Source organism: Pyrus communis, chromosome 8 (genome assembly GCF_041283825.1).
Source record: "Pyrus communis isolate YQ-2024b chromosome 8, ASM4128382v1, whole genome shotgun sequence".
Lineage (NCBI taxonomy): Eukaryota > Viridiplantae > Streptophyta > Magnoliopsida > Rosales > Rosaceae > Pyrus > Pyrus communis.
In genome coordinates, this window is record NC_142572.1 from 5577318 (window position 1) to 5648951 (window position 71634).

Genomic DNA, 71634 nt, shown 5'->3' on the forward strand with positions numbered 1-71634 from the left:
TTATTGAAGAAATTGAAGGAAATATTATTGGAAGAGGTAAGAAAATATAATGTGAAGAATTGAAATAGAATGAAGTGAGATGGTATGGAATGGTGAAAATTATGTGAGAAATGGTGTAGGAATGGCTTAGGTATTTATAGGAAAAAAAAAAGGTTTAAATTCATAAAAAAAGAATTACAAAAAATTAAAAATTAAAAATTGAATACAACGGCTAGCTGTAGTCAGCTAGCCATTGTATTCAAAATTTTCCTTACTATTCTTGTCAGTTATACCCAACAAGAAATCTAACAGATTTAACAAAACTTTAAGCCAACCCGGGGCTACCTGGCTGGCTGAAAAGGGTCAGCCATTTGGCCCTTTCAGATTCCATGAGGCCCACGAGCGCTTTGGCCTAGCCCTCAGTTGGAGACGGTTTTTAAGTTATTTTCGGCCCTCTGGCCCTCTGGACCCTTTGGTTGAAGATGGCTTTAGCAGCTCCTTTCAATTCAAACTCAGGTTTTATTAATCCCATTTACCCTAATAATTTTACTCATAAGGTTGATTTGTGGAATACTTTGAGTAACAGTCACAAAGACCAAAAGTGGAAGCAAAGGTTTAACTTTAGGGATCCTAGAGTTAGAGTGCTAAATCATTTGGATCAATATAATACTCGTTACGGTTTTATATATCCTGATTTGGCACAAAGAGAAATTTCTATTGCAAGAAATTTAAGGGGACCAAGGCCACTAAGAATTGAAAGAGAATCCACTAGACAAGAAAAAGTTGCTTTTGTGCACGAAAATAGAGAAAGAGTTGATCACGCTTGGCCAAGTAGACAAACAAGAAATCGACGAGCCTTCTATCGACGTGATCGCCTGAACAAGTACTCGTCTTTCACTGATTGGACAAAGCCTCTGTGAGTACGTGCAGTATCTGATGCTAAAAATAAATAAGTCTCTATTTTTTTTTTTTTAGTCTTTAATTTATTAAGAACATTTAGTATTTGTGGCTTGTTATCGTGTTTGTTTTGTAATTTTCTGAACTATGGCAACTAAATCTTCCAAATCTGAAGTTTTTAAAATAGAGAGGTTGAATAACGTTAATTATTGAATATGGAAGAGAAGGATCACTTATCTTTTAACCCATGACAAGACTTTGTACACTATCAAGGATGAGAGACCCCTTGGGCCCTCTCGAGTTATAATAAATGGGTGGAAGATAATGAGTTGGCTAAGGCCACAATCCTTAATTACATGGAAGATAAATTAATACATCTCTATAAAGAATATGATTCGGCCCAAGAAATCATGGATGTACTTAAAAAGAAGTATGACCCTAAATCTCAAACATACATTCAGTTATTATGTCACATCCCGCCCGGGGCGGGTCACTTCCCGGGCCCGCTTCACCACCGTAGCACGATATTGTTCGCTTTGGGCTTACCATTCCCTCACGGTTTTGTTTTTGGGAACTCACGAGCAACTTCCTAGTGGGTCACCCATCATGGGATTGCTCTAGCCTCCTTCTCGCTTAACTTCGGAGTTCCTACGGAACCCGAAGCCAGTGAGCTCTCAAAAGGCCTCGTGTTAGGTAAAGATGGGAATATACATATAAGGATCACTCCTCTGGGCAATGTGGGATGTCACAATCCACCCCCCCTTAGGGGCCCGACGTCCTCGTCAGCACACACACGACCAAGGTTAGGCTCTGATACCAAATTGTCACATCCCGGCCCAGGGCGGATCACTTCCCGGGCCCGCTCCACCACCGTAGCACGATATTGTCCGCTTTGGGCTTACCATTCCCTCACGGTTTTGTTTTTGGGAACTCACGAGCAACTTCCCAATGGGTCACCCATCATGGGATTGCTCTAGCCCCCTTCTCGCTTAACTTCGGAGTTCCTACGAAACCCGAAGTTAGTGAGCTCCCAAAAGGCCTCGTGCTAGGTAGAGATGAGAATATACATATAAGGATCACTCCCCTGAGCGATGTGGGATGTCAAAATAAAAATGTAAAATTTGGGACGGGTTGTCACATATGAATAGTTGTATTTCAACATGAAAAGTTGTAACTTCCTCTGAAGAATACAACTCCTCCAAAAATGTTATTTCCATCTCTATATATTTGTCAAATCCCTTTCTGTCAGATTCATTCAATTCCATACTCACTCTCTATTCATATCATTCACACCATATTGTGATCGACAGTCTAAGCGACATCCGTTTCTGATCCTATGAACTACCCAATTTCTATCAGTCAACATGTCTCAATCTTGGTATTTATTTGGATATTCGGGTCGCAATGTGTTGTGTGTGTGTGTGTGTGTGTGTGTGTATGTTCATCATGAATAAACAATATCCGATTTAATTGATATTTTATAGAGTAGATAAATTCAAGAAAATAAATAATTTCAAATATGATATTTGTACACTGAAAATACATTAGTCATAATGTGCTGTGCCTGAAGCAAGTATTTCCGTTCATTTTTGCCTTTACAAAGAGACCAATGAAGAGCAAATTTTGGATAATAGTTTTGTTCTTAGTTGTAAATAAAAATGTTTTTAATAAATAGTGTTTATTGACCTATGACGAAATACGTAAATTATTTATCAACCACCAAACAAAATTTCCAATTCTTTAATTTGTTACAACAAGAAATTTCGGTTAAGCGTCATAATAGTCCGATCATAATCAAGTTGTTGAGCATAGTTCTAGTGGCTTTTACTAGTATTGTTTAACACTCTAATTTTAAAATTTTGTTTTAGGAAAGCAACTTATATGGAACAGGTATAAGTTACTTCCTTGTTTTAGGGTCATTTGCATTGGTTGTACCTAGGGGTGGTTTGGTATGGGACTCCAAGACCAATCCCGAATCAAAATTTCGGTATTCCCAATTTTTGGCATTCCTATATTTCAGGATGGATCAGGATTGGATTTTCAATTTTGGGCTTTTGGGTTGAAATTTGAGATTTTTTTGGATGTGGGCTAAAATTTGGGTTTTGGATCTAAAATTTTGTTGCCTCATTTCATATCAATTGAAATTTACGTTTTTTTACCTCATATTAATTTGAAATTTCATACCAATTGAAATACCAATTCATTCATACCAAGTCAATTTGGTGTTCCAAAGTTTCAAACTACTTAATTTATACTTCTATTTCTAATATAGTCAATTATCAAACTACTTAAATTGAACACTCAACATGCATGCAACCATGCAACCAAAATAAATATCTTTATTTTTTGTTCGGTTCAGGATTCCCGAACAATTGAATATGTAATTCCAAATCCCGTTCCGAAAGGTTCGGGATCAATTCGGTATAGATCCCGAAGGTTTCGATATTATCAATTTGAGAATTTTTTGGTATGGGATCGAATTTTTTTTGTTTGGTTTGGGATTTTCGAGAAAAACTTCCAACCCTAGTTGTACCGTTGGATTCAAATTTTTGTTGGTTATGTAATGTAGGGACATTTACACTCATAATTGTATCAAAATTCACTATAACATTTGAGTCCAATGGAGAAACAAACCTTATTCACGACGAATTAACGTTTAACCTTTTTCTTTGGTTTGTGAGCAAGATAGAAAAGCAGATAAAAATAAGACAAAACTACTACGTGTCAGAGTTAGAACCAAAAAAATGGACTATAGAGCTTCATAGGTAAGTCATGAGATGAAGTTGTTGGAAGGTTATAAGATTAGAGGCTATTGGAAAATGCATCTCTCGGCTGGAATGCTGGAAATCAATCACAGTCACACTTTTTTGGAGCTAGCTATTTTATCCTTTGTTTAACTCTTAGCTAGGGCTAGGTACTTTATTCACGAGATTTTTTACTTTAGCCTACAATTAAGGGATCATGTTTCCTAGTTATTGTAAAAGAGTTAGTAGTCTTCCAAAGAGTAAATTAGGGAGTAGATTAGGGACTAATTTGAGGTTGTTTCCTCCGGTCCTTTTCTCTATATATGTTACAACTTGTAAATGGTTCACACATGAAATATACATAAAAAATTCAAGATGGTATCAGAGCAGGAATCCTAAAGTCCTGCCTCTGTTAATTGTTTCCGCTAAACTTCTTTTTGCTCTAAGCCAAGATGGTTGAAGAACACTCAGAAGCTTAAAGTTCGATGGATGCTTCAACACTACCTGACGTTGAAATAATTCTTAATCAAAATCTCAGTTCTGTCTTGTTGAATGAGTTCAACTATCGTCCTTGGAGTTGTGCTGTCTCTCTTGGACTTGGAGGGAGATCAAAGCTTGGTTACGTAAATGGTGTCATTGAAGCCCTAGCTGCCACTTCCTTTACTTACGAGTCATAGTTATGTAAGGATCAGTTGGTCATGTCATGGTTGCTCAACTCCATGGAGTGTAGGATAGTTGGAATTTTCAGTTATTCTGAGTCTTCTATGCATCTCTGGAAACAAGTTAAAGAGATGTATGGAAATCAAAATAATTATGCCCGTGTCTTTCAACTTAAGAAAGATATCTCTAGCCTATAACAAGGAGGAAAGACCTTTGTCCAACACCTTGGCAGTTTTATAAGCATGTGGAATGAGCTTGATGTCTATCATCCTCATACCACAAATGCCGCTGTGTTGATCAAGAGAGCAGAAGAAGACAAGATTTTTCAACTTTTGGCAAGCTTAGGTCCAGAGTTCAAGGATCTCAAAAACCACATTTTGATGAATGCTAAACTTCCTTCCTTCACTAGTGTTTGTGCCATTATCCAAATGGAAGAAGTAAGAAAGAAAGTCAAGAGCCAAGAGTCCAAAAACAGTATTCCTGAGACTAGAGCTTATGCATCTAGCAACAAGTGTTTTGAAGACAATATCCCCGAGACTAGGGTTTATGTCTCTAGAGCTTATGCATCTAGCAACAAGTGTTTTGAAGACAATATCCCCGAGACTAGGGTTTATGTCTCTAGCAACAAGCGCTTTGAAGGTAAAGTGTACAAGGGAAAAAGACCAAATTTAAAGTGTAGCTATTATGACTCACATGGACATACTAGAGACAGGTGCTGGATTCTCTATCCAGAATTGAGACCCAAGCCATTGAAAGAGACAAAGGGTCCACAAAGATCCCTAAACAACAATGTCTACAAGGCTAATCATGCAACCACTTCTTTGAATAATGGAATGGTAAACTTCACTGCCAATCCTACTGCACTAATCAATGATTTTACAGCATATCTCCACAACAAACAAATGCATAACAATGGAGAATAAGCTTATGCAGCTAAAGAGAAAAATCACACAACTTTGCTTGGAAAATTTGCTGGTTTTCTGGCTGAACATGATTATATCTTGCATAAAGATATTTCAGGTATTTCAAGTGCCTTTTCTAATGCCTTAAATGTTAGTAATGAGCATGGTTATTGGATAATAAACTCAGGTGCTACAAATCACATGACAAATCAAATTCATAATTTGCATGATTTCAAAACATTGTCTAAACCTTCTCAAGTGTTAGTAGCTAATGGGAAGGGTGCCTCAATTATAGGAAAAAGGAAGATTAACTTACTCTCAAAACACATAGAGTCAGCTGTTATTTATATTCCTTCATTTCCTTTTCAACTTCTCTCAATAAGAACCATCACTAATTCTCTAAACTGTCTAGCCATTTTCTCTTCTCACAATGTTATTTTTCAGGATATCATCACCAAGAGAAGGATTGGTGAGGGTTTCTTTTTGAATGGTCTCTACTACCTAGCTAAAGACACCAAGGACTCCAAGTTTTTTCAAGTCAGTTCAAGTGTTTCCCAAGATCAACAACTTTGGCATCAACATTTAGCACATCCTTCTGAGAAAGTGATGTCATTTTTGTTTCCAAAACTATGTAAAGGCAAGTTACACTGTGATATTTGTCATATGTCTAAGTTCTCTAGGTTGCCTTTTGATTCTTCCACTTCTAGAGCTAGTCATCCTTTCGAAATCAGTCATTCAGATATTTGGGGTCTAATATTAGAGTCTTTTGATGGATATAGGTATTTTGTAACCTTTGTTGATGATTTTACAAGGAACTTCCCAATGTCTTTCAAGATTTTCATACATTGGTTGGTACCCAATTTTCATCAAAAATCCATATATTAAGGTCCGACAATGGCACTGAGTAGATGTCTCATAACATGTCTCAATATCTAAGTATTCATGGCATTCTGCATCAAACAACATGCGTAGACACACCCCAACAAAATGGGGTTGCCGAGAGGAAAAATAGAGACCTTCTTGAGAAGACAAGATCAATCATGTTTCATATGAATGTACCAAAGAAATTTTGGTCACAAGGAGTTCTTACTACTGCCTATCTTATCAATAGATTGCTTAGTAAAGTACTACATTTCAAGTCTCCATATGAAGTGTTGAAAGATAGAAAAATCGATCTCTCACACTTGAGGGTCTTTGGCTCCACTTGCTTTGTTCACAACCAATCCCCACATCGTGATAAGCTTGATCTCAAAGCAACCAAATGTGTCTTCCTAGGTTACTCAACCACTTAGAAAGGTTATGAGTGTTACAATCCAATTACAAGGAAGCTTGTGGTTTCAAGGGATGTAAAGTTTGATGAAAACATGCCCTAGTTCTCAAAGAAACTAAGTGATGCAAATTAGGGGGAGTTTCTGAGTGACATGTTTCCTTTGCCTAGTGTTCCTCATCACCAAGAAGCTCCTACATCAAGTGATACTTCTACCCTATCACCAGAGTTATCTTCTCCTCAAGCCATAGACATTGAACCTCAAGCCCCGATTCGTAGAAATCATTCTAGGGTTCGACAACTCCCACTTCAACTACATGATTATGTCACCTATATTTCTAGGTATCCTCTCACGGATTTTGTCTCTTATAAGTAGTTTTCACCCTCTCATGCCTCCTTCCTTAGTACCTTGGATATTTACTCATGAACCACAAACCTTTCAAAAGGCAAATGAACTTGAAATTTGGTGAACTGCTATGAGGGATGCACTGCAAGCTTTTTACGACAACAAAACCTGGAGTGTAGTCAAAACTCCCAAAGGGAAGAAAGCTGTGGGCAGTCGTTGGGTGTACAAAACTTTGTACAAAACAAAGTTCAACTCATATAGGACTATTGAAAGGCACAAGGCTTGTTTGGTAGCTCATGGCTTGGACTACAAGGAAACCTTTGCTCCAGTTGCCAAAATGAACATTGTAAGGGTTCTATTGTCAGTTGCTGTAAATTAATCATGGCTCTCTATCAAATAGATGTGAAGAATGCCTTTTTGCATGGGGAATTAGATGAGGAAGTGTACATGAAACTACCACCAAGTCATCCTCAATATGGTGATCCTGACATGGTTTGTAACCTACACAAATCCATTTATGGATTGAAGCAGTCTCCACGTGCATGGTATGCAAAACTAAGCTTCATTCTCAAAGAATTTGGTTTTCAAATAAGTAGTGCAGATTCTTCACTATTTGTTCGTATTGGTTCAGTTGGGAAATTAATTGTCTTAATCTATGTGGATGATGTTATAGTTATAGGTAACAACATTAAAGAAATCCATTCTTTCAAGTTTGCTCTTCGAAGTAAATTTGCAATCAAAGATTTAGGGACTCTCAAATATTTCCTTGGCATTGAGCTTGCCACTTCACAACAAGGTCTCTTTCTCAATCAAAGGAAATATATCCTTGACCTTTTGAAGGAATCTGGCTTAATGGATTGCAAACCTGCACGCACTCCACTGGATAGTAAGCTACAACTCTCTACTCCCAGTGAAGCTATTTCTAATGTCACGAAGTATCAAAGGTTGGTAGGAAAACTCATTTATATGACAATCACGCGTCTTGATATCTCCTATGTTGTGAGCATCGTGAGTCAATTCATGAATGCTCCCACTTTAGTTCATATACAAATTGTGAAGAGAATTCTTCGTTATCTCAAAGGGTCTATTGGTCGAGGGCTCTTAATGACAAAGAATGATAGCACTGCCATCATGGGTTACACATGTGCTGATTGGGCTGGCAATTCCTTGATCGCAAGTTAACCACTAGTTTTTGTACCTTCATTGGTGGCAATTTGGTAACATGAGCAAGAAACAAAATGTTGTAGCTTGATCCAGTGCAGAAGCTGAGTATCGAGCTATGGCTTCCACTGCATGTGAACTTATTTGGTTGAAAAGCCTTCTGCTTGATTTAAGGTTTCCTAGCAACAAACCTATGTCTATGTTTTGTGACAACCAAGCTGCCATGCATATTGCTTCCAACCCTATATTTCACAAGAGAACAAAACATATTAAAGTAGATTGCCATTATGTTCGAGCACAAGTTCAATCCAAAGTCATAAACACTCATTACACTTGTAGTCAGGATCAACTGGCTGACATTTTTACCAAGCCTCTCCCTACGATTAAGTTTTTGTGCCATCTGTCCAAGCTTGGCTCAAGGGACCCCTCGATCCAGCTTGAGGGGGAATGTTGGAAGGTTATAAGATTGGAGGTTATTGGAAGATGCATCTCTCGGTTGGAATGTTGGAAATCAATCATAGTCACACCTTTTTGGAGCTAGCTGTTTTATCCTTTGTTAACTCTTAGCTAGGGCTAGGTACTTTATTCAAGAGATTGTTTAACTCTTAGCTAGGGCTAGGTATTGTTTACTTTAGCCTACAATTAAGGGATCATGTTTCCTACTTATTGTAAAAGAGTTAGCAGTCTTCCAAGGAGTAAATTAGGGAGTAGATTGGGGGACTGATTGAAGGCTATTTCCTCCGGTCCTTTTCTCTATATATGTTACAATTTGTAAATGGTTCACACATGAAATATACATCAAAAATTCAAGAGAAGCACATTGTCCAAATGTGCTCCAGTAAGTAGGGGTGAGTATGATTCAATTTAGATTGATTTTAAGGAGCTTTCAAACGAACTACAATGTAGAGGAGATCAGTTGCCATGGCTTCCCCAACCACTAGGCCACACACCATGTTGGTTGTTGTAGAGAGTTTTGTCTTCCCCAGTTTTGTTAACTGCTGGGTTGTTTTGTCAATCCCCTAGTTGTCTAAGGGCTTCCTATCAACCTTTTTGGGTCTGATATGTTTGATTTACTTTGTTTGACCTTTTGGCTGTGCATGTTGCCTATGGTGTCGAATTGGTAGATCTTTCAGGTTCAAAGACTAAGGAGGATGCAGATCTGAGATTTATTGTTACTTTGAGACCTTCTGGTGACTAGAAGAAGCTTTGACATTCTTGGGCGTCAAAATTAATTTCAAATCTTGTAATTGCCCATGTGGTTATCAATGAAATTGATTGTTGTTCTAAAAAAAATATAGTTACAACTCAAAGATAGTAGCTTTTTAAGTTCTGCCAAACTTTGGAAATATATTTACTCACCACCTGATTGATTACCGTTGAATTAATTTAATTTAATTTATCAACTACACAAATCTTAAAATTTAAAATAATTCAACGGTAATTAATAGGACGTTAATCATGACGAGCAGAAAACACTCACAAACTTCAAATTTGAACCATTTGGAGATAATAAGGAAACAAATCTGCAATATTCTTTAACCAATTAATGCTTCTCATGGAAATTGAATGATATAAATATAAATTTACTAATTGAAGGAGCAATATAAATTTCTTCTTTTTTCTTCTTCTTTTTTGTGTTAGATGCAGTTATGTTTGGGTCAGATTGTAGGGTTTCAATTTGGATTAGGCCAATGAATTTCCAGGTAGTCACATCTGTTTAATGTTCGTTAACAACTTACAAGACTCTGCATGTGAACTGTTGTTGATCCTAAACTTCATAAATCCAAAGTCAAATATATTGATTTGGATTAAAGCGGCTGGAGTATAAATCAACCTCTTGCCCCATGTAGTTGTTGCAAGGATAAATGCTCTCTACTACTAAAATTAGAAGTCTTCACTTAAATCGGTCGTGTTAAGTTGTTAAAGTTTCTTGGCATTGCCTACTAATAATTTTGCATAAGTTATTTCTTATAAAATATTGCGTTCTAAAATATGTCAACTTTTTCATCATGACACAAACTTTGTCACTCGATTTATAACTAATTTTGGTACAAATCTACAAACGAGCACAAAAGTTCATCCGGCATTCGGACTACGTTCCATGCAGTAGAATATGTATGGAACGTGACTCAATGAGCAAATTACATTTATCTAAAAAGTTAAAAAATAACTAACTTCTTCTCCTTTTTCTTCTTACTTTGTGAGCATCTGACCTGGTCTATTGGACACATGGAAGTCCCGCATCAAGTTTACCAGGTGTAATATTCCACCAAGCTGATTCCCAAATAGTAAAATGCATGCCATCCAAATCACTTTCCCCAAACTAAAACAGAACAGGTTAGTCCGGCCTTATTAAATTAACAAATTATGCACAACAGCACACCAAAACACCTCTTTCATGGCACAGGAAGTTAATATATAAAATTTCATGTAACAGATGGAAAAAAAAAAAAAACCTCGTGACAGTGCCAACTTAAAGCTTTTTCTAACAGTGCAGGAAATTACGGCATATAAATAGAAGTGTTTTCTAGAGGTGGCAAATTCATCAAGTACTCACTCGATCAAAACTAGCCCTCTTAGTTTTTGCAATGTCTAATTCCTTCTCACTTTCTTCTCCTAAACTTGTATTGTCCATTGGACACACTACCATGCAAGAAGCAGGAGCAAATGATGGTACTCAAAAGCTCATCCCTAAGGCCGATATTTCTACTTCAATCTTCCAAAAGGTACACATCATAACTTATTCGTTTACATGATAAAAACTTTTATATATGTTCAACAACTATTGTTCATGAGATTTGTTTAAGACTAAATAGCCGTTGGAGACATGGCGGTAACTAATGTTGTGATCATCTACTCATCAAGAGTTTAATTTATTTATTCGCTTTTTTACTATATACATGGGATCGATGTCTTTGTTTATGTGAATAGATGATGGCAGAGCTTGTGGGCACATACATTCTTATATTTATAGGCTGTGGGGCTGCTCTTGTCAACAAAATACAACCTCTTACAATCGTGGGAATAGCAATCGTATGGGGTCTTGTTTTTATGGCCGCAGCATATGCAGTTGGGCATGTCTCTGGTGCACATTTCAATCCTGCAGTTACTATTGCCTTGGCTGCTGGCCGCATATTTCCAGTCAAACATGTGAGACACAATTGAACACCTTCCTATATTTGCTCCAAGGAAAGTTTGAGGGCTTCTTCATTGAAATAACTTCTTTACATAAAGTTATAAAAGTTTAATGACTGTATTCTCTTATAAAATTAGAAGACTAGCTTATTTACGACTTAAAAAACTAAGATGGAGCAAGTGATGGGTTCAAAGATGGTTACGGCCTTTTCAACCCACTGCGTCTCAAGTTTGAACATTTTTCATTCTCTTAGTATAGATTAATGTATAATATCACCTGTAATGATAAAAAAGACTAAGATGGGGTAAGGAGAGGGTCGATATGAGAGTTGAGTTCTCGTATCCTATCTTAACATATAGTTTCAAATTTTGGTTTTCAAGAGTCTTTTAGCTAACGAATTGGATTAGTTTTTTTAATATAAATGATCCACCACAAAACATGGGTAGTAAGTTTAGCATGAGTATAAAAACAATGAAATTATCAATTTGGAGTGCAACAAAAGCTAAATTATGAGTGTCAAAGTCGCTTCCTGAAAGCATCAAGACAAAAACTCTACAAAGTGAGTATAAATTTTCAAGTGTCTTTAAAACATTTTCAATTATAACTTGCTAAAAATTGCTTCGTAAATGTTGTCGTGCTATAGGTACCTATGTATGTGATGTCACAATTGTCTGGTGCAACATTAGCAAGCCTGACCCTCAGGCTGTTATTTAACGACCAAGACAGTATTCAAGCAACCATGACTCAGTTCTCTGATCCAACAACTTACCTGCAAGCCCTCACTTTGGGAATTCGTTATCACGTTTATACTGATGTTCACCATTTGTGGTGTTGTCACTGATGACAGAGCGGTACCATCCTGTACTTTTCTCAGTCTCTTTCTCGGTTCAGTTAGGGTTTTGGTACTATTTTATTAGCGGCTACATTGAAACTGAGTATGTGTAGTGCAGAAGGCTAAAACAAGTGTTAAATTGTTTTTTCGTTGACAAAGCACTAACCCTATTCTTGACTGACAAAATTAGGGCAATAATCTCTCTGGAATTGCAATAGGTGGTGCATTTGTGGTGAATGTCATGATTGCTGGGTAATAACTCCTCACTAGTAATCTAAAAATCCTGTTTATTACCATTTGCATTATACGTACCGTCACTCTTAAACATGAAAAATACGCTTTTCTTATTTATTGGATTTTGCAGGCCAATCACTGGAGCTTCCATGAATCCTGCAAGGAGTTTGGGACCAGCTATCGTCACCGGAGTTTACAAGAACATTTGGGTTTATATTGCAGCCCCTATTCTTGGAGCCATTGCTGCTACTATGGTGTACAGTTTGCTCAGGGTACCTAAGCTGGTAAAATCTGATGAAAAGGCTGATCCAGTAAGATCACAAGTCTGAATTGTTCAATAGGACTAGAATTGGCTGTACACAAATTGTCACGAAAAGCACTTCGATCACTCCTGTCGTGCCAAGTAAAATAAACAATATAAAATTAACAATAAAATTATTTCTTATTTATCCCTCTTTCAACGAAAAACCAATTGTAGCATGTAGGGTTTTGTCATTTGCTTATAGAGAAAAATATTCATTAGAAATAGTAAAAAAGTATATACAACATACATATTAAACGTGTCTTTTAGAACAACTCAAGAGACTACAATGATGTAAAAACATCACAATTCACAACCCTACAATTACAAACACATCAAAAATAAAATACGATTCTTCAAATATGGAGGAACCTTAGTCCTAAACCCTAGTCATGAGGACTAAAACATTGCAAGCCCGAAAACTATCATAGAGGCTCCACGAGAAAAAGACCATATAAATCTTGGATTATTTTGCAATCGTTGGCAAATAAGCCGTGCTATGTGTCCCCTCCAACAAACCACAAACATCACCACTTCAGATCTGAACAACAATCGCCACTCTAGAATTCAAGATAGAACAAATCACGACCATGACCACAACTAGAAAAGCTCTTATCGATCAAGCGAGAGAGCCACAACCACGAACTGAATACTCTCTTCACAAAACAAGAGAACGACTAGAACTAGAAACAAAGAGAAAATAAAAAAGAAAGATCAAGAAGAATTGCTGCCGACCCCAAAATCAAAATGAGATTCTTTTTCTTACTTTTCTGTACCCGTAAAAGCCTTTTGTAGAGTAATACTCCAATTAATTGTGCTCCAGTACAAGAATTGTAAATGGGGTGCAGCATCTAATCTAATTTATTAATAAAATTATCTCCTTCCTATAAAATAAAGAGAACGATTTCAAAGCATCTTCTTCACCATATTATTCCGGGGGGAAATTTTGTTGTGAATGCGTTGGCGGCAGTGGGATATTCCTCCGAGCTCGGATCCTTCTTTTTGGCTTAATATTTTGCCTAGTGAAGTCGAAGCGGTGTGGTTTTGGGAATTTCACTAATCTCAGCTGTTTTAGGAGCTTTTCGTTGTAATCTTTTACTTTCGTTTAAGGAAATTAAAAATTTAAGAGATAACATATAAGAAATTCATGGCCATTACCTTTTATTCTCAAGAGTAATAAATAGGGTACTTTAGATATTGGTCCTAACAAATCATGATTTTTAAATATAAACCTACATATAATTAAACATTAAACAAAAATCCAAAAAATCAAATAAACTGTCACATAAGAATATAAGTAACCTACTATTACAAATTATTTACAATATTTGCCCCAACCCTTTTATGATGTTTCTCACACTTGAATTTTAGCTTCAATCAAGGGCCTTAAAATCTGATTAATCTTCCTGATGTTTTATTTATTTATTTTTTAAATTTATACAACAATCTAGTGCATTACCTTAAATCACGACTACATTATTATTCAAGGTAAATTATTCTCCTTATATAATACTAAAACGTTTCTACTAATTTACCTACATAAATAATATTGCCCTATAGTAGGTACTTTACCTAAAGTACATACACAAAATATTCTCATATTTCTTTTGGCAATTTACCTATGATATATGCAATTTATCTATGATATATGCAAATAATATTCTCATACTTTGTTTGTATTTTACCTATAATGCAAGTAGGTAAATTAAAAGAAAGTAGGTAAATTATGGAAGTAGGTAAATTATGCACGTGATGCCAATATACCTACATTTTTTATGTGAACCAAATACTCTAGACTGTATATGTAAATAATTTACCTATAGTTGGTTCTTTTCTTGAACCAACAAATCCGTAAATGTTTGCCAATTCAAAATTGATTATCATATTGATATTAACGGATCCAAACCAACAAATCCCCACATTTATATGTAAAATATTATTTTTGTAAAATCATTTATTCCCCTTTACAATTTGCATAGAATTAATTGTGTACATTAAATATTTAAATAAGGGTGTTTTAGGTATTGAAACAAATTTAAATAGGTAAGGTCAAACATAATTAATGAATTTGCTTATATGGAGTCTAGTCAATGAGTTTTATTTGAGAAAAAACATATGCAGATTTTATATGAAGATAATTGAATTTTAGAAGTTAAAATCATATTTTCAGTCATAAATATGTTGTGTTGACTTCTGAATCTTACACTTTTACTACTAAGAAAACTGAAGAGAAAAAGGCATAGTAAAATATAATATTTTGGTAGGCTTTATGCCTAAAAGACTAGAGATTTTTTATAGGCTTTATATAGTAACCACACATTATCATATAAATGGTTAAATACTTTTGTCAAAATTAACAATTTAAAAGATCAATTTTCCACCATTTATATGATATCATGTGATGTATCATCGCGTTCTGAACACAGTGAAAGACTAGAGATTTTTTAAAGGCTTTATATAGTAACCACACGTCACCATATAAATGGTTAAATACTTTTGTCAAAATTAACAATTTAAAAGATCAAATTTTCCACTGTTTATATAATATCATAAGAAGAATTCCTATCTTAAAATATTTGTGAAGATTTTCACCATAAGAAGAATTCAAATTCCGACATTAATTATTTTGCTTAATAGAAACGAGTACAATTTGTTCTTTATTTTTGGATAGACCTATCCACACACCGCTTTGTACCTTCCACCCACCTCTTAATTTCCTGCTGTCGAATCGAATAAGTTGAAGTTAATCAAACAATGAAAATTAATAACACGTCTTGAAAGGTAAAAAGAAGTATGAATAGCACTACCTTTTTTTTTACTTGTAGTTCATCTCCGTCACATCCAAATTGCATTAGGATGTAAGAAAATAAGCAGATAACTGTGCTGCAAAATCCAAATTAACAGACCAGTAAAACTTCAAACCTACAAGAAGAGGTAAATGTGGATATATAGAATATGTTACAAGCATCTGTTACCAATAGAATGAGAGAAAGAACCCTGAGCTTGTTCGAAGACTACATATCTTATTTCACTTGCTTCCTTTATAAATACAACATTGCTTTACACCAGAGCTACATTATGGTGGAACCAAAAACAAAAGGATAGCTAATAAGTTGCCTGTATTAATTAGAAAATATCACAGGAGATCTGCTGTTGAGGGCACTCGTGGCGGAGAAAGGGTCGGAAGTTCAATGTGGACGGCAAGCTCCCCTACCCGAATGCATTTGATGGCATGCATCGTTACGCCTCACAGCACTCTTTTCGTTTTCCTACTTGCATCTATATGTTTCACCTGTAAAAGAAACAATGAAGAAAAAAAATGAGACTGCCTGTGTGTGAATGTAAAGATGAACTCTATCTCAAACAAATTGGCATTCACACATTGCTTTGTGATATATCATTTCAGAGCTTAGAAGCTTGAGAAATTTTAGTAAGCATATGAGACCAGAAGACCGATTCCATTTGTAGGTACGTCTCAAAGCTCTTAACTGCTAAGGCAAGATGCAGGTTCAAAATTGTTTGTTTGAACAAAGAACCCAACAAACTGTTTATTTCAGTCGTAGTCTCATTGTGGATATTGGTGAATCGTTCAAGAATTTTTACCCAGTTTGAGATAGCCGCCTCCAATTCATTATTTGGTGAGACTGAGGATGTCTCTGCAAGTACGAACTTGTTCCAATGCTATTGTCTTCACTCCCAAACTGCTCTGCGTAGCTAGAACTTGAAGGAGACCAAACTGGAACTACACCTCCATCCCTCTCTCGCCTAGTGCTACTGGAAGATTCTGCAGTCGAATCTTCAACAGCGTGTTGCATCCCTATTGCAGCATTGGGTGGTGGAAGAGCATTGTTATGAGTAGTCTGAAAAACCCCTTGGTTTAACATGTCTCTTCTTGGTTCCTGATTCACAATTAAATCTGTAGGCACTTCTGCTCTGGTTTCTTCTGTTAAATTTTGAAGTTCCAAAGAAGTTTCTTCCTCTTCAGCTCTAGCCAAAGAAGTAGTAATGCTTGGGACCATCTGATCCTCATACCTTCGAGTGCCAGGAGGGTTGTTCCTCGCTGGTTCATTATTTTCCTCCATTTGTATGTCTTGAGGAAAGGCAATTGGCACTGTTTCAGAGGAGTCTCCAAGCCCTTCTTCAGTCCCATTTTCAACAGCAGCTCTTGAAGCAGCTTCGTGCAGCCACATCTCTGATAAAGCTTCTTGCAACCGGGTTTTTGCCGCATCTATTCCTACAATAGGGAGAGGGTAATTCGATCCTAATTCAATTCCAGCTGCTTGGAGTACAGATTCTGGTGCATTCCATGGGTGGTGTATCCATTCAGTTGGTAGCCTAGCAAGTTCAGGAAGCCACTTCCGCACATATTCTCCATTTGGATCAAACTTGTAACCCTCAAACTGTAGAAATCAAACAAATACAAGAATTTTCAGTACACAAACTTGATCAAATAAGAGTGGCAATATTGCATAAATCCTCTCAGAACAACAGGAGCAAGTCAATTTATATCAGTGAATGCTTCATACCAAGATATTGGTTAAGTGAACAAACAATAGTTAAACAAAAATTTTCAGTACTAGATTTTTGCAGTTTTCATGTATGATGGTATGGTAGTGATGTGTGAAAACAACTCTGTGATTCCTCTTTTCTAATAGTTTATAGAGAGCAGGATGTCAAATTCCATAAAAAGAAAAAAGAAAAAAAAAATATGTATTGATACTGTAGAGTATAGATTTCAAAGGAATCCAACTATTTTGAAAGCACTATTCGATAGAAGTGGTCCCTGAGATTGTCCACTATCAATCATTTTGGTCCTTCCTTGAAAAATCACCGTTAAATTGAGGGCCTTTTTTGTCAATCAACCCCACCAAAGAACTGGTGGTTTCTTCAATTTAATGGACATTTTTCACAGAATGACCAAAACGATTGATGGTGGACAATTTAAGTACCACTCCTATTGATTTTATTTTGAAAGCACTATGCCACTACCCATATAAACCTAGTAGTCACTACTGAGGTGGACTCTTTCAGGCTTTTCCTTTCATCATGTGAGAGTGGAACAAGGCAAAACTATTTCCCCGAAACTTTGAAAAAATGCAGTCTTATGAACAGTCATGAGCACTGACAAACAACTGCACTAGAATTTCTATTCATTGCTGATGACCCTAGATGAAGACACTTAAAAAAAGCAATAACTGCAAAACATGAATAAAAACGCATCGAAAATTTTTTCCATCTTTGAAATTTAGAACAGGGTGCATGTTCGTTCAGAAGCACATGCTCAATATAATTCAAGATAATCAAGCTCAATATCCGTACCTGGGGATTATCTATGCGGTCAAATTCACGGCCATCAGGGATAGTACCAGATATATACTGCCAGCCAAGAGCATCACTTTCAAGGTCAGCATCTAAAAGGGTATCCCAGAAATACTTCATTCCCCACCTCCATGGAAGTTGCAGAACCTTTACGAAGAAACTAGAAACTACTACTCGTATTCGATCATGCAGCCAGCCAGTAGCCCACAACTCTCTCATGCCAGCATCCACCAATGGATAGCCAGTTCTACCTTGTCTCCATGCCTTAAAGTAGTTCTGATTTACAACCCAGGGGAAGAACTTTAGGTGCCCAAGAAGAGGTCTTTCATGACTGTAAGGATGATTGAAACTAATGTATCTTGAATATTCCCGAAGACCAATAGACTTCAGAAACAAGTTTACGCTCTCTTCACCAGCCTTGTTGCCTTCATTGGCCCAAAGAACCTGCTTCATGCGAGCAAGATGAAATGCTTTTCTCACACTCACCTCCCCAAAATGCAAATGGGGAGAAAGTAATGATGTTGTAGCACCATCAGCCTTTCTGCGGTTATAAGAGTAATCAAGTAAGGGTCCATTTATAAATGTGGTCAGAGCCTTATCAGCATTACTCCACCCAGGTGACCATGCTCGAGCAAGAAGTGCATTACTTCCCTTCTCAGATTCATCTTCAAAAACCAATGTATCAGAAGGGCACCTTGATACATCACCTGAAAAGTTCATGAATGTCTGAATGTTAACCTAACACATGAACTGAAAGGTGGTTATGAACTTGTGAAAGTAGAACTGGAAATACTTGTATAAAAAGTACGCATACTGAAGGAATCAGGAAACCTATAACACACAAAAAGCAAAAACAAAGGAAAGGAAAATAATCGCAACTTAATCCGTCAATGAACCCTGCATGTTCACCAGTAACATGGACATGACTCATGACAACTACTCCACCAATATCATGAGGCTTATAGAGGAAGCGACACAACTCCAGCATCAAAAGGGTTTATCATCTTAACTTAGGTGGAATACTCACACAGGGAGAACTTGAAGTGCTTAAAACATCTGCTATTTCCCACACATGAAGTGTACTGTGTGACACTGTCAACATTTTTCTGTTGATAGTCACCAAGTAGTTCTTATTACTACTAAATCCATGGGTAAAAAATAGGAACCAGAAGAACCTTCTTCCATCCATGTTTTCGATTCTCTTCAGTTTGACTCATTTGGGAAAGAAAATCAGAACATTAAATGACCAACCACACCAATGAAAAATGTGGATCAGCCCTTCAATAATTTGAAGGAAAATAACAAAGACGGAACATGAGATCAAATAAAAGGCTAGCTGTATGCTGAATAAAGTTGAGGTTCAAGAAGAATATGAATGCATTCAAACCTGAAATAATTCTCTTAGGGGGGAGAAGTGGCGCATCCGGGTCATATGGCATGCTAAGACATCTTCCCCAAAAGGCATCAAAGGTTGTGAACGGGCGATCATGGACATCATTAACATCCCATGGTTCGTAGAGCAAATCCGCATTAAAGGAGCGCACAGCTATACCTTGAGCAGTCAGAACCTCCTTCGCCCGGTGATCCCTAACCAGTGATATAGGATCTGAAACACAAAGATAGCACTAAGCATCAAATTGCCATGTAAAATCGAATACACGAGTTCATCAACTGGATAACAGAACAGAAAAATCCTTAGATAGAATAGACAAAATTCAACTAGGCTTTGTACCAAAACAAAATCCAATTAGGCCAAATGAACAGATCATAAATAAAGCAGCACCCAGTCCTGATAACAAAGGGACCACTATACTACCAACAATCAAATAACATTTATCCCCCAATCAAGAAACCCCAATACTGTCAGCAGCTAAATGAACAGTAAATCGTCCAAAATTAGGAACATGGTAGGTATACTTAACAGACACCTCCACCAAATCAATCAAAGCACCAACCTTTGATGTTGCAAACAGAACAAATTCAATTTCTTTCAGCCAAAACCAGAGATTTAGCACACCAAACCAACAAATTCATTGAAAAATCACATACCCGAAAGAAAAATATGAATTCAAAAGCCTACAGAAATCATACAAACAAAACCAATAGATTGAGAAGCATAATTAATTAAGAAAATTGGTTTTACCATATAAGTGGTTGAAGAAAAGCTGAGTGGCACCAGTGGAAACAACAACTTCAAGGAGAGAAGAAACACTGTCATTGGATCTTTTGGTGATGAGAGAAGTGCCAAGATTTTTCAGGGAGGAATCAAGATGAGCCAAGCTGTGTTTTAGCCACCATCTCGAAACCCTTCCAGGATAAAAAGGGCCTTCCTCCTCAGGAGCCCAGATGAAGACACAAACCACACCTCCTGCTCTCACTGCAGCTGCCAAAGCTGGGTTATCTTCAACCCTCAGATCTCTCCTGAACCAAACCACACTGCAACCACCACCTGACATCTCCAAAATTATATTTTTCACCAACAAACAAAACCCAGCAAACCAATATTTTTCTATCTCAAACACATATTATACCATATGGACATATCATCCTTCTCTTCTCTTCTCTCTCTCTCTCTCTCTCTCTCTAGGAGCACACAACAGGGGGTTGCAACTCAATCTGATCTTTTTGCTATATTTCTCTTACTTTTGAATATTATGAGGATGGGATTTACGACCCATCAACAACAAAAAGGTTGATTTCTTTTTTTTAGGAGTGAAAGATATGATTTTCTTCTACGTATATTTTATTTTTCTTTGCTTATTTCATTTTTTTCCAATATTTTGGGTGAAAGTCTGTCCCATGCAGATGGGTCCTAGTCTTTTTTTAGGCCAGTTGCCAGGAGAAGGCTTTTCAGAGAGAGAGAAGTCGGCTGGGAGCCCAGAGTGAGTGAAGAGGATTGGTTAACGCCAATCGGTATACGACAAATTGATAGGCAAACTTCGGCCACAAGTTTTATTTTCTAGATTTTTATATTTCTCTTATCTTATTGTGCAACAAAAACAAATCTCATCCAAGTTCCAAGCTCTAGTTCCTTCTCAAATCCTGTGTCTTTGACAGGGTGGAAATTGTTGCCACTTTTCTCGGAACTATTGGTTATAACTCTGTGTTTTGGAGCCACTACTTTTGCAACTTGGCATCAAAATTCTTATTGCCACTTGCATGACTATATTTGGCATAAAAGCTTGAAGTGTTTTTAAGGGCATAGAAGTAGCACTTCTAAGTTCCAAGTGCTTTTTTTGTTGATGCACTTCTATTTATTTTTTTATGAATCACTTCTTACCATTTTTTGAGAAGTACTTGAATTTTTAAACAAAAATATAATGTGTTTATAATAAAAACAATCATAGCAAAAACAACATATTTTGTTTTCTAGAAAATGAGTCTTTGTTAAGTGAAGAGTTAGATAAAAAGTTGTGTTTGTAAATCGATCACCATGAGCTTATTACACCATATTATTCAAGCATTGATATTATCTTCAACTTAACAAGCCAAGATGGCTCAAGCTCATTAGTCCTTATTGACTGAATAAAAGAGAAAAAGAAAGATCACCGAACTTTGACCACTGTATAATTTATCTCAAAAAACCTCGATATTAATAGCAACAAACCATCTATTGATCTATATTATATTTTCTTGAGGTACTTTCTCAATGTGAGGCAAGTCTATCCACATCTTTGGCTTGTATCAAGTTACACAACCTCAACAAGTTGTATATATACAAAGGCGAAGCCAAGAATCAAAATACATGGGGTGCGCCTTTTTATGTTTCCATCTAGGATAGAGTGAAATTTAGGTCTTAGAAGATGAGGTTAGAGAGCGAAAGAAAACAACTATGCTATTAATGTGGTATCTCGTGCTAATAGTATAATATTTTCTGCAAATTTTTTTACATAATTTTGTATCATTAATATAAAACATTATTGTGGCAGCTATCCGTGTCTTGAAAATCTTTGTTGTGGAATAGATCCATGCAAGCCAATACATGGCTATGTTTCTCTTATTATTTTCATCAAATGTCTCTGTAGGTATAATATGAGATTGCATGGTTTTTTTTCTTCAATTGCAAGCTATATTCTACGGTAATTTACATTAAAGAGATGGAGAGAGTTTGAACTCAAGATACAGTGGGTTGAAGGAGAAAGTCTAACTACTAAGAGAATCCACCACTTGCACATATGTGTTCTAGATACAACAATATATCTACACCAGAGGTGAAAGAATAAATTGATTGCAAATTCTCCTTACTATAACTGTCGTACAAAGTCACTTACAAATATGTGTTAAATTAATATATGTTTCGGTCATTTAAGCACCACAAAAACCTATGAGATTAATGATTGACAAATCACTAATTCAAGAAAAATCTCTTTGCTTAATATTTAATCACTATAATTGTCACTTCACTTTGAAACTCATTGGGTGCCAATTATTGTCACAGCCTTCTTTAAACAGAAAAGGCAGTTTTATTTTGCTTGCAACTGAATCTAATTCCAATTACAATATACAAATATATTTTGCTTAGTTGGGGGATTTGTTGCTATAATTAAACATGTTATCTCATTGTCTCAACTTGGAATTGCATTGGCAGCTTGGATTTTGGGAAGGGACATGTAGCATGGGAGAGATAGGCATTGCTGAATGCTGACTCCTATGCATTTGGCATTTTTCTATATTTTGGCTTCCACCTCTTGATAAAGCTTCCTTGGTGCTCAGATTCCATTCATGGGTCACTGTTGAAAGTGAATTATGATGTGGCCTTCTCTGTATCTCTAGTCTGCTGCCTAAACAAGTTCCTTTTTTTTTTTCAAAGGGAAACGCTAAAACTACTTTCTCAAAATGGAATTTTCTGTAAAAATTTTGTCAACTTACGTTTTTAGCGCAATATTTTATAATGTTGACATGAAAATTGTACCAAAAATATAAGGTGACGGAGCGTACATAAAAAACCTCACTTTTGAGAGGATCTCGTTAGCATTTCTCTTTTCTAAACTGCCTCATTAATTTACAACATTAAATTTCTTATTTCTTAAAAAAATATCTTGAATGGAAATTTTATTTTCTATAAATGTTCTCTTTTCTGAACCACTTTTTTTTATGAGAAAATAATAAATAGATATTCCATGATAATATAAAACAAGATAGAGGTCATTTAAGCCATAAGTCCAGTCCAGTACCAATCGCTGGATTCAGAGAACCAATCCAATCCAAGAGTTATTCCAACCTATCTCTTTGGAATAGTGCTCGCTATAGTTATTCTCCATATTACCATAGACAAATTTTATCGAGTAATGCTACATTTACTGCATATTTGTATCATCATCTGTATTATTTTTTTGAAATAGTGCTCGTTATAGTTCTTTAAATATAGCCTCTTACAACTCATATTCATTAGACAAAAACCCACCTATATATAAAGTTATAAACATCCAACAAAAAACCCATAAATAAAATAAATTGTCACATAGGAAAATAAGGGATTTGGATCCTCTCTGGATCCCCTCACTGGGGATCTCGAGGATCATCATGTGGTTACAATTAAATGCTTTTTATATTTTTAAAAGCAAAGTAGCCTTGTTTTACGTGAAAAGCATTTAATTGTGGCCGCACGATCTTTGATGAACGGTCCTTGTGCATTGATCCCCAAGATCCCTAGAACGGTCCTTGTGCATTGATCCCCGAGATCCCCAGTGAGAGGATCCGAAGAGGATCCAAATCCGAAAATTTATGCCACAACATTCTACAACTATTCTCACACTCATAGCCAACCATTATTTTGACTTGACTGATTATAGTTTTAATGACAATTTAAGAAATTGAGCCATTTAGTGTTCCACACAGAGAATTTGGGGTAATTTGGCGGGGAATTTAGTTTTTGTCTCGTGCAGGATGATTTTTGTGGCTTCAGATGCCCTAAATGTGAAAACGAATTGTAAAGACCCGCGACATCATAGAGAGTATCGCTTCTCCCAACTCAGTTGCCATAATAGTGTAATAGGGGAGATGGATGATGAGATTTTAGAGTACATGGAGTAAAGATAAAAATAAGTATTGAGTAATTTGGTTGAGGTGTAGTAAAACAACAAAAACACTTTTAAAAGTGGGGTATAATGAACCAGTTGCATTACATTATAGTTATTCTCCGTCCTACTTATAAGTAAGAAGTTTCAAATTCAATTCTAATAAATGACAATTTATACCAAATTATAGTTGACTTATTATGTGTAATCCGGTGTATCAACTCCAATGTTATGTATAATATAAATTAAGTTAGTATATGTTAACCCTTGCGTGTGAAAAAAAAAAAAAACAAAAACCTAAATTCAATTTATTATAATCTCTATGCATAACGCAATGCCGCCTAATCCGTTTGAATGTCAGCATGTCATATTCTAAACAAAGCATTATATCTATTGAAAATTTTCAACCATTTAGCAGCCATAAAATGTGATGGTGGTGACTGGTTAATATATACGAGAGTTTCAATCTCACAAACGAAGTATTTTGCATATGCTTATAAGTAATTGAGCTATTTTTCATATTATTAATTAGTTTTATAATAGAATCTCAATTTTCTTTATAGTATCAGAGCATATTGTCTCATGTATGAAGCTGAATAGCTACACATGCTCAACGTCAACCGATTTGTGTTTTCAGCATGTTAGGAGTGTCAATCCTATATTCAAGAAAAGAAAAAACATTGCATGTGTTTATAAGTAATTAAATTACTTTACATATTATCAATTAGTTTTATATGAAACCTCAACTTTATTTAATATGCAATATAACATTGAGATGAATGAGGATTATCTTCAGTTCCTCATTATGAGGATTCTGGGGATTTTCCAATTACGTCCGTTCATTGTACATCGTGCGGTTAGAAATCATTGTAACTTTTTTTATTTTAAAATTGAATAAAAATAGTACCTGACAAAAGATGACTACACAATATACGATGAACACATGTGATTGGAGAATTTTCGGAATCCTCACAAAGAGGATCAAATAAAAGCAGTTCCACCGTGGTAAAGGCCCCCCCAGGCTATTCACTATTTAATCCATCCAGTGAACATTAACTATCCTTAATGAACAGTAATTGTCTTTTGCATCTCCACCCCAACACGAAGTAGCCCTGACAATAGGCAATAAAATATTAGTATTTATTATTTATTTACAAAATAATTTAATTTGTAATTTTGGATAAGATTTTTAATCGTTCTCGCTGCGCCACGTGTCATTATCCGAAAAGACAATTATTGGTGATGGATTTCAATAAGATTTTTATCCAATGCCATCGTGCCACATGTCATTACCTTTTCAGAATTGTTGATAATAGATTTCCGATAAAAATTTTAACCAATCACATTGCCTGTCACAATCTGTTTACAATCTTTAAGGATAGATTTCAATTAGATTCTTAATGAATGACGGCATGCCACGTGGCATTATCTACAACCTAATCATTTCTAAATCCTCCATATAATCCACCATTCATCCTCAGAAATCTCACACCAATTTTCTGAAGATCTCTATCATTATTCATAGTTTCTGTGTCCTTCTTCACCAAAATCAAAATCTGTATTATTATTCATAGTTTCTGCTTCCTTCTTACAATGTCTTCTTCTTCAAGGATGATGTGGGAAATCGATCAATAAGAGGAAGAATTGTTTAACCAATCAGAAGGAATGTTCAATCTCCAGGTGGCCCAAAACAAAAGGGAAGAGGATAAGGAGTGTAAAATGAGAGATAACGAAGTAAGAATAGGCAGAGTCTCACATTCCCATCGAGTCATCCAAGTTGTGGGTCAGATCTGTAGGCCCAGCCGTTCCGGAAACCTTGATAGAAGCAGGCAATGACGAGGTATAGAACTCTTGAACGATTATTTTATCTGTAATAGTACATTTCCTGATACATACTTTAGACGTCATTTTAGAATGGAACGGCATTTGTTCAACAAAATCATGATTGTTGTTTGCAACCATGATTCTTATTTTGTGCAAAAGAATGATGCTTTTGGTGCCATGGGTCTCCTTCATGAGCAAAAAATTATTGCTGCCTTGCGAATGCTTGCATATGGAGCATCTGTAGACCAAGTGGATGAGATAGCGAGGAGGGGGGAAATCAACCATTCTTGAGTCCCTGATGAGGTTTTGCAGAGCAATCGAATGTCTCTACATTGCAGAGTACATCTGGAAACCTACTGATATGGACTTGCAAAGGCTTCAGAAGAAGGGCAAGATGCGAGGTTTTCCTGGGATGATTGAAAGTATCGACTGTATGCACTGGACCTGGAAAAACTGTCCAAGTGCGTAGCAAGGCGCTTATGGGGACAAAAAATGAGCAAAAAGTATCACTTTGGAGGCAGTGACATCTTTTGATACATGGATTTGGCATACATTTTTCGAGGTTCCGAGAGCTCAAAATAACCTCAATGTCCTTGCCAATCCGCAGTGTTCAACTATGTCCTGCAAGGAAAGGCACCAAAAGTCACGTGCTGGGTAAACGGCCATAAATACAACGGGCCATACTACCTAGCAAACAACATTTACCCAAGGTGATCATCGTTTGTCAAAACAGTGTCACGTTCATGAAGTGCAAAGGAAAAACACTTTGCAAGCTGTCAAGAGGGGTGCAAGAAGGATGTGGAGCGTTGTTTTAGTATCCTCCAAGCTCGATGGGCGATTGTCAAGGGTGCTGCCAGAATGTTTGATGTAGAGTCGCTTCGATCCATCATGATGACGTGCATCATTCTTCATAACATAATTGTGGAAGATGAGTATGATTATGATGTCGTCGATGAATATGAGCCAGACACGATGAACAATTTCATAACACAAATATATTGTGCTCATGATGCCACCGAAGAACCCATGCAACACAAGCCATTAGAAAAGGATGGACGTTACAATGAAGGGCTCATTCAACGATATACTGCACTTCAATGGCCATATATGCATAATGCCTGGCAAATTGACTTGATAGAGCAACGGTGGGATTTGAAACAAGCTTAAGATACTTAAGTTCATTTAGTGTGTTTGTTTTTATTTGGTGTATGTATTTAATTTTATTTGGTGTGTTTTTTTTTAGTTCATTTAGTGAGTTTTTTATTATTTGGTATGTTTATGTAATTTTATTTGGTGTGTTTATGCCATTTGAATAAAGATTCTCTTAGTATAAATAAATTACCAAATTAAATCAATTTACTCTCACTTTAAATAAAGTATTAAATTCAATAAATTGGAAACAACATAAAATACTTTATTCAATAAATAATAAATTACAACCCAAAGTGATTGGAAAATTATGGGCTCCAATTACAAAAAGTACTTTATTCATCATCACTTAACCAATTTGTGGTGCTATGATGATCTTCTCTTGTCGTGCTAGGACCATCTCCTCTTGCTTTTGCTTCTCTTGCACGCCTCCTTCACACCACATCCACTTTCTCCGACTTCCAAAAATATTTAGAATTTGAAGACTTCCCTTCTAAAGGCGTGTTCATAATGTCACGATCTCGTTGAACCATTTTTTCTTCTCTAACTTGTTCCCTTTCTTGCCTAAGTAGCTCTCTTTCTCTCTCATTAATTTGAAATGCTCTCTCAACAGCTGCAACTTTTGCCTTCTCTCTAGCCTTATCAGCCTCAAATTTCGTCATTTCCTGCACCAAAGTCAATTCACCTTGGCAAGCAAGTTCTTCCATATACTTTGCATAATCATTCTTGGAAGCACTCCCTTTTCTCTTTGAAGCCTTCATACATTGAGGCCTAATTGGATAACAGGTCAACCCTGACGCTTGTTCAGGGGGCGCGTTTTGGGCACTTCTTTTGCGTCATCTTCATGAACATGCGAGCTGTGATTGGGTGTAGAGTGTAGAGGGGTGTTGTTTATGAAAACTTCTGGACCGACAGACACAACTTTGAATTTAGGACAATCTTTGACAATATTCCAACACTCCCACCGGTTGAATGATTTGTTTTTGCTTTTGGTTTTGGCATTATATCAAGCTTGTACTTGAAATTCCTACACAATGCGAGAGAAGAAATAATTATAATGAAAGTAGGTAACAAATAAATATTGCAAACAAATAATTATAATCAAAGTAGCTAACAAATAAAACAAATAAATAATACAAAGAAATAATTATAATCAAAGTAGCTAACAAATAAATAATACAAACAAATAATTATAATCAAAGTAGCTAACAAATAAATAATACAAACAAATAATTATAATGTAAATTTGGGTATAGTACAAACAAATAAATAATATATTGTTACCTAATCCGCTAAATTTTCCCCACTTCGAAGATTACTACTAGCTTGTGCTAAGGCGTCTCTCCACATACTAAACGATTGACTAAGTAATTTTCAATGACTGGACATTGATTCCTTGGTTCTTTTCCCACCAATTTTGTCAAGAAAATTGGTATGAATATAAGACTCCACATTTCTCGCAACTGCATCTCATTCCCCGTAAGAGGATCATAAGTAACTTCAACCCAGTTACTACACAACGCAACATCTTCAATAAACGTCCAATTCGTACCTGCATCGGTAGTCATTTTGTTGGAAAAAATAGGATTGAAACTTTTGAGAGAAAGATAGGAATGTGGTTGAAAGTAGTTGAGAAAATATGAAATTGTAGTGTAAGGTAGAAGATAATGAGAAGCTATTTATAGAAAAGTAAAATCAATTTTTTTTTTTTTTTTTTTTTTGTATTTTTATTAATTTTTTACATTTTTTTTAATTTTATTCACCTAATTAATCTTTGCCGTTGGATTAAAAAAAAATTGAATGACAACACTCCAGATTATGCCACGTGGCACATCGGTAAGATTTCTGATTTTTAAACTGTTTTTTTTTTTAATTTATAAAGGTGAATAACGTAGACTGTTGATCTCAGATCCAATAGTTGAAATTAAATAAGGTTTTCAAATTATTATTACCGTTGGAAATCTAACAGTATAAAACAAATAATCGTTGAGATCCAACGGATGTCGAGGCGCAACGTGGCCTCCAACGGTCACTGACGAAAGCCTGCGCATCCGGGCTCTAGTGGCTGACGCAAAACAGAAGCAAAACATGGCTGACGTCGGGCTGGTAACTCTCGACGGGCCTCTCCCTCGCGCCTACACGGGCTCGCTCGCCAGCACACGCTGGACTTCATCACTCGGGCTCTTTGGCCCTATTCCTACGCCTGTCCCTCAGGCTGGAGCACACGGTGGAAGGGCTCTAAGGTATGAGGATCCAAGAGAACATTTTTCACTATTGATATGACGGGTCATAGTTTTTCAAATGTCATATCCAAATTAAAGAAGGCAAACTCCCCAAGTGCTAATTTATTTGCAGGTCTCTGGTGCACATTCATCCTGAGGCATAAGCCTAGTCTCCCATCCCTTCTGGTTTGAACAGTATGTACAGACCTAGCTTTGTTGAGTAAGTCTAAGATTAATACTCGGAAGAAAGATAATCTATATACTAGAGAAGGACACTTGTAGAGAAAAATCTCGGTCCGTTAATATGAAAGTCTAATCCTACTAGTATTGTCATAAATACATGCATAGGTTGTTATATCTCTTTCTTCGTGTGATTGTCAAACAATCACGTAAGACATGAATGCGATAGGTTCACTGCATTGGATTTCTCTCCATGCATATTCATTCCAATTTCCAATAATCCCATCAAGTTTATAGAAACCAACATTTTTTTTCTAATGAATCTAGCAATCTAGCATATGGGGAACTCCAAAACCATGCTGCTGCAAGCACGAGTATTTGGTCTAATACTGAACCACTTGAATGGCGTATCAACAAACCTTGGTTTTCCAAAGTATATATCCCTAGCTTGTATATATATCGTTTCTGTACGTAGCCAAAAATATTTATTCATGAACTAATTCTTGGCACCCTCTCATAACTTCACAAATACTTGTATCTCTTATTAATTTAAGAAACTGAACTTAAAAAATGAAGGTCAAGATTCTATATCAATTTGTATATGAAACCGAAATAATTACCTTTCAGAAAATTAATTAGAATGATAGTCGTTGTAGTAATGGAACCACATATAGGCTGGAAGTGACCGCGGATCCCACCAAACCCCATAAAAACCCTAAACTACGAATCATGAGCAGAAACTTGAACACAAGTCCTAATTGAGTGGCTAATGCCAATCATCACAATTTGATTAGGGGACAGATTGCTAATTAAAGCAGTAATTATCTAAGATATTATAGACAAAAAATAAAAAGTTGAGTGATCAATAATTGAGAGCCAGATACCTGAACCAAGGAGGAGGCGGTGCTGCTTAATTAAGTACACAGCAATCTGCATCCAATACACTCTCAATCCGTGTGGAAAGACGAAAGAGGAACACAAAAGTTGGACAAGGTCAATTTTGTGCCAAACTTGGTGCACATGTCATGTGGTACAGTGGTAGTGGTCAGTTCTGTTTTTGTTTGTACAAATTAATGACATGATAGTCATGTTTTCAAGGTCCCTTGATCTCCAACCTCTACCAACCAAGCTTCCAAGTATCAACGGTGCATCTTGGCTGGTGAATTCTACCCTTACACAATGAATTTGGACGAAGGAAAATAAAGGAAAGGGAAAGAAAAACGGTTTAGATTGGTTTGGTTGAGATGTAGGTCAAATTAAAAAAGGTTGATTTTTAGGGTTTTGTGAGTTGTTTGGAATAGCGTATGAGAGTGAATAACTAAAAGCACTTCTAACCTCCATTTGACAAAATCATTTTGAATCATATAAGCATTTGCTGGAGGATCACATGTCATATGTTTTTTCAAGAAGCACTTGAATTACGAATAAAAATTCAAGACACTTCTAGCAAAACATTTGTGCAAAATTGCTTCATAGAGAAACAGTCACAAACGAGCTCAATTACATAGATAAGGTGTATCTACACTCGAGCAAGGAAGATATAGCCACTCTGGTTAAGAGTATTCACTTTTAGTCTCATCTGCACCAAAGTCTTGTGTTTGTATCAAGCAAAAGAAAATATAGCTCAAGAAGTAATTAGGCAAATACTGATTTAACGAAATCCATAATCGCTCTCAAACATCTATGTTAGGTTTGAGGTCAATAATAACGTTTTCCTTCTCCATACGTATGCAATGATGTGGGACGTTTGATTAGTGTGTGTCTAAGAATTATATGAAGATTTTATCTATAATATTTGAAGGGTGATGTTATTTACACATTCATTTTTATTTGTTACAAAATTTTCTTAATTTTCAGCTGTCGAATCAAATTAATTGAAAAAAAAAATCAATTAACAAAAATATGAGAAATAAAAAGAAATATATGAATTTACACTGCCTATTTAAACTTTGAAAAATATCCTCAAACACAAATACCTTCTGATTTGATATTTCCAATAACAATTGTTGGTGAAAGGTCATCAGACTCATTGTCTCACTTGCGTCTGGACCACATCTCCTCTCTCGGGAATTAGAGTTCTTTCTCGATCCTCTTTGTAAGAATTTTGCAAATTCTTAAATTGTGTTCATTCATTGTATATCGTGCATGCCAATTTTTAACAAATACTATTCATATTTAATTTTAAATAAAATTATTTAAAATAATTTTTAATTACACGGTATACGATAAACGAACATAATTTGAAGATACCCGAGATTCTCACAAAAATCATCCGAAAAAAATCCTCATTCCTTCCCCTCTTGGAACCTGCAAATTCTTTTGGGTTGGAAGGTTAGGTGCCCTAACGACTGAACATATACGAGCTACATACAATTACAAGCTAGAAATGTCTACATCCAACGCAACACTTTTTGCTGGCTAATCAAAAAGTCTTATTCCTTTCTTTTCTAATTTATTACCCATTCAAGTCTTATTCTTTATTTGTGACCTAGAATTTAGTACATGGTTTTGTGTTGCAAGTATTGGTGCTTAACATTTAAACCCATTGACCAGTGTTCTAGTAATATTTTTGGAACACCGCTTGGTTAATTTAATGATGAGAAGAAATTCATCTTCAAAAAATGCTTAGTAACCGATTTATAGGACTTTGTCTTATGATCGTGTTGATTCGTGCTTATGATCATGAGTCTTGATATTGTAAATCAATTAAAATAAAAATTGTTTAGCAATCAATTATAATAAATATATAGAAAGCTCTAATATTTTTACCAACTATGACCATATGTTTTTACAATGATCAATCGATCTCATACCTTATTGATTTTTGTCAAGACGATCTTTATATAATGATTTATAATATGGATTGTTCCAATTATTAACACAACATCTTGTGAATTGATTACAAAGTGGTATAAGGAGGAACTCCTCCTCGTCATTTCAGGAGCAAAATGCTATTCATATTTTTGTTCACTTTGTTGAAAGATATTTCAATTCAAATCTCCCTCCCAGATAAAACAATTTAACTAGAATTTAGTGGAAGTTTAAAGATAATTAGTAATACCATTTTTATGGTGTGGATAATGCTAAGGAGACCAAATTTGTAGACTAAATTTATAAACTAAATGATGTATTGTCAATAGGAAATGAGCACATTTATCAATACTTAAACAATAAATCAATCGTCAACTTCCATGTAATTTAGTCTCTCTAGCATTACTCTAAATATATTGAGTTTGAACTTGTTAAAAAGTCATTCTGCATTCTTTCATAGTGTTTTCTTTCTCCTAGATTTTTCATGAGATAGAATTGCAGGTTGACTATTTTAGAGTGCTTAGTCATGAATAGCCAAGAAAAAAAAAACAACACCTCAATATTTTGTCTAGACTCAAACTCATTATTGTCATCATTGAGCACTACTGTACAATGATATTCTTTTTCATTTTTAAGTTGGAGCTCTTAAGTTTAACTCTCATAAATGACGAGTTCAATACTAAATTATTATGTCTACATCATAAAAATCATCTAAAATGAACAACAAAGACTTGATCGAACAAAGACTGTTATTAATTACTTATTTTGACATATCGAGTATAGTTCAAAATTTTATCATATATCAAATTGTCGCATAAATGATCAAATTTAAATTTTAATATTTGACGTTCGACATCTCCTCTATAATAGTGTGCTTCTCCATTTACGGCCGAGTTCAAATCCTCACCTCGTTTAGACCCAAAACAAAAAGGGGCTTTCGAAGTACGATTCAAGGGCCCAAAAATGTTGAACTAAGCAAAGGCATCTTGTTTTGTTCACTCACGCTTTCCACTTTTTACAGTGTCCATGGCCATTGGCCACAATCAAATGCGCTTTGCCACCATAGCTATTCACTCGATTTCTCCAAGCTTTTGAATTCTAACACCCCGAACCCCCTCTTCTCTCTCTCTCTCTCTCTCTCTCTCCATATTTTCACCCTGCTGCTTCCGCAATATAGGTGCAGCAAACCTGGTTAGTATTTACTCATACTTTAATTTACTCTCTCAGAAATTTATGTTTTGATTTCTCACATTTTGTCCCTTTATTTCTACTTATTTTACTTTACAGTTTATTGGGTTTTCGTTTTTCTCTTCGTTTTGTCTTTCAGGAATTCATAGGAACTTCTGCAAGTGTGAGATCAAGTGTACCAAATTCATGGAGTGCATGGTCCAAGGAATTATAGAAACACAGGTGAGTTTTTTACTTACTTTTGGGGGTTGAATTGGACTATATTTTGGTATACAATTTCTGCATTTGCAAATTTGCTCTTAGATGAGAAAAAAAATTGGATCTTTTGCTTGGTGGTCACTTTTTGGTGGATGTACACTAGCCAAGGTTACCAAATGCTTCATTTGAGGTCAATGTGTTAGAATCATAGTAATTTGTGCCTTATGGGTGTTTGACATTCTATTCCCGAGTTAAATTGACGACTTGGTAACAGCGATACATGGACTAAAAATAATCATTATGGAGCTTCGAGTTCTCCCAAAATGACAAACAGTTTGTACAATTTGGTCGCAATGGTACAAGTGTGGCTTTTGCGCAGCCTAGAAGTGAGTTCACATTTGCCAAGTTATCAATCTAATGAAGGGTGAGACAGACAAATGGACAACAAGCATAAAGTGATACAATTTCAAAACCTTATACTGCAATGTGAGAAAATTAAAACCTTGTTGGCTTATTTTAAAATTCGCAATATATACGGACGTGTAAAATGTAGTTATCCCAAAAAGAATTTATGTTATGGTCATTTGATTTAGTAGTTTTTTTCCCCTTGCATGCACAAATTATTCGCGTTTATTGGATATATTTTGTTTTATAGTTGTAATTGAAATAACTAGAAGAATCCCTTTCCCCCCTTTCTGTGGGAAGTGTTTGGAGCGGCATCTAAAATATGGTTTGCATTTTGCAGCATGTTGAGGCCCTTTTCAGGGCCTTTGTGGTGTTAGCAAGAAAAAATTGAGGGTCCTATGCCTTAAAAGTGGCCCAAACCTTGGTAATTGATTTCTTTCCTCTTTTAATTTCGATCCGAGTGGTTAGGATACTATGTCTAAACACATTTACTACACAATTAAGCCACGTTCATTACAGTTCTTTTGCCTTTCGTGAGCTCATTTTAAGATATGTTGAAAGCCTCCCCTGGTGTCAGACTCAGTGGTGGGCATTATTAAGAAATTTTTCCCAGATGTCTGTTGTCCTTTTTTATCTGTTACTTTTCCAATGTGAGATGCATGGGACTGTTAGATGAAATTTTCTAGAGTTTCCTATTTCTTTGAAGTCTTTAGGACTGACAACAATCGTATACAGTATCTTTCATTTATTGACTACGACTTCTCACACAATCATGTTAATTTTTCATTATTTTTTGTTAGTATGGTCTGGTTCAGTAGATATCCGATGAATAGCACATAAAGAGGTTATTTTGTAGGTTGTCACTAGTTATGATCTTCCTTTCTATAGAGGCTGTAGCATCAGAGGTTCAATTATATGCGATATTGAACAAACTGAACCAACATGGTATGACCCTTCCCTGTCATATTCATTGACATGTATGAGTTTGTGTTTTACCTTCATACTTTTGCATATTTGCCTAATTCTAGATTCTGCAGTAGTATAAGGCAGATAGGGGGTGCAATGAGAGGTGCAGGTGCTGAGCAACTTTCAGTGCTAGTAAGATCTGTGGTTGAAAGCAAAACAAGAAAGAATGTGCTTCGCTTTTTTTATGCACTTGGATACAATTTGGACCATGAGCTGCTAAGGGTGGGATTTTCCTTCCATTTCCAGAAGGGCACGCAGATCAGTGTGACCATGTCATCAGTTAATAAGATGCTACAACTGGAAACTATACTGATGTTGAAGTAACAGCTCCTGCTACATCTGAAAACTATACTGATGTTGTTGCTGCAGTATCATCTTTTTGTGAATATCTTGCATCGTAAGTTTCCTTTTTCTATCAAGAAGCATTAATTCCTTGTATGTCTCATGGCTAGGGGTCCCAATTGTCTACGCTTGAAAACCAAACAGAATGGTCCATTTGTGTCTGGTTTATCTATAGGCTGGACAACCTCTACCTTCTCTTATTCATAAATAAGAGTTGGTTGGTTGGTTGATCAGCAGTCATAACGGCCCAAGCGATCCAAATTGACTATTTCTTGCACAATGGTTGATCATATTATAAGTGATGAGACTACATGAGAGTGCATATTATTTGCATAAACCTGATAATTGTTGGTCCTTAACCATGATTAGGCAAACTTATTTTAAGGTTTATGATGCACATGATGAAAATTTGTTTACTTGACTCGTACACCTGGAATTGATTTCTCAGGCTCCTGCATTTGTCAAGTATTTCAACTGGGGTTGTTCCTACTGCTGCTGCGGCTGCTGCATCTCTTTATCAGATGGTGGGGGTAAGACCTTATAAGTAGAGGTTGTATATTGCTTTGATTTTAGTATCTCATGTCTTGTCAAACTTTGTATTAACTCCCAAGTAGTTTCTCTTTCGGATTACTAAACCTTCAGATAGTTATGGTCAATGGCAATCATAGGTCTTTTGTTTTAGTAATTAGGCATCTGTTGAGTACTGAATAAAACATGTAGCATTGGCTAGATAGAGGACCAAAGGATAGACTGACTAAGTTAGCTCTAGGTCATTAGGAGGTTTGGTGGTGAGTGAGCAGGCACTGGTGGTAATTACTAAGTACTAATTACCCTAGTTTGTGGGGAGGGTTTGGCTAAATCACTTAATAATTTGTTAATGGTTGTGGGTCGTTCGTCGTTCTATATGCAGATCTGAACGGTTGAGATGGACCTTTGGTCCAATATAATTAGAAAGGAGTGTTTAAGAAAAGCATATGGCTTTAAGGTTATGTAACTAGTAAGATTTATGTTTTTGTGTCTTCTCTTATCTTTCGGTCAATCAAGGGCCTGTGGCCATCAAGGTTTCCAGAATAAATACAAGGTATACTGGAGAGAAGGGGTCGGGAATAGAACCTCGAGTGTAGAAGTAAATGCTTAAAACTACTTTGTCAAGAGCGATTACGTTGGTGCATTGCTTTTTATTCTTTTTTCCTTTACTAGGTGAGTAGTATCCCAGATTGAGTTCCAATAATTCCTACAATAAAGGACGTAAAACACGTTGGTTATTGCTAGGGAGATCAAATTTTTTATACCAAAGTTGCAAACCAAATGATGTGGTTGTAGATGTTGAATTTTTAATTAAGTGTAGATTAATGTACTTGTTTCTTATTGACGACATATTATTTGATTTAAAATTTTAGTCTCCCTAGCAGATTTACAGACCATACGCTGATCAGAGCAATGAATAAGTGCCGTGTACTATTAACAAACAGAATTTTCCACGCTGTTCCATAATACGGGATGCTTCAGATATTTTAACTATTATATCTTTATTTAAAAATACAAAAATTAAGCAGAATATCGCCATTGAATTTTAGGAAACAAAGAGCCATCCTTTCCATGCTTTATTTAGACCAAAAATGTTATTTGTCATGATTGCCATGACGTAGCAAACGTCTTTAACATGATTACGATGACATCAGAAACTTGGAGTGGTGTACAACCATGGGATAGGTTAGGTGGTGCCGAAGTTTATTTCTTTCAGTTGGGAAAAATGGTTGGAGGAAGAAACCTAATCAACCTTACATTTCTATGTTGCTTTGACAATCATGAGTCCATGAACGACTTAAATATAATTAATATATGACAGCCTTCAACCAAAAGAAAAAAGCTATAAATAACCGGGTTGCTTCTACTATGAATGTTTTTCACTTATATGCAACGATATATGGTGTTTAAAGTCAATGATACATTGCTATGGGGGAGGGAGATTTCAATGAACAAGTTCACCACCAGCCCATCACTATCTCTAGCCACTAATACAAGGTCATGTATAAGACTGTCTCCACATGGCCTTGTACTAATGGCTTAGGACACCACAAAGACAGTTGTGAAAAGTTAAAACGCATGTGACCTTAGATATTGCTATGTGCTTAGACACACTGGCACCTTCCGGGGACATTAATACAAGGCCATCTATAAGGCTCTCTCTAAATGTACAAGCTAATGGCTTAGAACACCACAAAGGCAGTTGTGAGAAGTTAAAACACATGTCAGTGTGTGATTTATTCTTGATTGGCTTTTAGGAAAAAAACATCAAATTTATCAAATATGTGATTGCTTAAGCCAAAACTAGCAGATTTGTCAAATATCTAACCATGCAAGGTAAATTTGACACAAATCTATCGAAACCTAGGGAGAAGATAAAACCTTGCATAAGACTAGGAAGCAAGCACTATTCACATGAATACGAAGGAAAAGGAGGAGGACAGGAGTTTCTAGAATCCCTCTTGTTGATAAAAAATAAATAAATTAGACCTCGTCAGCTAGTGATTGTCTTAAGAAAGTGAGAAATGCACAACTTTGCAAACATATTTTGCGACATTGCCAAGATCATGGGTTGCCATGTTTTCTTGAGTAACAGTAACACCGTATGATAATGTGGGTGATGTGTTAGTAAGTTAAAAAAAAGTGTGAATTACATAATTTGTACTCTTCTATTTTGGGGTAAGTAGCGGCTTAGGACATTGATTTATGTTTAAAATTGACTAATAAAACAGCCCTATGTCCAAAAACCATACCGTAATCATAAAGCTCGACAATTTGAGCAACCAGACTTTAACATAAATGTGGTAATTGAAGTTTACACTACTTGGTTCGTAACATGTAAGAAGTTATTTTTACATGCTTGCAAATCACAATTTAACACGTATACATTAATAACTTATTAAAGTGCAACAAAAAAAATTACCGCACACAAATATTTCCTTCTAAAATATGAGAAATTAGCACTATACCGTATGACAAAAGTCCGGGTGTTGTAAAAAGTGGTCCAACCATAAATTTTTCAAAACAGTTTTTATAAAAAAAGAGAATTAAACAGACGAATGAACAAATAATTCACAATGACAAAGAGGGAGGAGAGTAAATTTAAAATACTCATCCCAAAACAATAATGTCCATATATATGTATATAATGCGTAAATATACAAGCTAGTTGTACATGTACAAGTATACATTGATATGCATGACATACACGTATCTGTATTTGGCATATATACGCTTGCAAATGCATGCAATAAGTCACTATATTTAGGGAGAATCTGTGAAATAATATTTAACTAAGAATTGTCAACCATAATTGGCGTCCTCAAGAAATAGTTCAGGCCAGTAGGATGAAGAAGTACTACTTCTGCCTCCATAGGTAGAACTGCTGCAGCACGCATCTCCAGGAACATTGCTGGTTGGAGGAATAGAGGGAGGAACAGGGGGAGCAGTAGGAGATAAAAGATTATTAAACCATGGAGATTCATCGGGTAGGTTATTTTCTTGACTACTGACCATTTTAAAGTTGGAGCCCTGGCCCATTTCATGATCACTGTTATTCAAAGATGGTAGAGAACTGAAAGGGACTTGTGGGTCTGCTAGGTCATAAGGCAGTAGGGCTTGATGTTGGTGGAGTGGTTGAGAAGAATTACGACCATATCCGTGATCAGAAAATGAGCTTGGATTTTCCAGTTGTGGTGAATTAAAATTTGGGTTTTCTTTGATGGGAGAAATATTAATTGAGTTTAGCAAATTGAAAGCCTGATCATCCATTTCCATTTCCATCTCGGTGTTTCTGTTGTGCCTGTAATTGTCAGTGTTGCTTGTATAAGGTACGGATTGAAGTAAATGCTGCATGTATTGAAGCTTGGACAACTGAACTGCTTGATCTGCTTGTAATGTTGCAACATGTTGATTAATGTGATCTACGGGCTGATATTGCTGCATGAGATCCTGCAGGTTAGCTAGGGCTAAAAGCTGTGATAAGCTGGAAAATAGATCAGTTCTTGGCTGATGGGTCATTGGATCAAAACCCATCTGGATCAGCTTCTTCTTCAAATGTGTGTTCCAGAAGTTCTTGATTTCATTGTCCGTTCGGCCGTCTAAGTGTGTTGCAATTGCTGACCATCTTGTAAGTAAGAAAAACAAGTTTTAATATTTATGCAAACACACGCATATATATAGAAGGAACGGTTGAAAACTTTGATGTATTTAATCATGGAACCAAGAAAAGTAGAATAAAGCATTACTTGTTTCCAAGGATAGAATGGAGATGAAGAATTGTTTGCTCCTCTTCTTCAGAAAATTTGCCTCTTTTGATATCAGGTCTTAAGTAGTTCGTCCATCTTAGCCTGCAACTCTTGCCACATCTATTGAGACCTACAAAAGAGAAAATGATATTTGAAATGGGTGCATTTTTGCCCACTACCATCAAGTGGTGATAATGCTCACCACCTTATTTATCACCGTTGGATGAATTTAAAATTTTGAGATTTATATATATCTATTACACAGATCTGGAGATTTAATTTATCTAATGGTGATAAATAGAGTGGTGAGAAAAAAATATTCCCTTTTGAAATTGATAAAATCAACAAATCTTATCACCCAATGTCATAAAAGAGATCCTAAACTCAAATCTCAATATAATGGTGGTGAGAAACGATGCATTCGCGTGTTATGGGTAGTAATAATGTTTGCTTAAGCTGTCGAGGATAGTTGTCGTAAACTAACTATTTAATCAACAAATTGAGAGATGCTAATTATATATTATAAGCAAACCTGCAAGCTTTGGAAGAGCTCTCCAACTTCCATGGCCATGTTGTTCAATATATTGCACAAGCTTTTGATCCTCTTCTGGAGTCCAAGGTCCTTTCTTGAGACCACTTTCATCACTACAGGGAGATCTCCCCATTGTGTTTAATCAATTTCTGAATATGATCGTAATTTGCTTAATTAACTTGGTCAGCTGCTCCCTTGCTTCCCTGATGTTTCCTGAAAAACTAGGGGTGCCTATTTATACACAAATTAATTAGAACATGGGCTGCTCTAATTTCGATAACTAAGTTTTTTAATGCCAAGCTGAAGAGCGAAACTTTCAAATCACAATGTCAACGTTGCAGGTCACCGCTTTATAAAAAAACTCGACTCATGCACGCAAGAAGAGATCCTTTCGTACGTCATTGTTTGCATGGCTTCACAAACAACTTACGCTTACTACGTCTTAAATTTGAACTTTACAAGTGCTTATTCCTAACCTTGAGAATCTACGGTCTACTACTTATTATGAATAAGGTTCTTATCACAAAAGTTCCTAGAAATTGACCCACGAATTAAAATGATCTTTGAAATTAAAAATTGATCAATGTAGTCTTTGAAAAATGGGTGTCGTAAATCAATATGATCATTCTATCATAATTCTATAAAAAATTCTTATGTGTTAATGTGTGTTTAATAATCAATTAAAAAAGTTGTCAAAACACCTTTTTGCACAGTGAGATTATCTCAAGGTAGAGCTCGCCGTTCTCCCCAACACCAAGATCACCGAGGGAGCACCAACAAGATCTCCAAGATTAAGGTTGTGAGGTTGTTGATCATCCAAATATTGACAGTGGTGTCACAAAAATCATTGCCAGTCCAAGCCGTCACCAAAGGTGGTCTCGATCATGGTCCAATTACCTAGGTGAAGGGTGTAAAGATGGGTGTCTTGAGAATTTTTTTTAGAGAAGAGAGTACGAAGGCTACCATAGATGGAGGTAGAGCAGTATGGGTTGGGATCGAAAGTGATTGCAGGACTTGGTTTTTGGGTTGACAACTTTTATAATTAATTATTAAATTATTAAACATACTTCCTTTTTTTTTTTTTTTTTAAATTTAATTAAACTTTTGGGATCCATTTATAGAATTGTGATGGAAGTACCACATTGATTTGAGACAGTTATTTCTAGGATTACAGTGATCGATTTTCATTTTCAGAGACCATCTTGAGGGTCAATTTCATAGACTATTTCTGATAAATAAAAAATTAAAAAAAAAAGACTTTAATTTGGGATCCATTTATGTGCCACATCAGCACATAACATAATTTTTTGACAAAATTGTGACGGAATAACTACATTGATTTGCAACATCTATTTTCAGGGATTACATTGATCGATTTCAATTTCAGGGGCTATCTTGATGGTGTGGGACAATTTCATTGACCTAACCTTTATGAATATCATATATGAGTGGTAGAATGTACATTTACGTATACTATGTCACATCCCAGCCTGGGCCCCCACCACATCTCGAACTCGACTCCACCGTAGCACGATATTGTCCGCTTTGGGCCCCGACCACGCCCTCATGGTTTTGTTTCTGGGAACTTACATGATCACTTCCTAGTGGGTCACCCATCCTGGGAATGCTCTCGCGCGAACTCGCTTAACTTCGGAGTTTCTACGAAATCCGAAGCAAGTGAGCTCTCAAAAGGCCTCGTGCTAGGTAGAGATGAGAATATACATATAAGGCTTACAAGATCCACTCCCCTGGTGATACCAAACTGACACACCCCAACCTAGATCGAGGCATGACGGCCAACATGCCTCGATCTAGGTTGGGGCGTGTCATACTAGAGATTATGGATACCCGCATGTACAAGCCAAAATGCAAAAGTACTTAAAAATAATATTCCCACATTTAGTATGTAAACATATATTTTGTTTGTATGTAAAGTTTATACGGAAATTCTCTTATCAGACTTATGATAGATCTCTATATTGTACATATAGTAAATTTATCACTATGTTATTATATTTCATTTGAATGTGTAATTTAGGTTCACAATTTAAAAATATAATACATTAATTTGACATGTAAATTGAGGTATTTCAACTTAATTTACAATCTAACAATATATGTACGTGCATGTAAATTAAGGTATTTTAACTTAATTTTCAATGAATGAGAAGACAATACGAGATTTCTCAGGTACCTTTGAACTTGGTGTTTTACTCTATCGCACCACTTCGATTTATATCCACTTAAAATTGTGAAAGTTACATATAATATTCATGAGTTCAACCTATATAAAAACCACCTGCCCTAGAAGTGGAAAAGGAAGACTAAATATTGATGATATGCCTATACAACAATCATAAAATGGCACACGTCACTTATTTCTAACCTCTTCAGTTAAATCAATCACCTAATCTAAAGAACCCACAAAAGTCCATGAAAACCCTGTGTACCAATCCCCTCTCCACCTCAAAACAAAAGAACATATAGCAAATACGAAAAATGCTAGGCCAATTATCTTTTTAGATTATATTTGTAAATTATGTAATGTGACATTAATAAAAAACAAACATGTTCATCAAACACTTAAATAATAATTCAATTATCAACAATTACATCGTATGATTTATAAAATACAATTTAAATAGATGATTTTCTGGCATTACCCAACAAATACAAAATTAAAAAATTATTGGTGTTAATTATTAGACACTTAGATATATTGTTAGAAAGAGACAGTAGAAGATTGCTTCCATGGGGCCCATTTGACTTGGAGGGTGGGGCAGTTAGAGGGGAATTAGTTGGTGCAGCAAATGCCCCAAATTTGCACCAATTTTTCCTCTTTTGTTTCAGTGCAACACACAAACCATTCTCGACACGCTTGAGAACTCATCTATGGTGTTTGTTGGTAGCGATTGTCCTCTTTCATCTTGTTTCTTATGCATACTTTCCCTCGATGTTTCCTATATATTGGTATAACCTTCTGGTTTGAATCAACCACTAAAGTAAAAGGTTATCCTCTAGTACAAGCCAGTGTTTTTTTTTTTTTTTTTTTTTAGGGTAAAAAATTAAAGATAATTATTATTGGCACTTTAAAAATTTCATTTTTTATTCCAAATTTTCTATAATTAGAAAGAAAAATATATTTATGTGAAATGTATAATAAGATTGTTGAAATGTTAATAACAATTCTCAAATTAAATTCATTAAACATAAAATGAATGGCTATATGGGCCAACTCAAAGGAAGGCAGAAAATCTAAACCATTGGAAGAATCAAAAGGCACAAAAGCCCACAATAAGCAGAAAGATAGAAAATAACAGAACCCTAATTCAAGCCAGTGTCCTTTGCACGAAGGCAATGCAAAATGAAATATAATGCACCAACAATTAAAACTGAGATATCAAGTTCGATCACTTTTTCACTAATATCGCTTGTATAAAAATATATATAAATTAGATTTAAGGAGTTAGCTCTAGCTTAGTCTCTTTGATCTTAATGATCTTGATATCCATTATATTGGTGTATGTTGATGCACAAAATCATACAATGATTATAAACTAACTAAGAAACCATCACAAAATGAATATAAACCAAGTTAACAACCTAGTGGCCACCATAACAGCCATATGGCAAAATGTCTCAATGCAATTGGGAGCGGAAATTTTCAATATAAGTTGTAATTTATTTTATCAAGTTTCCAATGTGGAATTTCCTTAGTCCCCCGTACAATTAGGAGCAGAATCATCAATATAAATTGTAATTTATTTTATCAAATTCGACTTACGTGAATAATGAGTTTGATATAGTCTAGTCCTTAGCCAGTGTTACTTGTCAGGTGACCAATTATCTGTAAATAAGGTTTTGAAGGATGATGAAAGTTGACTTCTTTTTAGTGATTGAGCCCGACTTTATTGTTATTAAGAATGTATCCTACAATAATGAGAGGAGCGATTTTACATAGCTTCTTAGTAAGTTGGCTACTCCTCATATTACCAATTAATTCTATGGTGGGATCTTAACTTCTTCATGATATCAAAACAAGTTGTCTCACGTGTGAAGCCCAACGGTCACATGTCTTCTATGTCACCCTATTTGTGTTGTTCATGTGTTAGGTTTGAAAATTGACTACACGTGAGATTGCGTATTGAGAATGAATCTCACATTGATAAGATGAGGAACCTTGTATAAGTTTATAAGTAAATTGAGATGCTCTCTGTATCACCAATTGATTTTAAGGAAAAATAATAAAAAGAGCTTGAAAACTTTGAGTTTTAATGATAAGGACAAAATAAAGGGTAAAGTGAATAGTACTAGGATTGACGTTTTAGTGTAAAAATGTGGTTTTTCGTTAAAGTGAACAGTACTGTGGGTTTTTCATTAAAACTCCCTTGATTTTATAACGAAACTTTAACTTCTTGATCCATAACTACCTATCTCTTTGCTGTCAATTTGACCAATTGCTTACCTTCTGAAATGGGTTTCACGACAGCAAAAATTATATATACTAAAACCCAGTTGTTTCTGGCACTGTTCAGCAATAGTGTCCGGACGGATCTGCCCCTGGCTTCTTTGTTTTCTTCCGTTTCTCTCCCTTGCTTCGTGCGTTAGAGAGACCCTTACTGTTATCCTTCTTTTCTTCGGGATTCTTTCACTCTTTGGCCACGTGTTGATCATCCTGGGTATCTTTTTTTTCCATTCTGACTCCCTCTTTTATTTTACTTTTTGTGTAGCCATCCGACTCTCTCTTCGATTCCAGCGTTTTATCCTTACCTAATCCACACTGGCAGCAATGGTACATGCATTTCCACCAAAAATAATTAAAAAAACCTTACCTCATCACACCTGGCAGCAATGATGCATGCCTTGCCACCAAAATATAATTAAAAAAACAAAAATCTGGAACATGTTTGCCCCTGTTTGATGCCAACTTGCCCATTGCTTTTCTTCTTTTGCACAGCCTTCCCATGCGTTCTCCACTGTTTTGCCACGCATCGATCATCGTGGATAAGTTCTCTTCAATTGCATCTCTCCAAATCTCCTTCAGTTTCCAGTTGCTTTCCTTTTCTCAACCTTTGGTTGCCGATCTTCTCATCTTTCTCATTTTTCTCAACCAAATCATTTGTGCAAATTTCTTGCGTTTAAAACCCTTGGAAAAATAAATAGTTGCTGCATCTTCCGTTTAAAATCCCTGGGTCAGTACTGATTTTGTTGGTTTTTGGATTTTATCAGGGTGGATTTGTTATCTCCAAGGTCCACCTCTGTTTGGTGGTGAGTTTTTTTAACCTTTAAAGTATTGCTGTTTTAATTTTTATTTTTGTAGTTTTCCATGTTCAAGTGGGATTTTTGTATGAATTTTTTTCCTTCTAATTCTGGGTGTTTTCTTTATATTGTTAGATCCGATGTCTGGGTGTATGATTTGTTTGTGTTTTTTGTTTCAGAACACGATGCTCTATGTTTTTTGGAATTTAGTTTTTGTAATTTTTGGTGTTTTGTTTATATCCTTGGAACTGTCGTTTGGTTGTATGATTTGCATCTCTTTTTTTGTTTCAGGACACTTTGCTCTTCGTTTTTTGGGGCTTCAATGTGCACCTTCGAAGCAGTTTATGCTCAAGGTAAATAATTTCAATTTTTTCCTTTTAGCATTTTCTGCAACAAATTTATTTTTTATTTTTTTAATATTGTGAAGTTGTGTTTTCTATAGTGTGAAAGTCGAATATATGGGAATTATATATATATATATATATATATATATATATTAGATTTTGGTGTCTTTTAGGGTTTTATTCTGGAGCTTGCAAGCCATTTTTGGGTCAAGTATATACTTTATCTCTTTGCTGTTAAATATATTTTTTATTTGGGTTTTTTGGTTGTTTGTGGTTCAATTTTTCCCTGAAAATTTAAAAAGTGAGGAATGGTCATGATTAATTTTTCCATATTGAATCTCAAATTATCAGTGTATAGATACAAAAAATGATTTCAATGTATGTAGGCAAGATAAAATTTCTACGTCAAATGGTGAAGTATCACGGCTTGGTTTCCAGTTTTAATGTTCTTTTTATGTGTTGTCTTTGCTTTCATAAATTGATACCTTATTGTTGATAAAACTGATTTGGTTTTGCAGACCATAATTTTTAAGCAACAAAATTAAGCTGAAAATTAAATTGAGGTATGAATGCTTCCACTTATTCAGGTTATTCAATTGATATTTTCCTTTATTGGATTTTATTTTTGAATGTTGTTTGATAAAACTAATTTGGTTTTGTAGATTAAGATTTTTAAACGAGAAATTCAATTGAAATTGTAATGAATTTGCAAATTTGTCAAGTATATCTTACATTCGTGGTTCCATATTCACTTTACCCATAACTATTGAATTTTCTCTCTTGACTGGATGGATTTTTATAGTTTTCAGGATCTACAGTTGTAATGCCTTTGATGGATAAAACAGAGGACCCAGCTACTCTTATAGAGCTTCTTTAGCATCGTAAGTTAAAATTGCATATCATTTTTTTTGTTTCATGTAATTCATTATGTTTAATAGCATACCAATTATGTGATAACAATTGTTATCTTAGCAGTTTCTAACAATTTGTAAAGTACGGATAAATGTGTAGAAGTTTGAATTATACATATGAAAGTTTCATCTATTATACTCTTTTACTAATTTTTGTTACACAATCAATCATTCACAGGTAATGCTATTCAGAGTGGTTCAAAGAATTTCAAGAGCCTCATTCATTCAATTTATGCTCTTCATGTAAAAATTCTTTCAATAAGTTCAAACATCTTTCGATGTAGATAACATTAACATTCTGTAACAATATATTATAGCTTTGAAACATTTTTTTCATACGATTTTTAATCCCGCAGCAACGCGCGGGCAATATTTCTAGTTTTACATCTAAATTTCGAACTTGGTCGACTGGGTTCTATAATTATTGAGCCCAAATGGCCCAATTACTTTATTATCCCCCTTTAGCTCCAACCAGAACATTATCACATGTTTGTTGATGAACTTCTTAATGAATGCGATTCATAATTAATCTACTCTACATCTGGTATCTGCTAATCTATGTGTTATCGACATGATGTTCACATAAGTTCACGTCAAAAAATAAAAAATAAAAATAAAAAGATTCGTTCGTTAATATTTACGGACTGTTTGATAACTATTTTGTTTTGAACTTTTATTTTTATTTTTTTGAAAATAAAAAAAATAAAAAAAATAAATATTATAACTACTTTCAGTTTAAAAATAAAAAAAAAAACTAAATACTATTTTATGTTGTAGGCCTAATTTACTTAACTGTATTTAGGACTAGATAGGGAAAGGGCTGGCGGTAAGAGAGAGAGAAGAGAGAGATGTCATTCTGAGGTATGTGTTGCATCATCCCATTGTGTCTTTATTTATAGGATTACAACTTTAATAGGATATTAACTACTAAAGGGAATATTCAAAGATATCCCTAGATACACTAGGATTTACACAATCACATTCCTAATCTAATAAGACTGCAACACTCCATCTTAGGTGTGTAAATACTAAAACAAAACATCACATTAGATCTTCAGTAGGTGAGGTAGAACAGTTGATGAAGTCGTCAGTACAACGGGTGAATGCAAGTCTCAAATTTAAAAGAAAGTATGCATGGGTAGTAAAACTCATAAAATCTTGTTATGGTAAAACCTAAGGTAGGTAAAAACCCATAGACTAAGGAGAAAAGTGAGAAGTATGCATAATGTCTAAAACAAACGTCAAACAGGACGAAAGTAGTGAACTCAATAAAGTATGATCATCCTAGGATGGGTGCCTCATCAAAACCTCGTTAGGTAGCAAAAACCCAGTGGGAAAATTGCTCCTAATCGTAGGAAAATAAGTACATTAAGATTAAGTGAGTATGCTTCAGGATACTTCTTTGAGTTTGACATAACTTCCAAATAAGAGAACTACAAGCAATTCAACTCAGATCATTTACACATACCGATTCCTTGGACGAGTTTCTGAAAAGTAGACTTGGGTAATGACTTGGTGAAAAGTTCAGTCAGGTTGTCCTAAGAATGAATTTACTTGACTACAATGTTCTGATGTTGTTGTTGCTGGTGAGAATAAAAGAACTTTGACGCTATGTGCTTGGTGTTGTCTCCCTTGATGTATCCCTTCTTTAACTGCTCGAGACATGCTGCATTGTCTTCAAAGATCGTCGTAGGAAGGTCAACGACAGAAGTAAGACCACTAGTGCTTCAAATATATTCCATGACTGCTCTTAATCAAAAGCACTCACGCGATGCTTCATGCAAAGCGAAAATCTCAGCATGGTTCAAAGAAGTCGCAACTAGCGTTTGCTTAGTAGACCTCCAAGATATAACGGTGTCTCCAACGGCAAACACATAGCCCGTTTAAGAACGTGTCATATGTGGGTCAAATAGATAACCAACATCTGCATAACCAAAAATACGGGAATCAACTCGATGACCGAAGGGGACGAAAGCTTTTCTCAAGGATTCATGGGTGTAGAACAAGTCCAAATCCATCATACCCTTGAGGTAGCGGAAAATATCTTTAACATCATTTCAGTGTCTGCGTGTAGGCGCGTTGCTGTATCTAGCTAAAAGATTAACAGCAAAAGAAATGTCAAGTCTAATACATTGAGCCAAGTACAATAAAACACCAATTGCACTTAGGGATGGAACTTCAGGCTCCAAAATCTCTTCCTCAACTTCCTTGGGATGGAACTCGTTTAGCATCTAGAGTCCGAACTACCATAGGAGTACTCGAAGGCTTCGCTTTATCCTCATTAAAATGTTGCAACACCTTTTGGGTGTAGTTCGATTGATGTCCTAGGATTCCATCTGATTAATGCTTGATCTCCAGGCCGAAACAATATTGAGTTTTCCCAAGATCTTTTATCTCAAATTCCGATTTCAAGTGAATGACAATTTTGTTAAGCTCTGCGGAAGTTCCGATTAGGTTCATGTCGTCGACATAAATTGCAATGATCGCAAATCCAAAATATGACTTCTTAATGAACACGCATGTGCATAATTCGTTGTTCACATAACCCTGACTTGTCAAATATTCACTAAGACGGTTATACCACATCCGCCCGGATTGTTTCAATCTGTAAAATGATATCCTCAATCTAATCAAGAAAGTGTTTCGTGGTCTAGAACTATTTGAACCAGTCAACGGAAGTTTTTCTGGAACTTTCATGTAGATTTTTGTATCTAGATCCCCATAGAGATACGTAGTTACCACGTCCATAACCTGTATATTTAGTTTTTCAAAAACTACCAAATTGATAAGGTAGTGGAACGTTATGACGTCCATTACGGGGGAATACTTCTCCTCATAATCAACCCTAGGGTGTTAAGAGAAGTCTTGTGCTACGGCGAGTACTTTGCATTGCACTATTTCATTCATCTCATTACGCTTCCTCAAGAAAACCCACTTATAGCCCATGGGCTTCACATGTGGTGCAGGAGGAGCTACATGCCCAAACACCTTACGTTTCGTAAGCGAATCGAGTTCGGCCTGGATTGCTTATTTCCAGTTTGACAAATCCGTTATACGTCAACATTCATTAACGAAATGTGGTTCCATGTCATAGCTAAACATGATGTCAGAAGCAACTATATACGCAAATGCATCATTAACAATCATCTCATTTTGATTCCAAACCTCATCCAAAGCTGCGTAATGGACCAAAATCTCATGATTCTTGGGAGACTAGTTTGTCTCATCTAAGACATCACTGTAATCTAGAATAACCTCATGCGTTGGAACAGATGAATAAGCAACGGTCGGATTCAAACTAGGGTTACTAGCTTATGCCATTTTCCTCTTCTAGGATTGTGAATCCTTTAAACCAGGGGGTTTGCCACGTTTCATGGTAGAAGTAGATGATTGGCTAATCGTTAGTGTACTGGGCCACATGGGGGTACAGCCGCCCCACCTTCAGGGACGGTCCGGCCTTCCAAGGCAATGGTACAGCGTACGTTCAGTACGTCCATCCTTGCAGGTGCGTTTGCAACGGGTATATGTGATATCGTTACCTTTTTTAGATCAGTAAATGCATCCGACATGCTTTGAGCAATACTCTGAAGATCTAGAATACATCACACTTCAGTTTCAGACTAAGATATGCGAGGATCTAAATGAGACATAGTGGGAGTATTCCACTACAATTCGCGGCGTTCTACAAGAACGTTAGTGATATTATCTCCCCTAATGATGGGACGACTGTCTCATCGAAGTGACAATCTGCAAAACGTGCGGTAAAGAGATCTCTTGTCAAGGCCTCTAAGTAGTAAATAATTGATGGTGAATTATAACTGACATAGATTACCATTTTTCTCTGAGGACCTATTTTGGTACATAATGGCGGCGTTATTGGCACATAGACTGCGCACCCAAACACACGTAAATGCGAGACGTCAGACTCGTATCCAGTAACCAACTGTAACGGTGAATGAGGTTGGGTAGCGGTGGGCCTCAGGTGGACCAGCATAATTGCATGCAATATTGCATAGCCCCAGGCAGATACTGGCAAGTTGGTTCTCATAACCAAAGTTTGAGCTATCATTTAAGGGCACTTTATGAAAGCTTCTGCCAGGTCGTTTTGGGTGTGAACATGAGGTACATGATTTTCAACTTTAATCCCAACAGAGATGCAATAATCGTAAAACATTTGTGGCGTAAACCCTACAACGTTATCCAGTCAAATCGACTTAATCATATAATTAGGGTGGTGAGCCCTAAGCTTAATAATTTATGCTAGGAATTTTGCAAATGCAGCATTACGTGTGGACAATAAGCAGACAAGTGACCATCGAGTCGATGCATCAACCAACACCATGAAGTATCTAAATTGTCTGCATGTTGGTTGGATAAGTCCACAAATATCCCCTTGAATCCTCTGAAGAAACTTAGGGGCGTCTGTGAATAATCCTTGTAAGTGAGGGCAAAATGTTCAACTTCCCCAGGGAGCATGCTTTGCAAAGTGGATGGCCGAGATAAGATTTTAAGTGATGCCCATGTGATACTTTGAGGATACATCGCATCATATCTCGTCCAGGGTGTCTCATTCGATCATGCCAAAGCAGGAAAGTGCTCTGGAACACAGCCATATGGCCGACCACGTGATGGGTATCTACCGATCAAATGGTTGTTATGTACAACCCACTCGGGAGAGGTTCCAGCTTCTCGCGAATATGCTTGAGGCCATATTCATAAAAAGTGATATAAAGAAATTCAGAACCATTTTCTTCACAGGTTTCAACATGATATTGATTATCCCGAATATCTCTAAAACTCAGCAACGTTCTTCCGGAACGTGGAGAATAAAGTGCCTTTTTAATGGTTCATTTAGTAACATTAGACAACATAACACGGGCCTTTCTGTATCATTCTATCAGGTTGAATGGTCCTGAGAGAGTTGTAAGATGTGCATTTTTAGGTACGAAGTTAGTGAAATAGTGCTCCTCACGCAATCTGATGTGTGTGGTGGCATTATTAGTCAGACAACTAACTTCCCAACTAATCATACCTAGAAATAAATTAATTGAATCGATCACATGCATAAATATAATTCCATTCATTCAATTAATCAATTCAAGAAATAATGTCCATAAAATAATTATCCATAATTCAAAACAAACCAATCCAAACAAATAATTCTAAAGACTTAGAAAAATTGTCCAAAAATTAAACCGTAAACCTAAAATTTTTTTTTTGGGGGGGGGGGGGTGGGGGGGTGGTGAGTTCGGCCACTAGGGGTGTAAAAACACACTAACATGTCTTAGAAAAATAAAACTTTATTCTTCCATAGGAGCAGATGCCTCCTGAAATTTTGAAACCTCCAGAGTTGTAATAACATCTTTGGGATGTTCTACATGCACAAAGTTAGTCTCACGATGGGAATGATACTTGGCAATAGCCTTGGGGGTAGCTCGGCATAAGTGTGACCAATGATCATTTGATTTATAGTGGTAACACATGTCTAGTTCAGTGGAAGCTGATTGAATGGTAGTTTTTCCTTTGTTCTTTTTGTTTGGGGCTTTAGAGGAAAGGGTTTGGCTCTTCTGGGTCAAATTTTCTCCCTTGGGTATGCCTTTTTTTTTGTTGACCTTGAGCCCGTGATGGAGCTTGCTGTCCTTTTCCACTGCCACGACGAGGTTTCTGTCGGTTATGGCTGCTAAAATTAGTCGCATACGCTTCAGGCGGAGCATTCCACCTAGTCAATCTAGCTTGATGATTCTTCATCAAAAGCTAGTTCTACTTTTCAACGAGAAGTAAAACAAATATCAAATCCAAAAATTTGGTGTACTTTTGTGCCCTATATTGTTGCTGTAGGACAATATTAGTGGCATTGAAGGTCACATAGGTATTCTCCGGGATATCCTGTCCAGTTAAGTCATCTTTACAAAACTTAAGTAGTGATTGGATTCTACAAACTTAAGAGTTGTATTCATTCACAAACTTAAAGTCTTGGAAGTGTAAATGCTGCCAGTTGTGTCTTGCTTCAGGCAAATAAATGTCTTTTTGGTGATCGAAGCGATTAGCTAGAGCGAGCTAGAGGGTACATGGATCATCCTCTGCGAGGTACTCAGACTGCAGTGCATCAGGGATGTGTCTTCGGATGAAGATCATAGCAGTAACTTTCTGAGCTTCGTCGACGGGTTCATCGTCGGTAGTTTCCCCGATAGTAGCTCTAATATGATATAAACTAGCACACAAATTAAACCTTTTTTAGATAGTTGTAGTATATGAAAGTAGGGATCGTTCTAGGCCGGGGATTTGAAGGGACGTTAATCTACACAAATTAAACTCTAAATCACTGACCTAGACTCAAAAACAGAAAACTAAACTTAAACAACTCAAAACAAGCTAAACCAACTCAAATAACACAAAACTGACTCAAATAACCCAAAACAAGCACTAAGGAGTGATTTGGACGAATTTTAACTTAACTTGACTCAAAACACTAAAATGAAACCAATTTGAACATATTCTAACTAAAATACACGAAATATAAAAGGGGAAGTGGTTTTTGACGAATTTAAAGTAAAAGCAAACAAATTTAAAGACTCTAAACAACTTTGGACGAAAGTGGGTGTTTTAATGGATAAATGGCTAGCTAGAGGGTTCATCTCCACACATGACACATATGCATACAAATCGATTTCCAGTTATTATTCCTATAAACCATGAATGACAATGCCCCAAGTTAACCATGAACTGCACAAATTAACTCTCAGATTTTCCTAATTTCATTGAATTGGACTCAGCGACGCAATCAAATTATTCTTATCAAATTCCCTATATGAACAGCATGATAGAGATACATATCAAAGATCATTAATTTCTATGAAAATCATAAACATTGACAAGGCATTCGTAACTATGAACTGCATGATACTCCTGCCATGGATTCACTTAACGCAATCATGACTAGTGACTTCCACTTCTTATAAATATAAGGTCATAACGATTAGGTGAAATTCCCTTATATTTTAGCATCAAATTCATGCATGCAAGAATAAGTTATCAATCAAATAGATAAGTAAATCGCATTTATGTTTTACGAAACAATAACGGGAGGAAATCAATTCATATCACATATATGTTCATGGCTTTGAATCCACCTCTAGCTAAAATGAATTTAGCTCCTCATGTTCGCACTTAAACAAGGATAACTTAAATTAAACATTGAAAACAAAAGATAGAATACACCTAAGAACGTTCCAGCAATCCAAGCTTGAATGGCAGGGCATGGCTCTAAGGGTCTCCTCTCCTTTCTCCTTGCAAGGTTGCGGCACTAGAGAGATTTTTGTGTATGATGGATGTGTGGTGCGAATTGATGTGAGAGATGGGTGATTTATGATTGCTGCGGCACAAGGTATTTATAGGGAGAAGGGAAGGCACGGAAAAGGCTGAAAAGGAGGGGAATTAGGACTCCAAATCAACAAGGAAAAATGACACTTTTCATTCAAATTCCAGGGAGGAAAAGGAATGGTGCTTGCGGTAGGTAACATGGCTTTTAGAAAGGATGTATGCGGCATAGATTTAGGGATAGGGCTTTGGCTTCTAGAAACCTGATTTGTAGGTATCCTAATGTCATTTAGATGTCCTCCTTGCAGCCGGAATTAAGGTAGATAAGTTTAGAATAATGTTGAGATAAAACAGGAACGGATAAGGTTTTGGATAATATTCCCTCCTTTTAGCTGATTCCCTATCTTCTTTGATCTTGAATTAATTTCTTCAACTCATGAGCACATTCCTAGCCTCTTTTAATCTTCAAAAACGTCCATCTATCTTGCTCCATGCATGTGCTATCCATTCCAAGCCCAAAAATGCTCTAAAATGCTCCAAATTGCACTTTCTTGCCAACTTTGTCATTTAAACCTGAAAACACAAGAAAATAGTCTAAAACACTCTAATAAGTAGAAATCAGATATGTAAATGCAAGAAAACAAGCTAACTAAGTCGCATAAATAAGCTCATATCAAGCTCTAAGACTCTTTGTCATGGAGCTTCACGTCTTGAATCCACTTTAGATAGTTTCTTCCAGAGACTTCCAGAGCGGTGAGATCGAGCTTGTTCAAGTTCGACATGTCCCTAAAACAGAGGGTACATTAAGATGTGGTTAGTCGTATGGAAAACCATAAACATATATCGTAGACCATGCAGGTTCTATAGACATGTATTGGTTTAATTTAAGCATGAAAGCTATGGGTTTCATGTGGTAAGTTTTGAATAAAAACTGCGGGTTTCAAAGGCACTAAATTTGAAACTACAAGTTTGATTTAGTTATGAACGTTTGGTTCATATATAGGGGTGCTTGCAAGAACACAAAATACAATATACAATAAAGTGTAGTGAATTTGTGGATTGCTTCAGGAACCCAAGTGTAAGTGCGTCAGGACTACGAAAGATATTCAACGGTTAAAAGAAAAGAAATAATTGAAAGCCTTTGATGTTGTAGAAGAAAGCCTCCTCTAAGATCCTTCAATTCCTTATTTTCTAGTAAGAACGTGCTGATAACGTGTTGTAAGCCTAATTTACTGAACTGTATTTAGGACTAGAGAGGGAGAGGGTTGGTGGCAAGAGAGAAAGAAGAGAGAGGTGTAATTCTGAGATGTGTTTTGTATCACCCCATTGTGCCTTTATTTTTAGTAGTAGGATAGGTTAAATCATTACCATTATAAGATTACAACTCTAATAGGATATTAACTACTAAAAGCAATATTCAAAGATATCCCTAGATACACTAGGATTTACATAGTCACATTCCTAATCTAATAGAACTGCAACATTTTCTTGAATTTTCAAAATTACCTTGAGTTTTCACTTTTTGGGTTTCAATTTTCATTTTTTAAAAACTAAAAATTAAAAGCAGTCATCAAACAAGATATTAGTTTTCATTAGCTAAAAAAATAAAATTAATAAAAGATTTTTTCAGTTTTCAAAAAAGTGAAAACTAAAAATGAAGTGTTATCAAACAATCCCTTTGTTTTTAGTTTTTATTTTAAAAATCAAAATCAAGCAAATTTTGAAAATGCGGAAAAGTAGCTTTTGGTTTTTATCTTTTTGAAACTAAAAAATATTATCACATAATTTTTTATTTTTAGAAAAAAGTGAACGAAATTTGAAAACTAAAAACGAAATTGTTATATGATTTGGGCTAAGCCATACGATGAACTGACCATAATAAATAAATATCGACCTCTTCATTCACAAAATTCGAACCTAAAAGCTTTTACTAAAAAAGAAAGAGAAATACTTTAGATAAAAGTGACACATAATGATCCAATTTAGTTTTCAAATGACAAAACCAAGAACCGAATTGGTTTAGGTCAAAATCAAAAACTCGCCTACTGTTTATTTATTTTTATTTAGACAATGATATATTTAAACTAAGGAGTGAGAGAATATTTTAGTATCAAACTCGTAGTCCACAAAATTCTAGCTTAGAACTTTTCATTTACAAGGGATAAATATCATTAGATCATAGTACTAAATGATAACATGGTTACATGATCAACCGTGTAAAACTTGGGGATTACGTGGCGTTCCCCATGCATTTCACAGGTAAGCAAAAGCATAGATGGCAAGAAAGAGTGATAACAACATAAATGCATTTATAATAACAGTTGGGCTCACATTGAAAGCATTTTCTAACCACTTCTCTGCACTTAATTTTGTGAAGCAAATCCTCAAAACAAGGGCGGGTTTAGTTTCATTCGGTTCAGTTTTTTGCTGTAGCATGGCCGCCTCCACAACCTGATCATGCCCACTTTTTCCATCCCCACCACCACACTAGTCCTTCTTCCTACTACTTCCATCCATCTTCTTCACCTTCGTCCCTGTCGTTTTCAGTAAGCTTTTCTCTGGTCTCTGTCACTAAGTATTCCCATGGCAAACGATGCCGTTTTCAGGTCTTCACTTGTTTGGTTAGCTGTAATTATGGCGGTTGTTGGAATATATACTCAGTCGCTCAAGAAGATGATGTTAACGTACGTGGTTGGTGTGCTGGGAATTGCTGGGCTGCTTTTGCCTGATTGGGGTTACTTTGACCGCGACTTCTCGCGGTGGACCTCTCCGGTTTCCTTCGAGGAGAGAGCCTATGAAATTGCTCAAAGATCTGGATTAATAACAAGGTTTGTTGAATTTTTGGGATTTTTGTGGCGTTTCTAATTAATGTTTTGATATTGCTGAGAGAGAGAAAATTAGCTAGGAATTGACTGATACATGCGTATTTGTGTTCTATGATTTGGCTGATGCAAAGGTCCTGTACTTGAAGTCGTTAAGAATATCGCTCGTATTAAGAAAATGACTATTTGACAGAACGATATAGTTCATTAGGCGAAATCAGGCCGGCAGGCGAATTGAATTAACGTATTACCAAATTAAGAACTAGTTGGTTATTCAGGCTGGAGTTAATCTCCATGCCGAACGGGAAATCGCCTAGCTAGAGCTGTAAATTCAGCTCGAAGCAACTTGAGCTTGCATTAGGTTTGGCTCGTGTTGGCTCATCGAAGCTCAGCTCGTAAAAAAAGCAAGTCAAGGTTATGTTCGGCTCAATTACAAGAAGCTAAGCTTGAAAATTGATATGTTCCATTCATAAAACTCGTAAATAGCTCATATGTTTTCACCAGATAAATCGAGCTAAATTTTCTATATGAGAAGTTATGAAAGATCATGATTGAGATTTTGTTTTTCAAGAGTAATGTTCATGTCTTTCTAAGTTTAGATTGCCTATCTTGAATTTGACTTTTGTTGAAGACATTAAGTCCCCTTGGTTTTCTTTTGTTTCAAATTAAACTTCCCTATCTTAGAGTACTATGTTTGAATCTTGTCAAAAAAAAAAAAAAAAAAAAAAAAAAAAAACTATGTTTGAATATTTTGTGTATATTGTTGATATTTAATGTATTTTACTATGGAAATGTGATGTTAGACCATCTTCAAAGGAGATGTCAAATTTTGAACGTAAAATTTAAATTTTGACGGTTTATGTGGCACTTTGACATCTTTTAAAGTTTTATTCTCTAACCGATATGTCAAATTAAATTATTAAATTATTATTATTTTATAAAATAAATTATTAAACTAATTAAAATTTAATAAATGACATTTAAAGTTTAATTAGTAATCTATTCACCTTCCTTGATTGAAAAGAAGAAAAAAGTAGGATAATTGCATCGGTCAACTCAACATTAAATATAATAAATGATTAAACTAATTAAAAATTAATAAAATACATTTAATAATTAATAAAAAATATTTGACAGCAACCTCTTTTGCTGCCAATCCATGTCATCGCCACATAGAATTTGGCACTTCGGTTGGAGAATATTAGTGTAGTATTTTTTTTACTATTATAGCTCATGTGTATATTTTGGCATCTCCTTTGGAGATGTTCTTATGTTGCAAATTTTTTAACAAGAAGGGACCAACACATTATAGTAAATAATTCAAAATAGCTTGAGTATGGTATCAAGCTTGAAATTTTAAGCTTGCTCGAGCTCGGCTTGTTTAAGAAGCAAGTCAAGCCTTGGTTGAGCTCAAAAAAGTTTAAACAATTAAGGCTTAAGTAGAGTGATATTCAATTTGACTCCGCTTATTTATAGCCCCAAATTTGCCCAATTTAATTTCTCTTTTATTTGTATAATATTATACTGTGCTAATTAACCACTCGTTTTAGCCTACTACCAAGAATTGTTTACTTTTTAGGTCAATAGTAAAGGTCAATCCTTCTAAAATTTATTGGTTATCCAACCTCATTAAACATTATACTAACTAGACTTGTATAAATTTAATAGGACCGTTTCATATGTCACTTAATACTAAGGTTTAATGATATATTTTTTTTACTTTGTAAGTAAGAATCTTATGTTCAAAACTTGTAGATAGCGAGTATGAAACTATATTTCTCTTTTGGGGCTAGTGATTGATTAACATGGTATTGTAGCCGTGCATGTAAATAATTTTGCACGAGTGAAAAACATCGAACGAGATTAGGGTTCGCGTGTGCTCAATTCATAAACCTTCAAGAAAATCATAACGTAAATTAATTAGTTTAAGGATTGCGTGGAAAGTTATAAGGCAGTCCTGAGTTCTGACGAATTCTCCCTTTTGCAGATTTAGAAAGTATCCCATGAGATTGGTTGCTTATGCCACAGTTTATGGGTTTGCTCTGTACAAGTGGTGGATGTTCGTATCAACCTAATATCAAAACAGTTAAGACTAATGGTGTGATTCTATTTTATTGGTTACTCTTGGTTTCTTGCGTGCTTAATTTGTCTTAAATATTATGATATTATGTCATGCATTCCGAGTTCGAAACTCTTTTATTCCTTAAATTATTGTAATATTTTTGAATTCTCATTCAAATATGTACTAATCCAATATATCTAAAAGTTTCAACTAGCTATTAATCTAGTATAATTATCCTCTTCGTAATATTGCAAGAGGGGTTAAAAGTTCGAATTGCCCACTTCCCAATGGAAGAGGTTATAAGGGATATCATTTTTAGTCTATAACATTACATGGTGCACATTGTTTAAGTGATGGTTGGATGAATGAACTGCAGGTATCACTGAACACATGGAGATTGAATTATAACGGTGGAGAAAGGAAGACGAGGTCATCGGACATTGACTATAAGCAGTCACAATTGTAATCTGTTCTATTTTTTGGGAGTGGAAATAAATTAATAAGTTGTTACAAAAGCATATGGTTCAATTTCTTAATGGATAGAGTATTGGATTTTTACTCATGCTTTCCAGGTTCGAAACTACTTTATCCTCTAAATTATTGTAGTAGCTTCGAATCCTCTCTCCTCTTAATAATAAAAATTAAAAAAAAAATTGCTAAACCAAATTATATCTTACAACTCATATATTATTTTTTGACCTTCTCATTTTTCAATTAGACAACTGAAAATGACCATTGGAAACTGCAAAGATTATGACAAGTGGTGAATTGTTCTTGTAGTTAAAATCTTTTTCTTCATCATGGTGCATTCGGCGTTCAAACCATTCCCCATGCCTTTAGAATAACGCTTGTAATAATAAATAAACTAAAGGGAATTTTTATTGGCACTCCAAATTTCTCATTCTACACTTCAAACTTTCTATATTTAGAAAGAAAAATACACTTGTGAGGAGTGTAGAATGAGATTTTTGGAATGCCAATAACACTTCCCAAACTAAATAGGTTATGAGCAAAGATTTAGAGAAAAGTGAGTATTGGTTCTTCAAAGGGGGTTTGTGCACGTCAGGGGAAACGCGCACGCATGAAATGAACCCATTTTAAGTATGTATCGAGTTGGCGTGAAAGACTAATAATCAACATTTTGTCAAATTTCCAATTTAAGGACGAAAACTGCATTTCGGTCATGATCCACAAATCAATGCATCAATTTACTATGATTTTACCATAAATTACTTTTACTGTTTTATTTTTGCCCCAATAAAAAAAATATATGAGAGATCCTAGATTCGATGCTTCGACCTAGTAAGTTTGTTTGACTGTGGCCACGGGGTAGGATGAAATTCTCCATAATCTCTCCGGGCTCCGAAGAGTTAGAGGGGTGTAGTCGATTTGGATTTCAGATGATTTTAATAGATTTTTTTTTAAGTGACAGATTTCAAATGATTTTAATAGACTCTATCATTGTACATGGATTTCAGCAGATTTATATGAATTTCCATATATATATTTCTATGGATTTGTATGAACTGTCTTCCATGAATTTCTGTGACAGCCCGTCTTGGATTTTTCGTACCGTAAGGGTGAAATGACGGTTTTGCCCCTAGTATGTTTGCTTCATTGTGTGGTCATTTTTGGTCTTTGGTTGGTGGAGTTTGGACAACACACACACCCTCACACTCACCGTCTCTTTCTACCCTGTCCCGAGTCCCTCTCTCTCTCTCTCCCATTCCTATTCTTTTTGTATGGACGACACCCAAAACCCTTGAAACCTTCACAGATCAAGGAAACAAATTACATATTCGTGCTCGTGAGGTCCTTAGGAGTTCAACCATACCCATTTCAGGTAAGGATACCTTCGTTTTCACGTCGAACTCGGGATCCCCGATTTTGGTCACTGTTCATGCACACGTTAATTCTTGTGTTTTTGGGAATTTCAAGCTTGTAGGAAGCTTAGTGAGGTCCTTAGGAGGCTCGGGGTGGTTCGTTTGAAGGTTTTGGACGTCGGGATCCTGAGTTACAAGTTTGGCTGGAGTTGGTGGTGTTTTCCCGACGAGATTCTGTGGGTTTTAGTGCTTGAAAGTGGTATGGATTTGTTCCCCTTGTTGTAAGCTTCATTTTGGTACCAATTTTGTGAAATTTGGTTGAAAAACGAAGAAGATACAAAGTTTTGAAAATTTCCCGGTTCGCCGGCGCCGGAGTTTGGCCGGAGAAGATGACGGAATATTCCGTCAGTTTGGACGGAATATTCCTAACGGCGTTAACGACATCAATTAGATTTAACGAAATATTCCTTACGGTGTTAACTGACACCGTCAGTGTGCCAGGCACGTGCCTGCGCGTGGGCAGTGCGTGGGCAGCGCGTGTGGCCATGCCTTGGCCGGCGCGTGCGGTATCGAAAAATTTTCTAAAAATATGGGGATGTTCATGAGGTTGAGTAGATCACGTTGGTGTATTCATACACCCCATTTGAGCATTGTATGAGAAGTTATTTCGTAAGGTTGGTTATGTGCTTTAAAATTAACGTTTTTATAGTTGTTTCGCATATAAGTGAGACCTATCCCGAGGACGAGCGCGGTCACTCGAGGCAAGGGGGTTACGACCCTTTTCCATATATACCTATATACTTATATTTTTCCCAGAAAGTGAAATGAAATGCTTATATGTTTATATGCCACGTATATTGTTTGCCGAGTTATTTATGCATTATTGTTGCATATTTATATGTGTGTTGGTGTTGCGGACGCACAGGTAAGTGCCAGGTAAGTTATGGTTTATGTTTATGTTCAGTAGTGATTTGAGATGCATAGAGAGCTCATAACCTGCACCCCCGGTGTTAGTGCTCCTGCCCAGAGTTGGGTACAGTCCTTCACGTGATGTTCACCTCCCACACCACACACTCATCTTGGATCCAAGTTAGGTGCACAGTCCTGTCGTACAGACCACCTTAGGTGGTTCCGACTCGTCGGTGACCCGCGATCATTCGCCCAGCCTTTACGTGATCGTAGCACTTGAGCGTACTTATTATACACTCAGTCCTGTCGTACAGACCACTTTAGGTGGTTCTGACTCGTGTGCAGGTATAGTTAGTGAGATGGAGATTTGAGCTCTAGATTCAGCCGTACAGGTCACGTTAGGTGACTCCGGCTGACAGATTACATGGCATTGTTTGGCATTACCCGAGTACTTGCATTTTATATCGAGGCATTTGGCATGGCATATTTCCGAGCATGATTTATATATATGTATATATTCTATTTTTCTGGGAAGTATACAGGTTTTACGGTGAGGGTTTAGAACTTTGTTTATGAAATGGTTTTTGAAAAGCTTTGTTTTTGCCCACTCACGCTTTCTGTTTTGCGCCCCTCTAAGTTCTAGTTGGCTAGCACTTGTGGTGGCTTCTCAGAGGATTTTCCCAGCATATCTGACAGATTATCACTAGTGTTGGACCACCTTTGGGTGTGTTTATGTAGTGTTGTTTCTCCCGGACTACATTAGGTTTTCGTGCTCTGAATTTTGTTTTCACACTTACGCTTGCACATGTATGTTCTTACTTTGTGTATATATATGTTCACATTTATTTATTCGTACTTTTATTATTATTGTTTAGCTTCCGCACTATGCACATGGTTACGTCACTTCCATGTGACGGCCAGCATGCCCTGATCTCGGTCGAGGTGTGTCAGTTTCTTAGGATTTTCAAAAAGAAAATAATTTTTTATGTCAAAAAAAAAAAAAAAAAAAGAGTGATTCCATCCCTTCAATTAACAAAAATTCAAGAAATCTCTTTCTTCCTTTACCCATTTTCCTCTCTTGTGTGCCTTTCAATGGCTTCCAAAGAGAGTGCCTTCCAATGATTGAAGCACCAAAAGCCGATAGTACTGAAGAGAATTCGATACATAAAGCGCTAGCTTTGGCACGAAAAGGTGAAGCTATTTATTTTCTATGAAATTTTAAGTGAGTATTGAATTTCTTAGAAATGTTGGCCAAGTTGGAATCTAGGCATTTGGAAAAATGGAGGTTTTAGTTGGTTTCTGTGAAGTGGGTTTTGGAATTGGAATATGGGTTGTGATATTGGCTTGGTCCATTTTGATGATTTGGAAAAATGGAGGTTTTAGTTGGTCTATGTGGTCGCGTGAAAAGAAATCTGAGGAGGTAGGGTTGGATTCTTGATGCCCTTTGGTATATATACCATCCACATTCAAAACCATCTAAATTCTTCACTTATTAAAATCCTAACAAATCTTTGACATTTTCACTACACTTGAATTTAGATGTATTCTTTAAAATTGTAATTGATTACTCCCGGATTTTGATGTATTCTTCAAAATCCTTTTAAATCCTAATTTGACTATACTATGTGTCAAAGTCCTTTAAAATCATTTTTTTTAAATCTAATTGACTACATCCGGATTTTAAAGTCTATTAAAATCCTATGAAATCCTAATTTGACTACACCCTCCTTCGATAACCTTTACTTGCCACTAGTTGTCCTTTAAAAAAAAAAAATAATAATAATAATAATTTACTTTTTCCTTATTACATTAAGTGAGACTACTACTCTTTAATTTAACTTTTTTTCTTTTTCAGATTAAGTATGATATTCATTTAAATTAGGTTTTGTATACATGCAAAAGAGAGGATATTGTGCAATTAAATGGGCTTCAATAAAAATTTTGTCGAGAATTTCAACCTGGTCGAAGGAAAAAAAGTGTCTCGCACCAAAATTACATAGTTAAACTCTCCTCCAAAATTAGGTCTAAGATTACAATTCTTCAAACCAAACTCTTCATTTATCTAACATGAGTTGTGACATCCCGTCCCGGGATTATTAACACGTACGTGTGGAATTACAATTTTGCCCCTAGTGTGTTTTTCGTCACTTTGTGGGGTTGTTTTGTGTGTTGTGGCATGTGTTGGGCCACACACACACCTGCACACTCTCTGCCCTTCCCTTTCCCTCTGTCTCTCTCTCTGTCTCTGTCTCTCATCTCTCTCACCCTTCCCGTTCACCCTTTTTCGTACGGACAAACCCACAACCCACCAAATCCTCACAGATCGTGGAAACCAAAGACACCATTCAACTCGTGAAGTCGAGGCGAGCACAACCATACCATTTTCAGGTGAGGGATACTTCGTTTTCACGTCAATTCAACAATGGCCGATTTGGGTACTGTTCATGCAAAGTTTATACATTGAGTTTTTGGACTTTTAAAGCTTGTAGATGTGTTGGTGAGGTTCCCAGGAGCGTCGGAGTAGCTCGTTGGACGAATTTGGACGTCGGGAAGGCCTGGTTCGAAGTTGGCCGAGCTTGGAGTTTTTGGACAGGTATAATCTCTTAGTTTTAGCCCTTAAAACTTGTTGGGACATGTTCTACTAGTCTAGGGCTTTCGTTTGGTCCAAGAATCACGAAAAACGGATGAAAAATGAGCGGGAAAACCCAAGTTGCAGGTTTTCCCAGTTTCCGGCGCAGGCGACGTCGCCGGCGATCGAATGAAGAAGGCGACGGAATATTCCGTCAATTCTGACGGAATATTCCTAACGCCGTTAACGGATCCGGTTAGTTTTAACGGAATATTCCGTCAGTTTAACGGAATATTCCTGACGGCGTCTGTTGACACCGTCAGTGTGCCTGGCACGTGGCCGCGCGTGGGGGGCGCGTAGGTCCGTGCCTGTGCTGGCGCGTGGGGGCGCGTGTGGGGTCCAAAAATTATTTTAAAAATATGGTTGTGATCCTGAGGTTGTGTAGAGCACGTGGGTATATTCATTTGTCCATTTTGAGCAATGTATGAGAAGTTATTACGAGAAACGGGTTATGTGCTTTAAAGTTAACGTTTTTATAGTTGTTTCGCATTTAGGTGACACGTACCCCGAGGACGAGCGTGCACACGCGAGACAGGGGGGCTACGACCCTTCTACATACCAGTGAGTGGGCTTTTGTTTTCCGTATATACCTATATACATTTATATTCCCAGAAATTGTTTAAAAAGGATTATTTACATTATGCCATGCACTTTATTATTATCGTTTACGCATCATTGCATGCATTATTAGTGGCATACATATACATATGCATATTGGGTGCTGTGGACGCGCAGGTAAGTGCCAGGTAAGTGACATTCACGTTTATGTTTCAGTAGTGGTTTGAGATGCCTAGAGAGCTCATAACCTGCACCCCCGGTGTTAGTGCTCCCGCCCAGAGTAGGGCACAGTCCTTCACGTGATGTTCACCTCCCGCACCACACGCTCAGCTTGGATCCAAGTTAGGTGCATAGGCCTGTCGTACATACCACATTAGGTGGTTCCGACTCGTAGGTGACCCGCGATTAGTCGCACAGTCTTCACGTGATCGTAGCACTAGAGCGTATATATATATGTTACACCCAGGCCTGTCGTACAGACCACCTTGAGTGGTTCCGACTCATGGGCAGGTTCAGTTTTAGAGTTGAGATTTGAGCTCTAGATGCAGCCGTACAGGTCACGTTAGGTGACTCCGGCTGCCAGATGTTATGATGTTGATATGATTTATACCTGGGCACTTACATTCATATTGAGGCTTTGGCATGGCATATCTTTAGCATGATTGGCATATCCTTGAGCATGTTGTGCATGTTTATACATACGTACATATGTTTATTTTCTGGGAAGTATACAGGTTTTACGGCGAGGGGTTAGATTGTATTTTGCTAAATGGTTTTCAAAGAGCTTTTTTTTGCCCACTCACGCTTTTGTTTTGCGCCCCTCCAGGTTCTAGTTGCTTAGCCGTTGCGGTGGTTTCCCTTGAGAGTTTTTCGGCGTTCTGACAGACACTCCACTTTGTAGGGTCGCCTTCGGGCGTACTACTGTTATCGTTTTTGTTTGGACTGCTTTAGACCTGCTCTGATTTTGTATATCACTTACTAGCACTTATATTAGTACCTTGTATGCTAGTTTTAAATTATTCGTACTTTTATATTACTACTTCATTAGCTTCCGCACGTGCACATGGCTACGTCACCTTTGTGTGACGGCCAGCACGCTCCGATCTCGGTCGGGGTGTGTCAGTTTGGTATCAGAGCCTAGGTTTGACAGTCCTGTGTCCTTGTGAGTATTATAATAATTTTGGTGTCTTCTGTCAGAACTATGCCGCCTTGTCGGGAACCCCGTCGCTCTTCTGAGCCTATTTTCCCCGATATTACTCAGTTGGGGGAAGCTTTTGCTACAGCCCTTCAGTCAGTGATGCGCCCTCCCCAGAGGACTCCTCTGGAGACCATGTACAATCTGAAGTTGGATAAGTTTAAGGGCAGTGAGGGGCCCGAGAGCGCAGAGCGCTGGCTAGAACACATAGAGAAGACTTTCCGGGTGCTGCATAATCAGGGGAACTTGCCTATGGAGAGGTGGGTCGAGACGACCGCTTGGTTTCTAGATACGGAGTCGGCAGCTTGGTGGGAGCAGGAGCTTCGTAGGTTGACTCCGGATCAGAGGATTGATTGGAATGTTTTTACGGGTTGTTTAGGAGAAGGTATGTGCCCCCTGAGTATATTGACCGTAAGAAACAGGAGTTTTCCGAACTGAAACAGCGGAAGATGTCAGCGAATGAGTACTACCGTAAGTTTACGGACTTGTCCCGTTATCACCCTGATGTCGCTGGTAATCCGGCGGAGATGCTCCGTCTTTTCCGTCTGGGCACCAGGAAGAAGTGGCGTTCTATGGCGTCTACGGTCCACAGCGAGACTTACCGGGACTTCTATGAGATACTGTTGAGGATCGAGGACTCCGAGAATATGTCGAGCGATACTGATGAAGAGAAGGACGGCAACCAGAAGAAGGATGACAAAGGCAAAGGTCAGGCATCGCTCGGGCCCCGTCAGACTCAGAACTTCAAGAGAGGTGGAGCTAGTTCTAGTTCTTCGAGTGGTGGCTTCAGTGCCACTGGACAGGGTCGTGGAGGTAGATTTTCAGGTGGTGCTAGAGGCCAGAGGCAGGGCGATGGTGGGCGAGGCAGAGCCCCAGTTTGTCGTAGGTGTAACAACCGGCACTTCGGCGAGTGTAGACGTGGTAGCAACGGTTGCTTCACATGTGGACAGGTGGGACATAGAGCGGCGAATTGTCCCCAGGGTCAGCAGCAGCAGAAACCACAGCAGACCTTTATGCCACCACCTGCACCACACCAGCAGATCCAGGGTCCTAGTAGTTACGGCCAGACGGGTAGAGGTGGTGCTTACCACTATCAGGGTGATGCTGTTCCTTATGCTCCGGGGCAGTATCAGTATCCCCAGGATCCCTATTCCCAGGGTGGCTATCCCCAGTATTCGGGCGGCTATATGCCGTATCCTCCAGCTCCAGCAGGTGACTCCGGCTGCCAGATGTTATGATGTTGATATGATTTATACATGGGCACTTACATTCATATTGAGGCTTTGGCATGGCATATCTTTAGCATGATTGGCATATCCTTGAGCATGTTGTGCATGTTTATACATACGTACATATGTTTATTTTCTGGGAAGTATACAGGTTTTACGGCGAGGGGTTAGATTGTATTTTGCTAAATGGTTTTCAAAGAGCTTTGTTTTTGCCCACTCACGCTTTTGTTTTGCGCCCCTCCAGGTTCTAGTTGCTTAGCCGTTGCGGTGGTTTCCCTTGAGAGTTTTTCGGCGTTCTGACAGACACTCCACTTTGTAGGGTCGCCTTCGGGCGTACTACTGTTATCGTTTTTGTTTGGACTGCTTTAGACCTGCTCTGATTTTGTATATCACTTACTAGCACTTATATTAGTACCTTGTATGCTAGTTTTAAATTATTCGTACTTTTATATTACTACTTCATTAGCTTCCGCACGTGCACATGGCTACGTCACCTTTGTGTGACGGCCAGCACGCTCCGATCTCGGTCGGGGTGTGTCATGAGTCCCATTAACGCCAGTCTCTGAGCCACCTTACTTGCCTCCTGTCGGGTATGGAAAAGTTTTGTTCGAGATATTGAACGTAGAAAATAGTGCGTATCTTTCACCACATGATCCATCAAAAAAGTGTCATCTATTGCATGAATGTTTAGAGCCGCGAGGACCATCGTTACATCCTACTCAAATTCAGCATTCGACAAGAATCAAATTTAAGATTTCTCACTCAAAGTGAAGAGGTATATCACAAGACCTAATACTAAGTGGCATCTTAGAATAATATTATTAAAGAAAATGTTAACTAAAATAATATTCATTTTTTCTCCCCGCAATATAATGAATTTAATATAAATACCGCTTGTACAACAAAAATGTTATTTTTTAAGTTTTGACCATCTGATAAAATGAGAGAGGAAATAATCAAACTCGAATGCAAAATAAATATTCATAAGCTAGAAGCCCTTGCAACAATTCTCGGTCTAAAATTAATTTAAGGAAAATTTTATTTGAACTCATCTAACTTCTTTCTACACCCAACTTACTTTCTTCACCCATATTGTTTTTTATTAAAGAATTAATATATCTTTAAACCCAAATTTATTACCTAAACTATCTTCTCAATCCCAATTCAAAATATAAAATTATATGTACACCCATTCTCTTTATAAAATAACACCTCTAATTGAATTTTTTTTTTTTTTTCAAAGAGGCGTCCTTTGCCCTCTATAATTGCATTTGCCGTATATGACTAGCATTTCCATGGCTACTTTTTTTCTTTCTGCTACCACAACCCATCCATGGACTTGGGATCCAAGAGATCATTCCATAGACTTGAATTTGCAAGAGAATGTTATGCAACCTCCAGTTTAGTCCTTTGTAATCAAGCATTTTCATGTACTTTTTAAGAAACTTTGAAGTGACATAGGGCTGGGTGTTTTGCTGCTATGTTAATAAACAAATAAACAAATTGGAGCTATTTCGAATAAAAAAAAGGTGCAAGATATGCCACCCACTAGTTCGTGGTTAAGGTTGAGCAATCTTTATTTGCACCAAGAATTAAGTTTTATGTCTTTACAGTACTAATCAAAAGTTCTTGCACTGGTGTTTTGGGGCGCATATAGACGACATAGAGAAACAAATATAATCTAATATAAAAAGTATGAAATTTAATCCAAAGAAGAAGCAAACAAACAAAATATCCATAAATCGAGTCATACATTAGTTAGAGGATTAAAAACTTCAAAATCACCATTCATCAATAGAAAGCTTGTTTTTCTGTATCAGAACTATTAGGGTTTTAGTCGGAATGAACATAGGATAAACAAAGAGCGATGCTAGGGTTTTGTTATGGTATGTGGGTCTATTGATAAATTTGATTTTTATTATTAATTTCATTTTGTACTTAATAATAATTATGCAATAGGATAAAATAGACAATTAATTTTTAAAATTTAAATTAGATGTAAAAAGAGGTTAAATAAATTTAAATAGAATTTTCCTTAATTTAACGGCAAAAATTTTCATATACAGGCCATAACGTAAAAGTGAGAAATCCAACTCGATACCTCCTAGAAGTTTGAGTTGAGGATATTCAGGTAATTATACCATGTAATAAACCCTAATTATTTTCTCCTTCCAGTCATAAACGCTCACCTCTCTCCCCGATTCTCTGCACTCTCTCTCTCTCTCTCTCTCTCCATTGCTGGCGGCCGGAATTGCAGTTCCCCACGTTGCAGAGTCACAGACTCACAGGTATTTAGCTTACCCCAACTTCCTCAAACTTGCCCCTTTTTTCTGTTTTACTTATTGGAAAATCAGAAGCAAGTTCATGAAATTATGCAAACGAAAGTTGGAATTGTTCTTTGCTTGCTGTAGTTGTAGGATTCATCCCTGTTTGTGCTCTCTGTGTTTGTAATTTTGATCCGTAATCATATTAGCTGTGGATTTGTTTAATCAATTTTGCCATTTCATTTTATTGATATGCCTTGTAAATTTTGCTGAAAACTCATCTTAATTTGTCTCCTTAGCTTCCTTTTCAGATGTATTTAGCCAATGTTTCTGGGTTTAGACTGCCATGTTTGAGTTGGTACATTTTTCCGCAACACGATCAAGCGAAAACACACTGCTCATTGCCGGATCTAATTGCGAAAACACCAAACATTTATGCCTAATTTGGTATTAGTTTGTGGTTTCAGGTCGTCAGGCAAAACCGTAGAGAGCCACTCTCTGCCCTTTAGGCTAAGATAGTGAGAGAGATGAGGCTGCTAACCCACAACATGCTGTCATCCAACATCAAAGGCGTGACCAACGGCTTCCCTCTGCGCATTGAAATCGAGAAGGTGGTCGAAAAGCAGGTTGAATTCAACCCCGACTTCCTCAAGAACATGTTCCCTAAGATCGAGTGGAAGGCACTTGTCAATGCCTCTCATAGTATGGGATATGTTGAGCTCCCTGAGGAGGTTGAGCCGTCTAGGCTTGATTCTGAAGATTTTCTTCACAAGTTCCATCACGCCCTTTTGGAGCTTCATCTCGAGGAGGGGGCGCTTGTCTGCCCTGAGACTGGTCGCCGCTTTCCAGTTAGTAAGGGCATACCCAATATGCTACTTCATGAAGACGAAGTGTGATTCGCGTCAAATGGTGGATCGGACTTGCCATTGCTCTTCTTGTACTTACTAAAACTTAGGGTTTATGCACTGCAGATTTTGGCATTATGAAATGGAATATGCTTTCGTTTTGTTTAGTTATGTGTTGAAAACCATTTTAGCATTGAGGATTGTTGAATGTGGTAGTAGAAGAATCATGTAGAACTAGCATCGAGTCCTAAACATGCAACCGAGGTCAAATCCCCGGATTTGGATCCCATTTGGGTTCTCATTGTGTGGATCCCTTATCCGCTCACTGTACATTGGATGGTCAGAAATCATTTTGAATTTGTTTATTTAAAACTAATCGCAAATTGTAGCTAACGAAAGTTGGTTGCACGATGAACAGATAGGATGTAAGGATCCTAGGACCCTCACAAAGAGGATCCGAAGAGGATCCTCATCCCAAATCCCCCTTCCAGCATTTTAGATTAGACTGAAAAGTATTCGTGCGGAATATGATGCAACTCAGTGTGTCAAAAATCGCTAAGTATAAATTAATGCCCTCCAACTTTAGTAACAAAATGTGAGAGTCATGGTACATAACTTCCTTCCATTCTGTTTGGAGGAAATGCAAAAGGAAATCTCTAACAAAATGACTTTAAACCGAAAATGCTGTAGACACTACTTCCTAACTGTTTTTACAGCGAGGGGTTTCACAAGATGGAGGTGGGACGCCGAAAACCCAATCGAGAACATTCAAGTATTTGGATCTGAAAACTTCTCTCTCTTGTGCATAGCAATGCATTATGATTGCTGTTGATAAGCTGAAGATTACTACGTCAGCTCTCTTCAATTTTGTTGAAGGCTGCAAGTACCCGATATCAGCCATGCAGGTGAAAAAGCTCTCGATGGCCCGAGCAAAACAGTAGAGTGAAATCTCAATCCGCCTGCTTTTCTTCTCAATGGCCAAGGCTAGACCAGTCGGGAACTGCCCAACAACACAATTGAGACTCCTTGAGCAAACATAGAAAGTTCATCTTGGTACCAAATTTAAAGAGTTGAAGAAAGTTCATACCGTCCCCATTGCGACCATTGGTATGTTACACCTCCTGAAAATCCTAAACAGAAAGCATGTCCATGCCCTGGAGAGAAATATTAAAAATAAATTTTCTCAACATAATTAGAAGTGATTATTTTTTTGGGTCTGTCAGTTAGAAATGACAAGTATTGAGAATGTGAAAATACAATGATGCACCATTTTGAATAAAGTTATACGTATCGAATCCCAGTTCATGAAGCAGGTTGAGGGGATTTCGGGGCAGGCAAACAATGTGCCTGATCACTATGTTATATAACAATGTATTGATACCTTGAAAAATCAGATTCTAAAAAATTTATCGAAAATTTATCGTAGATAACAGAGAAGGAAAAAGAGACGTGCACAAACATACCTTATTAATCTAGTCTCCAAAAGGGTCCAAAATATTTCATCTGGTATAGTCAATCTCTAACAGAACACGTGTTTTAAGTTTCCCATGTGGCATCACATGAATTGTTTTAGCGCTGCCA

The 71634-nt window shown here is 36.6% G+C and overlaps 5 protein-coding genes, 1 long non-coding RNA gene and 2 pseudogenes across 10 annotated transcripts in view; 5 read left to right on the forward strand and 3 right to left on the reverse strand.

Annotated features, from left to right (window-relative positions):
• The first annotated feature begins 10783 nt into the window (after window positions 1–10783).
• LOC137717132 (nodulin-26-like) lies at window positions 10784–12487 on the forward strand (annotated as a pseudogene).
• A 2881-nt stretch (window positions 12488–15368) lies between these two features.
• LOC137717724 (cryptochrome-1) lies at window positions 15369–20731 on the reverse strand. 2 transcript variants are annotated; one of them, XM_068457181.2, is made up of 5 exons: window positions 19922–20731; window positions 19166–19384; window positions 17779–18485; window positions 16063–16859; window positions 15369–15751 (listed from the first exon to the last, which is right to left on the reverse strand). In XM_068457181.2, the coding sequence occupies exons 1-5, from the start codon at window positions 20232–20234 to the stop codon at window positions 15748–15750; spliced, it is 2040 nt and encodes a 679-aa protein (XP_068313282.2). In that variant the 5' UTR covers window positions 20235–20731; the 3' UTR covers window positions 15369–15747. The 2 variants fall into 2 exon arrangements, with proteins under 2 accessions (XP_068313282.2, XP_068313283.2); XM_068457182.2 differs by lacking the exon at window positions 15369–15751 and having other exon boundaries at window positions 15984–16859; window positions 19922–20615.
• A 12163-nt stretch (window positions 20732–32894) lies between these two features.
• On the forward strand, window positions 32895–35768 carry LOC137716710 (mediator of RNA polymerase II transcription subunit 18-like; annotated as a pseudogene). The gene is made up of 6 exons (XR_015965690.1): window positions 32895–33172; window positions 33309–33391; window positions 34113–34196; window positions 34661–34717; window positions 34810–35135; window positions 35529–35768. The product of XR_015965690.1 is annotated as a mediator of RNA polymerase II transcription subunit 18-like (transcript).
• Window positions 35769–38226: 2458 nt separating this feature from the next.
• Window positions 38227–40121, reverse strand: LOC137718753 (transcription factor MYB93-like). The gene is made up of 3 exons (XM_068458290.2): window positions 39887–40121; window positions 39355–39484; window positions 38227–39233 (listed from the first exon to the last, which is right to left on the reverse strand). The coding sequence occupies exons 1-3, from the start codon at window positions 40017–40019 to the stop codon at window positions 38411–38413; spliced, it is 1086 nt and encodes a 361-aa protein (XP_068314391.2). The 5' UTR covers window positions 40020–40121; the 3' UTR covers window positions 38227–38410.
• Window positions 40122–44803: 4682 nt separating this feature from the next.
• Window positions 44804–46736, forward strand: LOC148694649 (uncharacterized). The gene is made up of 4 exons (XR_015965649.1): window positions 44804–45154; window positions 45437–45498; window positions 46292–46370; window positions 46579–46736. It is a non-coding gene; the product is annotated as an uncharacterized LOC148694649 (long non-coding RNA).
• Window positions 46737–56037: 9301 nt separating this feature from the next.
• Window positions 56038–59159, forward strand: LOC137718805 (peptidase). Of its 2 annotated transcripts, none has more exons than XM_068458341.2 (3): window positions 56038–56545; window positions 58527–58637; window positions 58978–59159. In XM_068458341.2, exons 1-2 carry the CDS (start codon window positions 56301–56303, stop codon window positions 58612–58614), a joined length of 333 nt encoding a protein of 110 aa, XP_068314442.2. In that variant the 5' UTR covers window positions 56038–56300; the 3' UTR covers window positions 58615–58637; window positions 58978–59159. The 2 variants fall into 2 exon arrangements, with proteins under 2 accessions (XP_068314442.2, XP_068314443.2); XM_068458342.2 differs by having other exon boundaries at window positions 58527–58624.
• Window positions 59160–69088: 9929 nt separating this feature from the next.
• On the forward strand, window positions 69089–70220 carry LOC137717412 (multifunctional methyltransferase subunit TRM112 homolog A). 2 transcript variants are annotated; one of them, XM_068456777.2, is made up of 2 exons: window positions 69089–69232; window positions 69676–70220. In XM_068456777.2, exon 2 carries the CDS (start codon window positions 69736–69738, stop codon window positions 70102–70104), a length of 369 nt encoding a protein of 122 aa, XP_068312878.1. In that variant the 5' UTR covers window positions 69089–69232; window positions 69676–69735; the 3' UTR covers window positions 70105–70220. The 2 variants fall into 2 exon arrangements, with proteins under 2 accessions (XP_068312878.1, XP_068312879.1); XM_068456778.2 differs by having other exon boundaries at window positions 69092–69232; window positions 69663–70220.
• Window positions 70221–70596: 376 nt separating this feature from the next.
• The window catches only part of LOC137717411 (uncharacterized), a 4305-nt gene continuing 3267 nt past the window's right edge, over window positions 70597–71634 (reverse strand). The window contains exons 7-8 of the mRNA XM_068456775.2: window positions 71141–71207; window positions 70597–71053 (exon numbers count right to left, since the gene is read on the reverse strand). Coding sequence (XP_068312876.2) covers window positions 70754–71053; window positions 71141–71207 — 367 coding nt within the window. The 3' untranslated portion in view covers window positions 70597–70753. The remainder of the gene's footprint in view (window positions 71054–71140; window positions 71208–71634) is intronic.

Coding starts and splice junctions, on each gene's coding strand:
- LOC137717724 (XM_068457181.2), bottom strand. CDS start 20,234: ATGTCAGGTGGTGGTTGCAGTGTGGTTTGGTTCAGGAGAGATCTGAGG. Junction 19,385..19,921: donor TTTCTTCAACCACTTATATG/GTAAAACCAATT, acceptor TTTGTGTTTCAG/ATCCTATATCACTGGTTAGG. Junction 16,860..17,778: donor ACCGCATAGATAATCCCCAG/GTACGGATATTG, acceptor TGATTTCTACAG/TTTGAGGGTTACAAGTTTGA.
- LOC137718753 (XM_068458290.2), bottom strand. CDS start 40,019: ATGGGGAGATCTCCCTGTAGTGATGAAAGTGGTCTCAAGAAAGGACCT. Junction 39,485..39,886: donor AGCTCTTCCAAAGCTTGCAG/GTTTGCTTATAA, acceptor TCTCTTTTGTAG/GTCTCAATAGATGTGGCAAG. Junction 39,234..39,354: donor CATTCTATCCTTGGAAACAA/GTAATGCTTTAT, acceptor CTTACTTACAAG/ATGGTCAGCAATTGCAACAC.
- LOC137718805 (XM_068458341.2), top strand. CDS start 56,301: ATGGCAAACGATGCCGTTTTCAGGTCTTCACTTGTTTGGTTAGCTGTA. Junction 56,546..58,526: donor AGATCTGGATTAATAACAAG/GTTTGTTGAATT, acceptor TCCCTTTTGCAG/ATTTAGAAAGTATCCCATGA.
- LOC137717412 (XM_068456777.2), top strand. CDS start 69,736: ATGAGGCTGCTAACCCACAACATGCTGTCATCCAACATCAAAGGCGTG.